Raw genomic sequence first — 72,089 nt, forward strand, 5'->3', positions numbered from 1 at the left:
TTCTGGGTAAGCATGATATGTCACTCCTTTTTTTTGGGTTGACATCTGATTTGTTACTTTTACTACTAACTTTAATTATGACTTCTGGAATTCAATTTTTGTTGTCTATTTATATTTGGTTAAAAATGAATATTATTCGCACATGGTACAAAGAATAGAATCTTTTCTAGTGAATCTCTTAAGCATTCAGCATTCAACATTCAGCATTCAACACTCACAAGAAGATTAATTGGACCCGACAAATTAAAAGTGTCCAGTACGACAAAACAACATTACCAACAACTGAATAACTCAAAACAAATTCATACTATATTCTTCTCACTGACAGACAGATTACAGATCTAAATTAAACCCTAGCCATTCCCGCCAAAATACTGTAATGCAGAATTTAATAGATAGCAAATTTGGAATTCTATTAAACATAGTATATCTCATGGAGGAAATCAATACACAGGAAGAAAGAACGCTTGCTCTCATACCAATATAAGATTAAGTCACGGGGCGATAACAACAACTCCGTACCTTTTAACGATGTAACGGAATATTAGTTGAACTCACCACCAAAACAATTGTCCAAGTCAAACTTGATTCACTAGAAAATAAAGTTGAATCCACTAACAAAATGTCTTTTTCTCGTATGTGTTTGTGTTGAAAGTTTTCATTGTTGAGAAGAGAAGGAAGTGTATTGTTATTTCTTTTTTATGATGGAAAATACTTCGAGAGAAGATAGGAGTGGGTTTAATCTAACCCACTCGATTAACAGTAGTAGTGGTAACTACTTTACAATAACTTCTCTTATTGTTATCTCCTAGTCGGATTGGGTTAGCCCATATGTATGTCTTGCCTTTTATAATTGTTCTATTTATAATTTTTACGTATTTAAACAAAATTTAAATTAACAACAAATTACAAAGATGCATAAACTAATTCTTTACTATCTAAAAGCACGCAAAGTGCGGCAAATTCACTAGCCTATATTAATATGTCACGACCCCAAATCCACTAGTAGTGATTTAACCTAATCCAGTCCGCTAGGTAAGCCAAATAACAATCAACACAACTCAAATGAGAATAATAAGTGCCAATGAGAAAAATACTGAACTTCTATACAAAATTCCATGGGTTGGTAGTACAAATCATGAGATGCTAAGACTTAGAATTTATAAATCTGGTAAGAAATAAATACATCATCTGTTCGAAATATACATAAATAGATTTGCAAATCTAAAGCTACAATGACAAGTGACAGCTATATCCGAAAAGCATGTACATTTTCAATACCAGCACCCCCCATACACATCAATATCAGATCCAAAATTTGCACGTAAGGTGCAGAAGTATAGTATGAGTACAATCGACCTCATGTACTCAATAAGAAACAAATCTAACCTCAGGTTCAAAGTGACGAGCTCGGAAGGAGGTCAACGTCCAACACCATTAATCAATAACAACATATATATGATAATGACCGTAATTGTAAATAACTCAAAGGAATTATCATATTCAGCTCATTCACAAATACGGAAAATTAGACATGCTTTTCAAGTTTAACAATTAAAGTCCAAATCTTTTACCGAAATCACTAACATATGAGTTTATTAGAGAACTGTGACTTTTTCCAAACTTTCAACAACAGATAAGGCATTTTATTTACCAACAAGCATTAGGGAATACATCTCTATGCCTACATGTAAAGTATACATGACAAGTGAATAATATCATGTTTCCATCTAGCATGAGAAAAATACATCTTTATGCCTACATGCCATATATACATGTCAAGTCAATAACATCATGTTGCCATCTACCATGAGGACAATACTTCTCTATGCCTTCATGTCAAGTTAATATTATCCTAGTGAAATCATCAAGTACACTCACTCTCAGCACACTCAAGGTGCCTAACTCATATGTCCTCACCATCACACACACAATCACTTAGCACTTTACGGGTGCCTGACACAAAGCCCCTCACAAAAGCATGTGCATATGTCATTGTGACTGCGCTCATTAATGGCATGTCAAACTATGGAGGGGCAGATCTTGAACAAGTGCTGATCATAATCCAATATGACCTATTGTGGCGTGCAACCCAATCCAAATAATAATCAATAGCCAATAAGGCATGTTGGAACATGCAACCCGATCCATATAATAATCAATAGCCAATAAGGCATGTTGCAGCGTGCAACCTGATCAATATATCACTCACAACATGGCTTTACGACCCACATTAGTCAACAATCTCTTAAGTCTCAATGGCTCATAATCACATAGAACCCAGCCCAAACAAGACAACAACATGTATGATGTAGCAAATAATTAATATATAGAGACTAAGATATGACATGCAAATAAGGAATCATGACAGAGTAAATAATCACAGTTACAACATACAGCTAAAAACAGCAAGAATAACTCCATACGTCTCAACCAACTAAGAACAGAGGCTAAACATGATTTCTAACATGAATCATCGCTCAAATAATCAAGAGAGTAAATAAAACATGGATGCAACAAGGCATGATAGAAAAATAAGTCTGGTAATAGTCTAAAGTCCACTCAAATCATGAATATCGAGCGCACGCACGCTACCCGTCACCTAGTGTAGCAACCCGATCTGTTGTTTTATGTATTGTAGCCTTGTTCCCCCATTAATTGTTTCTTATATCCTTAATTATGGTTACGTGACTTGCCGAGGTGGTTGGATTGGTTCCAGGAAGGTTTTGGAGTGAATTTGGATGCTTAGCCCCAATGTTGAAGGCTTAAGTTGAAAAAGTTGACCGGAGTTTGACTTTTATTTAGACAATTACGGAATAGAGTTTTGATGGTTCCAATAGCTTCGTATGGTGATTTTAGACTTGGTAGCATGTCCAGATATTGATTTGGAGGTTCGTAGGTCATTTTCGCTTGAATTGGCGAAAGTTGGAAAGTTGAAGGTTTAGAAGGTTGAGAGGTTTGACCGATAGTTGACTTTATTCACACCGGGCTTAGATTTTGGTTCCAAGAGTTGGAATATGTCTGTTGTGTCATTTATGACTTGTGTGTAAAAGTTGAGGTCAATCGGAGTTGGTTTGGTATGATTCAGCATTAATTTAGAAGTTGATTCAATAATTCATTAAGCTTAAATTGGGTTGCGCTTCGTGATTTCGATGTTTTGTCGGGAAAAATGTTATTTTTAGGGGCGACACATGCACCGGGTCTCATTATTGGGCTAAATTATTGTAATTAGCGCTTGGGCGGGATCCGCCCCTATAGAGTCTGACATGCCTGTATGTGCTTGACGATGGGAAGTTATGCGAGGCACCCGTATAGTGCCAAGTGTATATTCTTGTTGGATCCACTGTGATACCGTAATGGACATGTATAATTGACGTGTTGGCATAGAGATGTACTTTCCTCATGATAACTGATAATTTACTTTATTTATCTATGTTGGACTTTATATTCTGAACTGTTATCGGCTATTAGTATTGGCACTTGACTATTGTTCTGAGCTCATCACTTCTTTCAATCCAGTTTTAGTGTTGTTACTTATTGAGTACATTGGGTTGGTTGCTCAATAACAAATATTGTACCGGTAACAAACCTCATATCAAATAAAACCTTGTTCCAAACATTTGTACACTGCCAAATGACAAAAGAAAATACGTATAAAGTCATAACCACCCATCAGACTAACAACTCATGGAGTTTTCTCACCCGATAAGAACCATAGCCCAATTTCTAAGCTGACTAGTGACATCATTTCATCTCCAAACATACCTTACTCAATCATGATAGAGTTTATTCTAGGTTCAATAACCTCATCTCATCTACTACAAGCTCCTCGACTGACATGCCACACCCATATCACCTAGAGCCACATATCATGAAATCTGTGCACAAAACAAGCAACAACTCTAATGTATCCAAAAATGGAAAGAGAATCAAATGAAAGAACAGTTCCGCAAGCTTAATAGATACCACCACAAGCGCAATGCTATGAACCCATCACACAAAGGAGAACCAAAGCACACGAAATCAACACAAAAGATCATATCCCATCATAACTCCGATGCAATGTGTGACCTCATCCAAACACCAGTCCAGATGAAATACCTCGAGCCAGGAGTGCATGACATAACCATGGAGAGTTGAATAGAAAAATATACTACAAACAGGAAAAGACCATAACCAAGGCGCAATCAACCATTCAACAGCCCAAGAGCCGCCTTGGTCGAATTCCGCTACAAGTTCCAAATAGAACCACATCATATGTGTAAATAGTCAACAGTGTCACAACCCATTGCAACATAGAAGATTAATATATGGAACACAACATACATGAATAAGATCAACTCTAACCGATGACACATCCTTCAACAATAGTTGTGTTGAGTAAACAAATTTAACATGGTATAGAATACACAACCTCATTAGGCCTACCAATGTGCCCCCAAATCAACTCCGGCCATCCACAAATAGATAAATAACCCTCCAAAAGTATATAATAACCTAACCATAACACAAACTATTAGATGTCTAACTTGGGCCATACCTTCACAGTCCGCAACCGAGGAACAATCTGCCTCCTAGAAACCTCTTACACTCCAAATCCCTAGAATACATGAATCACCATACGGGATTCCAACTCCACCACTCGAATGACTAACACATCCCTCATACACAGTCATCCGACGAGAAATACTTCTAAAATTCTTCCGTGCCACATAGCAAAATCTGAACATCAGTAGTTGATCAACCAGGCGAGTACTGTAATACCATTCAAGCATCTGCAAGTCAAAACACAGTGTGCCTTCATGAAATACACGCTCTTGTCAGGTGATACCAGATAGTGCCATCATTCTTCTGATCATTTGAAATTGTCAAAATGCCGTCTATAACTCATGACCTCCCATTCGAATGGAACCGCAATCTCGTACCTGCAACCTCAATGCCACATATAGTACCGCTTCTTTCATGCCATCATATGAAGACACAAGAACCCCATTATCAACCCTGAGTCACAAACATGATACATACTCAATTAGCCAGAAACCTTCTACTTAATCCCATCTAGTAGAAAATTACAATAGGCAACATACTCTTCATGCCGGTAGAAGACATCTGTCTCAAGTAGTGGTAGAAATCATCGAGAACTCTTCGAAACCCATTAGCACAAGACCAAACAATCTTTACTGAATCCCTCTAACTCAACCAAGTCACGCATGTCGCCAAACACAAGATTATGACCACAAAACACCGTTAAAGTCTCATCATATCATAAAAAAAAAATAACCGATCATATCCATTACCATGCTGATCCAACCTACTACCAACCTATCCTATTTCTCCAAGTTCCTTCTGAATTTTCTTCAAGTTAATGCTTCTCCTTTCTAGTACACCGGGATCATTAACCAAAAATCACCACAGGAGATCCTAGCATGAAACCGCGACGTCCTAAAGCCCATAAGCCACTGCATTCCTTCTTAAGCACCCAAAAATACCAAATCTGAGATACCCACTTTGTAGAGACCTTATGTGAATCTGAAGTTGTTTTCCTTTAACCCCCATGATATTAAAATGTAAAATCCATAATGATACATAAATACCACAAGTCTCGGCACCATCCAATGGAAATCTCAGATATTAGCCATTTACAAAACCAGAAATTCCTCAACTACCACATATGAATATTGAACCCAATAGAACCTTCTCGAGAGTCATCTATCCTAATATAATCTCAAATGCACAACCCAAATGAGCTGAATGACCTGTCCTTCATTAGCACACAAACACCTCAAGAAGTAACCCACATCTCTAAGCAACCGAGTGAATCTCTACTCCATGCACATTACCTCGACCAGGAATTGCAACCCGAGTCATTACCAAATTTCTAGTATTCCCACAAAGTATCGCACATCACGCATCGAGCGATTCCATTGCTCAAGTCATCCTCAAAACCGACCTCTTTAAGTCACAACAGATCCAAAAAAGTGCCACAGACCAAAACTAATATAACACATAACTATGCAATCAGATCGTCGGTAGTAGACTCCACCACTTGGCTCCAAGCCGTAGAACACAACTTCTGATATCCCACAATACCCTTACTCCATAATTGCCATGATCTCGTACTGTAATTCAGCCAAGACCTTCATGAACGCATATTCATCCTCGTAACAGTCAAGTCAACTTCCTCAAGCGATCCAAACATAAATTGAAGCACGTACACACCCCGCTGGTGGGAAGAAAACTCTTCATAGAAATATCATAGGGATCACACAACCTCAGATCATCCCGTTGGGGATAACCCGCCTGCTTAACCTCAAACTGTATTTCTTTATGCCCTTTCATGGCCAGAACCACTATGCAATCACTAAATCTTCTAGAGTTTGAACTCGACAACAAGATATAAGAATCTACTTTATCCCACAATTGAACAACATGAAAGAATACCTCAACACACTCATAACTTGAGACTGTACAACATATCAAGACAGAAATCAAGCATCGATATTCCCTTCGCATCCCAAGCAAAATTCTTCTCGTCGCATCCAAACCATCTAAGAACATTCTCCATCACATATTACTCATCTTATAGCTATCCAACCACTCACTGAGCCTCAAGTCCCACTTCTAGGGACACTTATTGATACCCAATTTTGACCTCATATTTTTTGAATAGTATATATACTTTCAAAATATCATTTTGCATCATTAATTAATTTACAAGAGTTATACAAGTATTTTCTATGATTTTAATAATTTTTAAAACTTTAAAATTGATTTTCTTGTATTTTAATTACTTGAATATGCATTAATTATCCCTTAGATTATTTTGTGATGACTTAATAATCAAAATTTATCATTTACACCCACATATATGTTTTACAACATTTTTACTTCATTGAATATGATTACATTTGCATTTTTACCTATTTACACATTTTTTGCAAGAATAGCCTACAATCTATACATAATTATATTTATTACATTATTTATGTTAAAATAAATTTTTTTATATTTTTATAACGTTAAGCTATTATTTTCCAGCATTTTACTGCATAAATAGTATTTTTATTTTTTATTAATCAGTTTTATAAATTATTGTTTCATAAATTTCGGATATTTAACTTTTATAGCCCAATGAAGGGCTAATTTTCGGACCAAACAAACCCAAATCCCTGGCCCAATCCCTTTAGCCCAAACCAAATGACCCTTTTGATCCAACCCGGTCGCGACCCGTTGAACCAACCCACCCCGCTCGAGTTTCAATCTTGGTCGTTGATCTCTCATGATCAACGGCCCACAACTACCCTACGATTTTTAATAACCCAACCCCAAACCCTAATCCCCATTCTCCCATAGACCGCCGCCCTCGTTTCCGTCATCTCTCCTCCTCCTTCCTTCAGAAACCCTAGCCGCCTTCACCAACCTTCTCCGAATCCGATTAATTCATGGATTCCTTCCATGATTCACATACCTTTTACGGATTATCTCGTTGTTCTTTACAAGATTATGGTTTTACATAGTGCTTGCCCCATTTTTGGCAAGCACCAATCTTCCGAATCAAGAGAAATCATACTTACTCCTCTAGATTCAGACGATTTTTCGTCTATATACACTCATGGAAACCCCTCAACAACATCACCATCATCCAGCTCAATAGCCATAAACCACCACTTATCACACTCCCGAAAATGCACCACAACCTACTCCCAATCCCCAAACCTCAACCAACGACCACCTGTATACCCAAGTTCCAGGAACTCATCAAAGCAATCTGATATATGTAAAAACCTTACCCCATACCCCGCAGCAAACCCTATACATACCCGAACCAATTGAGAAGGACATGCACATTAGAAACATGGCAGAGCAACTCAAGAAGCTCATAGGGAGAGTCCAGAGTGTTGAAGGTGGGAAAGGTGTTAAAGGTCTAAACTATGAAGACATGTGTATTAAGCCGAATGTGGAACTGCCGAAGGGTTACAAACCTCCCACATTCAAAATGTTCGATGGCACTGGTGATCTGAAGGTGCATCTGAGAACATAATGCGACAAGCTTGTATGAGTGGGTAAGAATGAACAAATCGGCATGAAACTATTCATGCGAAGCCTTACATGAGACGTTTTTGACTTGGTATATCAGTCAGAACGCAAAGAAGTGGGTTAATTGGGTGAATATGGCATCATATTTCATGGATAGATTCAGGTTCAACATGGAAAATGCACCGGGCATTTTCTACATTTAGAACCTCAAAAAGAAGCCGACAGAAACCTTTTGTGAGTATTCTACTCGTTGGAGATCAGAGGCCACAAAGTTAAGGCCAACACTTGAAGAAGAACAAATGAACAAGTTCTTTGTTAGGGCTCAAGATCCACAGTATTACGAAAGGTTGATGGTCATAAAAAATCATAAGTTCTCTTACATCATCAAATTTGGGGAAAGAATAGAAGAAGGAATCATGAGTGGGATGGTAACTAATTTCGAGGCACTGTAAGCCACGAATAAAGCCTTGCAATCTGGAGGTATCTCAAAGAAGAAAGAAGTGGGTGCCGTGATAGTAGCCCAGGGCCCTAAGTCTCCCCTCACATACCAAATACCTCCACCCACATATCAACCCTCACCACCAAAATACAAATAATATGCCACCACCTAGCATAACTACCCAAAGCCACATCCTAATTTTGACCGTAGACCACCTGACAATACACCCTAATTGCTGAACCCATAGCCCAACTATATGAGAGACTGAAGGCCGCCGGCTATGTCGTCCCCATTCCTGCTGTTGTTGTGGAAAATCCCTCCCAATGGATCAACCCCAACAAAATATGTGCTTATCATTCAGGCATAAAAGGGGCATACCATTGAGGAGTGTCGCACGTTGAGACACAAGATTCAGAGGCTGATTGACACTAAGGTTATACAAGAAAAAGAAGTTGCACCAAATGTTCGCAACAACCCTCTCCCGGATCACAGAGGTGAGGGAGTGAACGTGATAGAAACTAATGAGAAGTGGGATCAGGAAGGTTCAATTGGACTCATTCGAGAGGGAGACGCTCCTAAAACATCTTTTGTCACCCTCACGCCAGTTGTGGTACAAACCAGATGCCATTTGAAGTTGAGATAGCTACACCCTTCATTATAATGGCAGCTCCCACACCATCTTACAAGTCTGATGCCATCCCGTGTGATTATGTTGCGGAAGCAAAGAGAAAGGGAAAAGCCAAAATGGAAGAAATAGGTGTCGCGCAAGGTATGACTAGGGCTGGTAGGGTTTACACACTTGAGAATCTGGGAGGAATGAGCAAGGAAGCTGCACCTAAGCCGCATGTTGTTGAGACTGGCACTGGCAATCTCTGAATGAAGATACAATCAAGGGAGTACTCTGTTGTTGACCACCTAAACAAGTCTTTTGCTCATATATCCATTTTATCACTGTTGAAAAACTCAGACGCACAAGAATGTTTTGATGATGGTGTTAAGTGAAGCTTATGTACCAGCCGGCATCACTAGTGGAGAATTGGCTAACATGGTCGGACAGGTACTGGAGAGCCATAAAATCACTTACCACGAAGATGAGTTACTACAACAAGGACTGAGTGACAACAGGGCGTTGCACATCACAGTGCAATTCGAGGATAAGTTAATCGCCAGGGTCTTGATAGATGGAGGTTCGAGTCTTAATATATGCCCACTGGCCACTGTAAACAGATTGGGTGAAGGCCTACAGGAGATATGATTGGGAAGCATGAATGTGAAGGCGTTCGATGGATCTCAGAGAGCCACGATCGGAGAAATAAACCTCGATTTACAGATGGGTTCAACTTGGTTTGATGTTGAGTTCCAAATGCTAGATATATTTGCTACTTACAATCTATTGTTGGGATGGCCATGGATACATGCAGCCGGGGAAGTGGCTTCAACTCTACACCAGGCTGTGAAGTTCGAGTGGAATCATTATGAGGTAATCATTCATTGAGATGGCAGCAACCCCATCTACACCAATCAGACCGTTCCACTAATTTAGAAGAAACTGAGGTCGTTAGCTTAGGGATTCTGAAACAGTCAAGGAAACGCGTATAAGCATTCATCTATCACCTTCAAAGAAAGAAGTATATCAGGTTCCTAAAGGAGTATGAGGACATCTTTGCATGGTCCTAGGACGATATGAGTGGCTTGAGCACATCCATAGTAGCCCATAAGCTACCCATCAATCTCATGTGTCCACCGGTAAAGAAGAAGATCAGAAAGTTCAAGCCAGATATGAGTTTGAAGATAAAAAAGGAGGTCACCAAGAAAATCAAAGCCTAGGTTCTTCGAGTGGTCGAATACCCGACCTGGTTAGGCAACATTGTGCCAGTTCCAAAGAAGGATGGGAAAGTTAGAGTATGTGTTGATTAACAATATCTGAACAGAGCAAGTCCTAAGGATGATTTCCCGCTGCCCAACATACACATACTGATTGACAACTGCGCTAAGCATGAACTCCAATCTTTTGTGGATTGCTTCATAGGATACCACTAGATTGGAATGGATGAAGAGGATGCCGAAAAGACCGCCTTTATCAAACCATGGGGAATATATTATTACAAAATGATGCCGTTTGGTTTGAAGAATGCTGGGGCTACCTACATGAGGGCCATGGCAACTATCTTCCATGACATGATACACAAGCAAATAGAGGTGTATGTGGATGATGTTATCATCTAATCTAAAAGGAGTTCGGAATCACATAGAAGACCTGAAGAAATCCTTTTGACCGGCTTCGAAAATACAACTTGAAGTTGAACCCTACAAAATGTGCCTTCGGAGTCCCTGCTAGAAAGTTGTTAGGCTTCATCGCCAGTCGCCGAGATATCGAGTTAGACCCGTCAAAAATCAAAGCTATCTAGGACTTGCCACATCCAAAGAATAAAAAAGATGTGATGAGTTTTCTAGGGCGCCTCAATTATATCAGCCGTTTTATAGCACTATCAACGGTGATATGCGAGCCAATCTTCAAAAAGCTGAGGAAAGATGATGCAACAAGCTGGACTGAAGAATGCCAGAAAGCCTTAGCCAAAATCAAAGAGTATTTATCCAAACCGCCCGTGTTGGTCCCACCAGAACCAGGAAGACCCCTACTGCTTTATATGTCTGTGTTGGATGGGGCCTTTGGTTGTGTTCTAGGACAACATGATGAAACTGGAAGGAAAGAGCAGGCGATATATTACCTGAGCAAGAAGTTCACGCCTTACGAAGCTCGGTATTCTTTATTGGAACGCACCTGCTGTGCTTTGACATGGACAACCCAGAAGTTGAGACATTATTTCTGTGCATACAATACATATCTCATATCAAGGATGGATCCGCTAAAATACATCTTTTAGAAACCCATGCCTACGGGTAAGTTAGCAAAGTGGCATATATTATTAAGTGAGTTCGACATCGTCTATGTAACTCATAAGGCAGTCAAAGGGCAGGCATTGGCGGATCACTTGACAGAAAATCCCGTAAACGGAGAATACGAACCATTGAAAACGTATTTTCCCGACGAGGAGGTATCATTTGTAGTAGAAGATATTACCAAGGCATACGATGGTTGGAGGATGTTCTTCGACGGAGCAACAACCTTCAATGGAGTGGGTATCGGAGTCGGCTTAGTATCAGAAACCGGTCAACACTATCCGGTATCTGTAAAACTAAGGTTTCCGCGCACCGATAATATGGCAGAATATGAGGCCTGATAATGCGCTACGAAGAACACCAAAATAATGCCATACTTACACTGCGTACAAGAGCTGATCAAGAGATTCACAAAGATAGAGTTCAAGCATGCTCCAAGGATTCAGAATGAGTTTGCAGATGCATTCGCCACTTTATCCTCCATGATACAACACCCAGATAAGAATTTCATTGATCCCACCCCAATTGGAATTCATAAGCAGCTAGCTTATTGTGCTGATGTTGAGGAAGAAATTGATGGAAATCTGTGGTTCCATGACATCATGGAACACTTAGAAAAGGGAGAATATCCAGAGCACGCTACACACACTCAGAAGCGTACGCTTCGAAAATGGGCCAACCATTTCTTCCGAAGCGGAGGAATTCTGTATAGAATGACTCTTGATTTTGGGATTGTTGTGATGCGTCGATGCCAATGAGATGTCTAGATTGCTCGAGGAAAAAAATGCCGGAACTTGCAGACCCCACATGAATGATTTCGTTCTTGCCAAGAAGATATTAAGAGCAGGATATTTCTGGATAACTATGGAAACAGACTGTATCAAATATGTTCAAAAGTGTGACCAATGCCAGATACATGCTGATATGATACGAGTGCCGCCTAACAAACTCAATGCAACAAGTTCGCCCTGGCCCGTCTCTGCTTGGGGTATGGATGTTATCAAACCAATTGAACTCGCTGCTTCAAACGGACATAGGTTCATTCTGGTGGCTATAGACTACTTCACAAAATGGGTTGAAGCCACATCCTATAAGGTTGTAACTAAGAAGATCGTGGCAGATTTTGTTCGGGACCGCATCATTTACTGATTTGGAGTACCTGAGTCAATCATTACTGACAATGCCGCCAATCTCAACAGAGACTTGATGAAAGCCATGTGTGAAACATTCAAGATCAAGCATCGGAACTCTACAGCATATAGGCCGCAAATGAATGGAGCCGTAGAAGCAGCCAACAAGAACATCAAGAAGATATTAAGAAAAATGGTAGACAATTAGAAACAATGGCATGAGAATCTACCATTTGCTTTGCTCGGGTATCGCACCATAGTTCGTACATCCACTGGGGCATCTCCCTATCTACTAGTTTACGGTACTAAAGTCGTTATTCCCGCCGAAGTAGAAATCCCTTCCTTAAGAGTCATACAGGAAGCTGAGCTCATCGACGCAGAATGGGTACAAAGCCGGTGTGAACAACTAGATCTCATTGATGGAAAAAGAATGAACGCAGTATGTCATGGCCAACTCTATCAGAATAGAATGGTAAGAGCTTTCAACAAAAATGTTAGGTCAAGGCAATTCACACCGGGACAATTGGTACTAAAACGGATATTCCCACATCAGGATAAAGCAAAGGGGAAATTCTCGCCCAACTGGAAAGGCCCTTACATGGTTCACCGAGTATTAACAAGAGGAGCATTTATACTCGCAGAAATGGATAGAGAGATTTTTCCAAAACCTATCAATTCAGACGCAGTCAAGAGATACTATGTTTAAGATTATGTTTGCACTTTCTCTTTAATGTAACTGAACTACGCTTGACCCGATCCCCATTTAAGAGGGGATACATAGGCAGCCATGTGGGTTCGGTCACATCATAATAAAATCTTCATTTCCCCTATGGTTAGAAACTGGGGCAAGATCTCGAGTTTGCCCGACCTCATCATGTTTGGAATCACCAAGGAATGCAACGCAGGAAGTATGCACTTAAACTGGTGCAAGATTTTGAGGAGGATCCTAAAACTTTCGAGTCAAGGAGGTTGCAATGTCTCAAAAGCATGTAACAGTCATCAATTCAAAAAAATATTTTCTCTCGTGCCATATCACATATTTTAAACAACTACATTTTCGTAAAAAATTTATCAAACGCATGTTTTTCAAAAATTTTGTTTCTATAGCAGCCAGACATTACTCAGGGTGACTTAAGCAGGGACTTCAGACGAAAGCGAAGGTGAAGCAAGGAATTGAGAGCACGAACCAACCTTTCCCCTCACAAATGATTTTTCTTTGGATTCAGGTGCAATGAACATAATAGGAACGTCCGAAAATACATACACACAGATCTTCACACCGACAAAGGTCACCAAACGCAAACACATCAAGCTAAAAAATGCTTTATTCTCTCGCATTTAGTCATTTCTTTTCTTGCATTGCCCTAAGCACTTCCCTCATCATTACATAAGGCCAAGCACTGCCCTCATCATTACATAAGGCTAAGCACTGCCTTCTTTTGCATGAGACTAAACATTGTCTCTACTCATTGCATAAGGCTAAGTGTTGCCTTTCATTGCATTAGGTTAAGCACTGCCTCCACACTACATGAGGCTAAGCACTGCCTTTCTTTACATGAGACTAAAAATTGTGTCCATTTCTTGCATGAGGCTAAGCATTGCCTCCATTATTGCATAAGTCTAATCGTTGCCTTTCGTTGCTTGAGACTAAGCATTGTCTCTACATTGCATAAGGCTAAGCATTGCCTTTCCAAGCACGAGACTAAGCACTGTCTCCATTCTTTGCACGAGGCTAAGCATTGCCTCCATCATTGCATAAGGCTAAGCACTGCCTTTCCTTGCATGAGACTAAGCACTGTCTCCATTCCTTGCACGAGGCTAAGCATTGTCTCCATTGTCGCATAAGGCTAGGAATTGCCTTTCCTTGCATGAGACTAAACATTGTCTCTGCTCTTTGCATCGGGCTAAGCACTTCCCTCATCTCATACAAAACTAAACCTTGTTTCGTCTCGTTCTCGCATATGACTAAGCATTATCTGTTTCCTCTATCAAACAATCGATATCGCTGCATATTTGCATCTCATGGGATAAAACATTGCCGCATTGTCCGAAGGCGTCATAGTCTGAGGGCATCATCCTCATAGTCCGAAGACATCATGCCATGGCCTGAGGATCTCTCAAAATTGCATATCATTATTCAAAAGCGTCATAGTCCGGATGCACCATCCTCATGGACCGAGGACACCATTCCATGGCCTGCAAATCCCTTATCATACGCTTCATGGCCCAGGACGTCATGGTCTATGGACATCATCCTCATTGTCTGAAAGACAACTCTCATGGTCCCAAGGGAATCTACATCATGTTTAAGTTTATGTAGTAACCCATATATTCACGTGCATCATGTTTTGAGTTTTGCAGGTAACTTGGGAGGTAACCGTTCTACAAACAGGAGCAATTTTTGCTCCGGTTTCTGTTCACAATGTTCACATCCTTTGACTACCTCAAACGTAACCGATGATCAGCAATTGATTTCCTTTTGTTCTATAACCGTTCAAATATTTTCCTCATACACCTGTAACGTTAAAATTCACATTCATAGTGCCACCTGAAATTATTTGATATTCACGACACTATCACATCCAAAGATCTTTTGAAACACACGGTCAATCTTGTAATAACTCCATCAGTTTCGTTCGCCGTTGGATCCAGAACTATACACGGTCTAATTCCCATAACACCAGGGATTTGTAGGCAACTCAAGAACCAAGGTTTGACCCTCATTTTTTCAAAATGCATCATTCCTCACTCACTTCGGACAAAATTGGTCATCATTTTCTTTACCTGACAACTCTTTCATCATTCCCGGGTAAAGAGGGGCAGCTGTTGATACCCAATTTTGCCCTCATATTTTTTAATAGTATATATACGTTCATAATATCATTTTTCCTCACTACTTAATTTAAAAGAGTTATACCAATATTTTCTATAATTGTTATAATTTTTAAAACTTTAAAATTGATTTTCTTGCATTTTAATTACTTGAATATGCATTAATTACCCCTTAAATTATTTTGTGACTGCTTAATCATCCAAATTTATCATTTACACTCACATATATGTTTTACAACATTTTTACTTCATTGCATATGATTACATTTGCATTTTTACCTATTTACACAATTTTTGCAAGAGTAGCCTACATTCTATACATAATTATATTTATTATATTATTTATGTTAGAAAAATATTTTTTTTATATTTTATAATGTTAAGATATTATTTTCCAGCATTTTACTGTATAAATAATATTTTTATTTTTTATTAATCACTTTTATAAATTATTGTTTCATAAATTTCGTATATTTAATTTTTATAGCCCAATGGAGGGCTAATTTTCGGACCAAACAGACCCAAATCCCTGGCCCAATCCCTTTATCGCAAACCAAATGACCCTTTTGATCCAACCCGGTCACGACCCGTTGAACCAACCCGCCCCGCTCGAGTTTTAATCTTGACCGTTGATCTCTCAAGATCAACGGCCCACAACCACCCTACGATTTTTAATAACCCAACCCCAAACCCTAATCCCCATTCTCCTACAGACTGCCGCCACCATTTCCCTCGTCTTTCCTCCTCCCTCTTTCAGAAACCCTAGCCGCCTTCACCAACCTTCTCCGAATTCGATTAATTCATGAATTCCTGTCATGATTCACTTACCTTTTATGGATTATCTCATTGTTCTTTACAAGATTATGGTATTACATAGTACTTGCCCCATTTTTGGCAAGCACCAATATTCCTAATCAAATAGAAATCAGACTTACTCCTCAAGATTCAGACGATTTTTCGTCTATATACACTCATGGCAAGATTATATGGGTCTGGTTTACCAAGATTCTTCGGCCAATCTCATATTCTGGGCAGAACTAGGGTTTGCCTGATTTTTCTCCTAATTTGGTTCTAAATTGATTCTGCATGCTTTTCTTTCTTTATTTGTGTTTGATTGATTATATTTTCTTATTTGTTTGTTCAATTTCCATTACTACATAAACCCATCCCCAACTCCCCCATGAGATTCTGAATGGCAAGAAGAAAACTACTATTGTTCTCTTATTCTTTCTTGTCCTATACTATTTTGAGGCTCAATCTTTTGGCAGGCTGAAAGCCAAGGCCATCGGAATTCAATTCTCGAATCTTTCTCAATGTGAGCACTGCCCGGGGTTCATTCGAAATCCTTGGGAACTGTGAGGCACTGAGATTCATGGGTTCTACTGCTCGTTTTTTGCTATTGACATTGAAGTGTTGCTGAAATTACTCCCCATGTTTACTTATTCGTCTGTAATTGGTAATGTAGCTACGACTCTTGCAATTTCATTTTTGTTTCTTCTCGTTTAAATTCCTGCTATACATATCTATGTATTTGAGAATTTTTATGAACCAACATGCCATTATATGCTTTGAAACTCTTCTTGAGGCTTTATACCTTCTAGTAGCCCAACTTGCATATTTGTTGCCTTGATTCTGCCATATTAAGCCTACTTGCTAATGTATGTGCTCGAATGCTCGTTGTTGTTGCCTATTCTGAGTTTGGTTTCTTTCCTTGTTCTTTACTCTTGTGATGAGTCGAGTCATGTCCAGAACCTGTTCTAAGTCTTGACTCATTCATGCGCGACTTGATACTTTTCTAAGAATTAACTCCTGTTTATGTTATTAGCCCAGGCATGCTTTCCTTGCTACTTATGAACTAATGCTCGTTCCCTGCCTTATCCTGTACCTTTGTGATGAATCCATGCATGCGTTTCAGACCTTGTTAAGTCATTCCTGTCCAACCTGCTAAGTTTTGATGTTGTACTGATTAGCTAGGGCCTGCTTTCATGTCATTTAAGTTCTAGTGTATGCTTTGACTTATGCAATCCTGTTTGAGACATTTAGGAAGACCTCATGCCTAGCCTCTTCCCCCATATGTGATTAATCCTAGTGCAGGCTAGTACTGTTAACCTATATTTGACATATCCTTGCCTATTGTGAGTCCTGGTGCTATTTAAACCTTCGTTTATGATTGATAATGTTAAAGTCTTCATGCCCAGTTGATTGGATTATTACAGACTATGTTCATTAGCCTGTTTTTGATCATATTTGCACTAGACCCTCATGATAGAAATCTTACTTGTTTCCGTCTGTGATTCTGTAAGATTCCTCTGTCAAGATTGTGTTTAAGTTAACCTTAGATCATATTATATCCTGAAACTCTATTTGGGTTGTCTGTTGGTTGGTGATGTTCCTTCCTCTCTTCTGAACTTCTAGTATCTTATGTGTATAACTCTGTGTGATCTCATCTACCTGTTGTGGTTTAAACTACTGTTAGTTGCAGTCCTAAGAATTAAGTGTGTGGACTTCGAGTGGTTTGATTAATTTATGAACAACTTGTTACTCATGTGGTTAAGTCTGGCATTGCTGGGTATGTTGATTCCCCCTTTCAGACTTGGTATGGGTTTGGGTTCGAGTCATACAGCTGATACACTCTAAATGTCCTGAGGTGTACCTATACCTGGGTTTACTATTTTTTTGTGTGAAGAATGAGATCACTGAAGACCTTGAAGTTGCTGGGTTATTCCTCTCTGGGCCTGCTCTGCTTTTTGGGCCCTGTACTCATTCAGCTTGTAATATTCGAGCATGTACTCTTCATTTTAGTCCTGTAATAATTTGTAAACAAATAATTGGGGCGTTAGTGGAACTGGGGAATGAGTGTGCTTTATTCTTACATAAGGGGTAGAAAACATGCCTATAGGGTCTACGTGCTTTATTTGCTACCTTGTTTAACTTGCTCTACTTCTGCACACCAGTAGAAATCATGTCTATAAGAATTGCATACACCTCACCAAATTTGTCTAATACTCGCACACTATCTCAAACATGTTAGTAATTGCTATAATTGATTTCCATATTATTACTATGTGTTAAGACAACATGACTATAGGGTGTATAGCACATGCTTTGTCAACCTAGAAACCATGCCTATAGGACTTCAAATAATCAATTGGTCTATTGCTTCTATTACTTTTAGGGTACTTCCCATCTAAATATCATGACTATAGGACCCTAATCTTTTAATCAACTACTTCTGTTATTTTCATTACACTGCCCCGCCTAGATGACATGCTTATAGGATTAAAGTGCTGTAAAATCAATTTCAGTTATCAACTACTAGAAATCCTGCTATTAGAATGCCGTCACCTACCTAAGATGTTTGTCAATAAAATCAGCAATGGTAATTCGGAATTTTGAGATTGTTTCACTGTCTTATTGCGCAAATAATTAGAAATCATGCCTATAGGACTTGCAACGCCTTTAATCTGCAAGTTCGTTAGTTTAAAGCTGTATTGCAGCCTATACAACGATGGAAATCAGAATCACATAGAAACTATGCCTATAAGCTTAATAGCTCTAATGCGTTTGAAATTGTCTATTGCCTAACTACCCGCATGCATTTGTTGTTTAATACCGCTAGGTTAACTTGAGCCTTTAATTGTACTTATGTGTAGTCCTACATATTTTTGAATGTGTGCTAGTTTTATCATTTTGAACATCCTAAGTGAAGTCTAGAACCACCCAAATAGAGATCCAAAGCCTCCTGGACCTTATGTATGGGACGGGTAGTGCACACATAGGGTACGACCAAGAATTGAATTAGAGCGCCTTTAGGTAAACAACTTTAGCATAGTAATCGGGTAGCAGGAGATTATAGTCTGTGCCCGCTGAATAATATGAGCAACCCCTATCTCAAAGGAGTTGCGAAATAATATTTATGTTGCACGGGGTGATCCTTTAGGCTAAAAAGCATAGGACCCCCCCTCCTTTTCTTTTCTTTATGTATTTGTTATTTACACTTAGTCATCTAACATAGATCAATGTAACTGTATCATTGTAATCATTAAGATTTATGTCAATTCTCACGTGTTCTAATAAGACTCTTCGGCTTCTAAATTTTCTTTTATTTATTTTATCACCTAGCCTAATTACGTAATCCACATAATTTAAAGTTCGGCTGGGACCCACAGCTGTGGACCTCGAAGAGTGCCTAACACCTTCTCTTTGAGGTAATTTGAGCCCTTACCCGATCTTTGGTGACATGGACTGGTCAAACAGAGTTATTTGCAAATAGGTGCCCGAACGCACCTCAAAATTGTTAGGTGGCGACTCTTCTCTTTTAATACCCATTTAAAAGAGTTGTCAGACATTGAAACCCGCTTTCACGAGAAAATGGGGCGCGACAGCATGGCGACTCTGCTGGGGATTACATAGGCTCTTACCATAATGAACTTGACTTATGTGGATTACTTTCTTTGTCTTAAACTGCTATTACATGCACATCCCTTTATCTATTCACCTTTATTTGTTTTAAAATGCTATTATATGCACATCCCTTCCCTTATTCTCCTTTATTTGCTATGACATGTATGATCTCTCTCCATCTCCTTCATCGTTTCTAAGACTGCTATATTATCACTCTCCCATCAATATTTCCCTACCTGCTTCATTACGTTCTTGCACATGTTTCATGAGCTAAACTGACTTCTCTCTTTTGTCTTTCTTTTCTTTTCTCCTCATTTTCACTTTTACTATTTACTGCTTTTACGTACTTTTATCATGCAAATACTTGGCAATGTGTTATTATTTTTGCAAAAAGCATGCTCTGCATCATACTCCACTCGTGCTAATTATCAACATAGTGGCACTTGATAAGTGTCCGCACTTTCCTGTAATCACCCTTCTTAAATTGGTAAGGCTTATTTGCGGTAGACTAGTCGATCAGCGGTGCAGTCGATGGTCCCGTGCCTTTTCCATTAAGTTGTCCACTGGGGATTACCAGTCTAGACCCTTCCAGAAACCCTACTCCAATTTTAAATTTAGATGCATCACGCTAAACCTACTACGGGTTGAAGTTTTGTTAACGTAACAACCCGCTAAGATGAGCCTTGTCCAAAGTCTGACGGGATTTCCACAATCCCAATGGACACTATCATATTATATGCATTACTTGGCGAAAATGTGCCAACGTGTTTATCATTATTGCGTAAGTAGTCAAATCTGGAGGGGGAAAGGGCTAATCTTTGTTTGTTTGCAGAAAATGAAGCACGAAATCCCCAGGTTCGGTATGGTCCAGAATATCTCGCCTTTGCTACTTGACTGGTGTAAAGACCTTGCGCCTTGTGACAAGAATCATGTGAGCCGGATCCAAGAGATCACCCCACTCAGGGACTGTCGACCAAGGTAAACTCGGACAGCTCGGGCTATCGAGGCCCGAAGGCACAAACACCTGTTAGGTAGTGCCCGAACTTTAAAGGCTACGACCACCCCCATTCGGGGACTGTCGTCCTAGGCAAGCCCGGATGGCTCGGGCATTGAAGCCCGGGGTAATAAGCCTATTGGGCAATACCCAAACTTAAAAGGCTACGACCATCCTAGAAAGGGCTCGGAGACGTCTGAAGCCCATAACCAAAACATAAGGCCTTCAAAAATTTCCAAACCCGTCCAAAAGCTACCCTCGGAAAAATTATAATCTAAGAACTTCCAAATAAGCACTTTGGGGAAAGCTTCCGTCATACCAAGCCCCCACGAGTTATAAACAAAATCACATCGAGAACAAGCCTTGTTCGAACCTCCGAACAAGACCTTATTACTACGTGCTAAGGCACTTGAAATCTTTGCAATCGTAAAGAAAAAGCCAAAAGAATCCAAACTTGAAAATGCCAAAGGGTAAAATGAAAAGCCTTGTATATATATAAAGATCTTTACAAAGGCCAAACAGCCTCAACAAAATATATAAAAATACAAAAACAAAGAAAAATCTACAAGGCGCCTAAGCCTGATCTTCGGCGGAGCCCGCCTCATCACCATTGGGATCTTCTCTGCCCTCAGAGCCTTCCTATTCCTCGGGATATGCCAACTTATTGGCCTTAGCCTCGAGCCTCTTAACGTTTTCGATCTCAACCGTTAAGTCGAAACCCCGGGCATGAACTTCCTCGAGAGCCTCCCTTCGGGACTACTAATTCACGTATTCGGCAATAACTTTTAGGTGGTCCTGGGCTGCCTCAGCGTTACCTTTATACTGGGCCACCATCTCGTCGGCGTCGGCCCTGGTTATTTCCACCACTGACTTGGATGCTTTAAGCTCCTTAGCAAGTGTATCCTGTTCGGCATTGGCCGAGCCCAGTTGAGACTGGAGGTCCTCGATATTTTGGGATCGGGCCTCAACTTTCTCCCTCGCCGCTCGAAGTTGGGACTCCGCCGATGCCAGCTGCTCCTGGGCAGTCTCTTTTTCCAAAGCCAATCGGTCCATTTTTCCCTTCCACTCTTCGGCTATGGCATTGACCTCGTCCATCTCAGCTCGGAGCTGGTCGACCCGATCAACCTTCTACTGGACCTGCGGGTTCTGACCGTTAGTCACAATGTCTAACTTGGCATCACTAACTTCAAAGATCTTTACCTGTTCCACCAGGATGGCATGTTCTTTCTGAGTCACGTCCAACTCGGATCGAAGGTTCTTGACTTCTCCTTCGCGTTACTTGCTGAGAAGCTTATTCATGTCCCTCTTCTCAACTAGCCCTTTGACTTCGGCCTATAAGCTCATCCAGTTACCGGAGGAAGGTTTCATGGTAAAGCATAGAGGCCTGCAAAATAAGGAGATGAAAAGGCATTAGAGCTATCAGAAACTAAACCCGAAGATAAAAGAGTGTGATAACACCTTACCCGGTTCAACGCCTGTTGTGCTTCGTTGAACAAGCATGGCGCATCCACCTCGTTCATATTTGCATGGACTTCTTCGGTTACCCTAAAGGGGGTGGGGGGTGGGGGGTGGGAAGAACCCAGGCATTTTCCCGCAATGGTGATAACAACAGACTGCCTCGGACTAGGATCCGTGCTCGGGGCAGGGAACAAATTGATTAACCTCGGGCTCAAGTTCGACCCGCCGACCTCCGAGAATAGACTTTTCTTCGACACCTCTAAATTGCCCAACCCAGTGAAATCTTCCAGGGCGGTTGAGTCCACACCATCAAAGAAGCATATGAGGGTATCATCCACTCTATGGAAGCCTCCGTTGGATCGTTCCTTTGTCGCTCGGGCTTCGTCAAACATAGACTCCCTGAATGAAGGTGATCCTGGAATTTCTATTGCACCGGGCGGGGTAGAGCCGACGTCTCGAGGAGTCTCGACAGACGGCACGTGGGCTACCAAACTTTCATCCTCCTCGGGATCATCCCTGAGCCGGTAGAGTGAGTCCGAGTTAGGCACTCGGGAGCTGGAGCTTTCCTTTGACTTACGAACCAACCTTCTCCTTGGTTTCTTTTTCTCCATGCTGGGGGAACTTGGGGCCCTCTTCCTTTTCTTGTCTCCTGTTGTGGCTACGGGCTGATCCAAAGGAGAAGAATCAGCGGGCAAGTCCTCATCCCCGACTGGAGGCCTATGCTCGACGGTCTTACGTAAACCTGCAAAAAGGAAATAAAGGAAACAAGAACGTGATGCTATAGGAAATAAAGAGATCTTACCATGGGAACGGGCCTCCCAATGGCCCTTCGAGAGTTTATGCCACGAGCGCTCGGAATAAGGTATCTGTGAGACAATGCCTTCGATCCACTCCTTTAACCGAGGGACATCATTTGGGACTCGAGCAGCAGCTGCACCACCACGAATACCAATGAGGAAAAAGGAGATGAGCATGAAATCAACATTCGAAGGAAAATTTTACTTACGTGATGCATTCCACTTCTCGGGGAATGGCCTAAATTCAGCCGGAATCAAGTCCAAGGTCCTTACCCGGAAAAAGCATCCTTACCAGCCTCGATCTCGATCTTCATCTATACTTGAGAATGGGGCTTTACTAGCCCGACGCACGAGCTTTATTAATCTCCCTCGGAAGATTCAGGGACTGTAAAGGCGGAGTAGATGATCCACAGTGAGCCGACAGGAGTCAATCTTGTTCACAAAAAATCAAAGGAGGATTATGATCATCCACAACGATGGATGGATCTGACCGAGGCATACTTCATACCTCTTACAGAAGTCTATAATGACCGGGTTCACCGGGCCCAGTGTGAAGGGATAAGTGTAAACACTTATGTATCCCTCAACATGGGTAGTAATGGCCTCCTCAGAGTCGGGGACCACTAGGTCCTTGTCGGCGCAGTTGCAGTCCTTTCGGACCGTGGGGAGGTCATCTTCGGTGATTGAGCAAATATATCTCGATGCCTCCTCACGCCGACCCTGCACCGAAGAGGGATTCTCAACCTTGAAGTCGTCAGTGACCGAACAACCCCCAGGAATGAACATCTTCAAGGGAGATTCAGGAGCCGGTTCATCGGTAGTGACGTTAGCGGCAGACCTCCTAAGGATAAAAGCGACCTTTTAAGGAATAGATTTCGATATTTTGGCCATTGTTATCTGAGAAAAACATGAAAAAGATAGAGAAAGGGTGAAAGTTGAAAGCTCAGATGTGTTGGCTTGAGTAGAGGATGAGTAAAAATTCTGCAACGTACTGAGAAATCTTGAGTAATGGAGGTAAAAATGCTAGAGTATAAAAAAGGGTAATGAAATCCTGAAGACAAGAGGGTAGAAGTTTGGACGAAAAGTGAAAAATGAACTAAGGAGGCGATATTTATAGGGTTATCACGACGCTTCGCATCTAGGGGTAGCTAACCGACGGTTGTCATGCATTTGAGGTCATAATGACACGACTGACGGGACACTTTGGTTTCTCTGTCATTTCGTGTCGCAGTGTGTTGAAGAAGAGATCGAAGAACTCATGTCGTTTCTCGTCGTTTCCGTAAAACTTACTTTCCGAGAAATGAGGGGACTATCTGTATACGGGTGAAACCGAACCCATACGCCAGCTCGGTTCCTGATAAAATAAGTCGAGTAAGGGACGCGATGACAAGGAACCAGAATCGAGGTAGGGGACTCATCGAGTCAGGCACCGGGGGCACTACGCCCTCCCCCCTCCCCCCCCCAAGTATATCCGCAACCAACTACGTATCACGGCACATCTCGGCATGTACCGACGGGAATCCAGTAATCAGTTAAACGAGAGTTTTTTACTTTCTATAGAATTGTACTTAGGGTATAACTCTCCTACTATATAAAGGGGAGTCGGATTGTTCATTAAACACGTTGTAACATGCATCCCAAAATAATATACAATTATTTTCACTGTCATTCATAGCTCTTATTCTCGTTCATCAGTGGTAGCCATTGAGAATCCGGATCGAGGGTGAATATTTCATCAAGGTTGGAATCATCCTCCTCGCGTGGTTTGAATTTACTATATCTTTGTATGTTTAATCTAACGCAATTTATCGTTTGTATCTAATTAATTCAGCTATACTTAAAATCACTTACAAATTTAATTGTTAACCGTTTTTTTTTTAAAGTTAAACACATTGAAATTTCTTTGTCAAACAAAGTCATACTTCTTTATAAAGTAATCCATGCATTAATAATTCATAGGCTTCTGCAAGAGTAGTGCAAGCTTTTTATCCTGTCTCCCTTTTATTTTTGTCATCCTTTCCAATCTGGCTCTTTCTCAGTATTATATTCAGTTTCTGGTTGCTGAATGAATCCATTAAAACATGGATGATATACATAGCTATCTCTGGAAAATAAAGAAAAATCAATGCGGGGAAAGTGAAGCAAAAAAGATGGTTCCCCGTCCTCTATTTTAATTTGAATCTTTTCTTGCAAGCAAAACTGTGTAAGAAAGAGGTTCTTTCAATTTTTTTTCCTCCTTTTATACCAATTAATAAAACCCTAGGTTGAAAATTCAAGCTGGAAATACTTTTGAATTCTTCTCTGCAAAAACATAATCCTATGTTCATGAATAATATCAAATGTTTGTGCATGTTTTAAATATCAAGAACTATATCTCACTACATTTTCTTGTTTTTGATGATGCACATACACTTTATTGCATGTCAACATTATGTTTCTCGCATATAGAGAGAGAGAATAGATAAAAATTTGGGAATTAATTAACAATTTTCTTACTTTTAATATAAGTGCGACTTTTAGGTGTAATTATGGCTCAATTATTGGAAAGTCCTGCACGTCGTATATACTCCACTTTGCTTTTTCTGTTTCGTGACATTCCCACTTTGCGGTGTAATTCGTGACGTATATACTCAATTATGGCTCTGTTTCGTATATACTCCTCTTGTTTATTTTTTATATCCAATTTGGTTTGTCTTTTGTCCTCTTTAGACGGACTCACTTTTTTCTGAATTAACATATGTATATCCTGTCTTTGAATTTTCACCTAGCGTCTTAATCTTCTTCTACACAACCCTTGGATTTCCTTTCTATTTATTTAATTCATAGAGATATCGTTTGACAACTAGTATTAGATTAGTGGACGCATGTTAAAGTGTTTCTATTTAATAATAACACCAACACTTTGTTATTATAGGTCAAAGACTTTTTGGCCTCATATATGTTTACCCGTAAAATGGTACAATTGAATTTATACGTGGTTTATAAACAAGGAATTGATTTGATCTTAAAATGACAAATATATTGGACAAGAATGTAAGACTTAACCTTGAATTCAAGATAAAACAATAAAAGTCTTGGTTCCGGGAGCAGACCTTCCGGAGGCAGTAACAACAATAGTAATGAGCAATATTATAGTTCAACACTTTTGGCCAACATAAATATGATTGAATTTTTTCAAGCAGTTTGATGATTTTCTTTCCTATTGTAACTCTCGTAGTTAAAATCTGAACTCTAAGATGCGTTTCATAGAGTAAAGCATAGCGGTTTAACTTCTATCGAACAATTGCTCTTGTAATCTTCTCCCGAAGTACTACTCGTCTATTCAAAATAGATTAACATTTATATTCCGATGAAATCAATCTATTAAGAACGCATTAAGACTACGATATTTAATTAAACACGGTGACTAGGTATATTCCTATCCTAACCACAAATCTGCCCCCTCAGAGTTAAGATCGTGCTCTCTTCAATTCTTCTCTAATCTAAACATGGCTTTCCCAAGAATAGCATATATAGTAAGTAAAACCTAACTGCTGGCCAGGCAATTAAGCAATTAATCATAGAATTGAAGAAACAACCATATACTGGTGAATTATAAATAAGGTTAAGTTAACGTTAAACAACAATATTCATGGCTAAATCACAATCCCAGAACTATGGGTTTTAGCTACTCATGATAGTATCAAACAATTTCGTAAGTGTTGGATAATTGAAAATACTAAGAAAAGATGAAGAAAACTGAGATATCCTCTCTCCTCGATGTTTTTCCTGTGTATTCTTCCTTCAGAGTGGCGTCGTCCCTCCAAAAATAGGCTTAGTCTTTCTTTTATACACATTGGGTAGGTCTAGGGCTGAAATAAACTTGTCCGGGGCAAAGTTGGATACATTTCCGTCACCAGCGTCCAGGGCAGCGTGGGGTGTTGGCCCTGGCGCTCTCTTGCTGAGAATTCTGTCCACAGCGCCACAGGTGGCGTGGGGCGCTGCCCGTGGCGCTGGAAATCATATTTTCCATTGTTCCTCCGTTTTGGCTCTAATCTCGCACCTTTTGCCCCCCCAATTGCTTCCGGATCATTCCTAGACATAAAAACACAACTAATTAATATAAATCAATATATTTTACATCCGAAATCCACAAAATACGAGTAAACCAAGAGGTGATATACATATAAATATATATACTTTAAGCTAATTATCAACACTCCACACTTAGAATCTTGCTTGTCCTCGAGAAATGGGACTATCAAATATACCCCAACTACATACAAATCTCAACTATAGAAGATCACTTCAATTTTTAACCATACACCCTACCCTTGACTATTATCGATACCGGCAATCAAGCATGAACATACAAAATTCACATTCTCCCCGTTTTAAACATGCCCAAATATATCCATTGCAATTCAAACAACCTATCCGTAACCACTCTACCTCAAGAGCCGACTCATCACGACTAAGCACCCCACTCGCGCACTCACCCAACAAGAGAGTTTATAACATTACCAATCCTTCCTGAGATCGTGTGCCCTCACCAACAAACAAAAGAGTGAATATAGAATAGTCCACACATTCGAGTATGCCTTTGAACATAATTTAAGGACATCACACAGTTGAACAAAATTCATGTGCATCCCATTGTCGTACCATAAGCTTGCCCGTAGTGTATATCTCTACTCATCTAAGCTAGCCAAATCTAGGATCAATTAGGACTTTAAGGTTGTAATGTAAGCTAAGGGACGGGTAAGATACCTTTAGGAATAGTGACTCACCCTCCTAAGCACTTTAATACACTACACTCAAATATCGAGCACATCTTCTTCTCAACCAATTCACTCGTCATACACCATATATAACATAGCCCTCTTTTCAATTAAGCACCTCTATATTTCCACTAGCACGAATTAGTAGGATTAGGATATGTGTGTTTTTCTACATTATTTGACTACCATTGTTTTCTTGAATTTTTTTCTTTTTTTTTTCTTTTCTTTTCTACACACACTTCATACATTAAGGTTCATCGGCTAGTGACCGTTTTCTCAACTTTATTGTACTAAAGGGCCCTTCCATGGTTCCACTTGAAAGCTACTCCACAATCTCTCACCTTATTTCTTTTAGCGACTATGTGCCTTAGGAGGTAAAGGTTCAACAATCTCAATTAAGAACAAAATATGGGCACGGCTTGTAATGTGGGTGCCAAAGGAAAGCTTTATAGGCTCAAAGGGGCTAGCAACGGAAAATTTTATTTTCAAGGGACAAGCATATCTATGCTCAAGCAAGAAACGCCTAAATATTTTGGTGTTTTTAATCAGACTTTATGCCTTAAGAAAATTGTCCAACAGATCCATCGTCGGGAAAAGTCCGAGCTTTTTCTAAATATTTTTTCTTTTTGCATTTTTGTATTTTTTTTCCTTTTTTCTTTTTATTAAAACAAACTAGACTAAAAACTAGACTAAGTAAAAACTAATAAAAGAAATTAATTGATACAATTTATACAAAGTACATCATAAGTAGTAGTTCTCCCACCCCACACTTAGCATATGCATAGTCCCCGATGCATGTAAAAATGTAAAGCAAAGTAGGGTGAAAAGAAAACTCCATATCAGTCAAAGTCCTCCTCCTCTTCCCCACCATCCGCAGCTCCGTGTACATCATCATCAGGTCCTAGAGGCACCAAAGCCATGGGCCCCGTGACATCATCACCAATCGCATCCTCCATGTCGGATCCTTTGTAAGTGTTTGCGTCCTCCGATGAGTGAACGGGGCTGTCAGATACAATCCCCAACATCTCTTTGGAATAACTCGACAAATATTTGCGTAAATGCATACGCTCCTCTTCGGATACACCCATCCTGCTCATGAGTACATCTAAAGAGTTATAGTGTTACCTGTTGAAGTTCTCATCTCTTTCATTCCGTGTTGCCAAAGTGAGCTTAGACATATCCTCCAACAACCCTTTAGGATCCTTTGACCACCTTATCATACCCTGGGTATTCCGGCACCTTCCAGGAGAGCATATATTGCATGTGCAAGTTGCCGAAGAAAAACCTCTTAACCTGCCGCCCAAATCATGTGCGGGCTATATCCCCCAGTATGATCTCACCCACATTAATGGGTCTCCAAGTCATCAAAAAGAATATCACACATACTCGAGATCGAGTGCATTCACTGTTGCGTTCAACTCACATGAGTCGAGCCTGCACGAAATTCTGCCACACTTTCGTGGTTTTGTTAAAATTAGAACGAACCATCTGAAGATGGATATCACCTTGCTTTCTGGCCCACTTGGCATTTGAATCGATGCCACAAAGAGTGTGACGTATCACCGTGTAGCATGGGATTTTGACAAATTTCTTTAGCCTCCTCGGGTCAGAGTTCTCAACCCCCAAAAATTCACACAAGGACCGCCTATTCAGTGGGACGTCTATTCCACAAACATGTGACATGAACAAGTCCGCATTCCAGTTGGCATACAGTTCCCGCACCATGCTCAAATTTGCATGGCCTGGCCATTATATGAGTTTGTCCATGTTCAGTGCTCGCAACCGGCCAAGCACGTCCGAGAAGTCCCTTTCTAAAGTTTTCATATTAATCTCCATCTCGGAGACGTACCGCCCATATGGAATGAAGTCCCTATGCCATGCGATAACAACATCACTAGTTATTTTCAAACGCGTCCTCGGTTTCAATGGTTCCTGTTGTGATCCCTTGGCAACTTGTTCCCCTTAGCTTGACTCGAGGATCCTTCTCCTTGCTTGCGCTTTTTGGGCGCGGGGGCAGTGGTGGAGGACTTTCCTATTGCCTTGCCTTTGTTTGCATTTCACGAGCCATAACAACCTGCAACACAAATAAGCATGAATGTAAGAACGAATCAAGAAATTTGCCTAAGGTTGTCGCGCGAGTCAAAAATGACCCCACACTTAAAATCGAAAGCTCAATGTATAATATTCACAAGTGTTGCACCATAAGGCAATGGGTACTTAAGACTTCCCCATGCCACACAATAGCTAAAAGGCACTAACTACGCCACACAAACAAGTGATTGATCATGGCGAAATAAATTAACCTCAATGCAAGCAAGTGGCATATGGTACTTAATTTTTACAACTACTACACTAAATTAGCTAATCCTACAAAGTGCTACCATATACATACATAATACAGGATACATGGTGTGGGCAACATGTGTTCATTAAAACCAAACTGTCAAGTATGTAAAATCATCCCCACACACCCCACACTTAGCCCAATATCATATACAACTACACTTGATTACTCAGACTTCACCGGTGCACAAAATATTCATTCAACCATTTTAGTAAACACCTTGTGGGCATGAAGTATGTGCACTTTAGTTTAACAATAGTGGAACATGGTGGACCTCCCAAATTTCAACAAAGTAAAGGGAATTCTAGTTTACTACTCCACATACAATACAACCACAACTAATTTCGTCTCACATTCGGACTACCCACCATAGAACAAGTCTTAAGAAGCAACTTAGGTGCAAAATTTGGGGATTAGGGTATTTGGAAGGTGGGATGTTTATTTTCATCTACCTATTAAAAGAACAAAAAGAGAAGAAGAAAATATACCTATAGAATTTAGGATGAGAGCAAAAGAGAAGATGGAGAAATTTTTGAGAGAGGAAGGAGAAGGGTCGCGGCAAAAGCTTGAGAGAGGGAGAGATTTACGGTGAGATGAGAGAGAGAAATAGAGTTAAGGTTTTGGAGTTGTGTTTTAATTTAAGATGTGTATGTGTATGGGTTATAAGGTGGGTTATAATGTTAGTATAGATGGGTATATGGGTTGGGTTAGTGGGTTGTGTTAATGGGTATGGGTATTAGTCTAATAAATAAAAACAAAACAAAAAAAAAATGAAAAAAAAAAACTTACCTGTTCACCCCCCAGCCCAGCGCCACACGCTAGGCCTGGTGTTGGGGAGTTTCGACAATCTGTAAAGGGCGTCCCAGGCAGCGTGGTTCGCTGGCCTGTGCGCTGATTCGCGAAATAGTTTATTTTTATTTTTATTTTTTTAAATAATATCCCGATCCCCCGAGCCCTATATATATCCAATTTACATGGCCCACACCATTCAACCTATAAATTCTATATCTACAAAGAAAATGCAAACTGTTGTCTACTCTAACTAAAAAAATTATTTAAAAACTAAGCTATGAAAGCAATAAAAATTGGGTTGCCTCAAAATAAGTGTCTGATTTAACTCGCGGCACGACGCATGATATCGCTTACTCATCAGCGAGTACTACTTTGGTCTTCTCACGATCAATTATTCCTCCCCAATAGTGCTTGTCTCTATGTCCATTCACTAAAAAATTTCTTTCACCATTTAAAACGCGTAGCTTAATTGCACCATAAGGAGCGACTCTCACCACCTCAAATGGGCCTGACCATCTCGATTTTAACTTCCCAGGAAACAACTTGAGCCTATAATGGAACAATTATACTTGTTGGCCTGGTTCGAGGTGACGTGGTTTGATATGCTTGTCATGCCATCTTTTCATTTTCTCTTTGTAAAGCTTAGCATTTTCGTAAGAGTGCAACCTGAACTCGTCTAACTCATTTAACTGCAAGAGTCTCTTCTCGCCTGTGCCCTCAAGGTCCATATTCAACTTCTTAATGCCCCAGTATGCCTTGTGTTCAAGTTCAACAGGCAAGTGACATGCGTTCCCATAAACAAGCTTATACGGCGACGCCCCAATTGGTGTTTTGTATGTAGTTCTATATGCCCACAAGGCATCATCTAACTTTGCAGCCCAACCTTCCTATTCCCACTCACCGTCTTCTCTAATATTTGCTTTATTTCTCTGTTAGACACCTCATCTTGTCTACTTGTTTGCGGATGATATGTAGTGGCAACTCTATGGTGGACTCCATATTTAGCTAGAAGGTTATTCAACAACCGATTACAAAAATGTGTCTTTTCATAACTAATCAAGGCCCGTGGAGTCCCAAACCTCAAAAATATATTCTTTTTCACAAACACAGTTACCACCATAGCATCATTTGTTGGCAATGCGATCGCCTTTACCAATTTTGACACAGTCAACTCCTCGCAAGATGTATTTGTTTTCTATGGACAATGGGAATGGTCCCATAAAATCTATCCCCCCATACATCAAAAATCTCGTCCTCCGGGATGTTATTCAAAGGCATCTCATGCCTCTTTGTGATTGATCCCGTTCTTTGACAGTGGTCACACTTCTTAACAAATGCATGGGCATCCTTGAATAATGTTGGCCAAAAAAACCCAGATTGTAATACCTTTGCAGCTGTCTTATCGCCCCAATGATGGCTCCCATAAGGTGATGCATGACAATCATACAACACTAATTCTGAACACTAATTCTGCCTCCTTTTCTGGAATTCATATCCTCATCAACTGATATGGCTCATCCCAGTAGTAGAAGTTCACATCATGTAGAAACCTCTTTCTAGCTTCAGATTCAATTTCAGGAGAAAGTACACCACTCACAAGATAATTCACATACTCCGTGTACAATGTGGGAGGGTCTTGGGTGATAATAAAATGTTGCTCATCAGGAAATGCCTCTTTAATTTGTCCACCCTCCTCCACATGGTCATGGATCTCCAACCTTGATAGATGGTCAGCTATTTGGTTCTCTATGCCATTTCGATCTCATATTTCTACATCAAATTCCTGCAACAACAAAATCCAACACGGTAATCTAGCCTTGGATTCTTTTTTTTTTTGTAAATAGATACCTGATTGCTGCATGATTAGTATGGACTATGACTTTTGTTCCCATCAAGTATTCCCAAAATTTCTCAAAGGCCCACACAACGTCCAACAACTCCTTTTCAGTGGTAGTGTAATTCAGTTGTGGATCATCAAGAGTCTTACTCGCATAGTAGATAGAATAAAACATCTTGTCCTTCCTTTGGCCTAGCACTGCCCCAGTAGCATGGTCATTTGCATCACACAAAAGTTCATATGGTAAGGACTAATCAGGTGCTGCAATAATGGGGGCAGCCACCAACTTCTTTTTGAGCTATTCAAACGCCTTCAGGCAGGCGTCATCAAAATTTAAAGTTGCATCCTTTTCAAGTAACCTGCACAAAGGAGTAGCAATTTTTGAAAAATCCTTAATAAAGCGTCGATAGAATCCCGCGTGTCCCAAAAAACTTCGAACACCCTTCACATAAATGGGTAGAGGTAATTTTTCAACTGCCTCCACCTTCGCCTTATCAACTTCAATGCCGCTTCTTGACACTCTGTGACCTAACACTATGCCTTCTTGCACCATAAAATAACACTTTTTCCAATTCAACACTAGAGTTTTTTCTTCACAACGGGCTAACACCTTGCTCAAATTCTTCAAATAGTCATCATAAGAAGACCCAGGGAATGAAAAATCATCCATAAAAACTTTCACAAATATTTCCACCATATCGGTAAAAATAGCCATCATGCATATATGGAAAGTGGCCGGTGCATTACAAAGACCAAACGACACTCGCTTGAAGGCGAAAGTACCATAAGGACAAGTAAAAGTGGCCCTCTCCTGTTCCTATGGGCATATGACAATCTAGTTGTACCCCGAATAACCATCAAGGAAGAAATAATATTCATGCCCCGCTAATCTGTCCAACATTTGGTCAATGAATGGAAGTGGGAAGTGGTCCTTGCGGGTTTCTTTGTTGAGCCTTCTGTAATCAATGCAAACTCTCCACCCTGTCACGGTGTGAGTAGGAATTAGATCATTTTTCTCATTCTCTACCACAGTCATCCCCCTTTTTAGGCACGCATTGCACTGGGCTTACCCAGTTGCTGTCAGAGATAAGAAAGATGATACCTGCATCGAGCCACTTAATTACTTTGTTCTTAACGACTTCTTTCATAATGGTATTTAATCTCCTTTGCTGCTCAACACTAGGGCGGTGTCCATCTTCCAAAAAGATTTTATGCATGAAAAATGATGGACTGATTCCCTTGATGTCAGAAATTATCCACCCTATAGCCTTTTTATGATCACGAAGTACTCTAAGCAATTTTTCTTCTTGTACATAAGTCAAGATGGATGAGATAATCACTCGCAATGTCTCAGAGTTCCCAAAATAAGCATAGCGCAAATGCGCTAGAAGGGTCTTAAGTTCTAGCCGTGGAGTTTCTTCAATAGATGGCTTAGGAGGGGTTAGAGTGACACGCCTGTCCATCTCCTCAAATTTCCCAAACCCATGGACATACATGTCTTGTACTTGCTCAATTTCTCCTATCATCTCGTCTTCACTGTCTTTTTCATCCCCAATCAAAGCTCGTTCAAGAGGATCTATGGGGCTCATATAAGGCACTAATGACGTAGCAGCGATTTCCACCACAGAAATCATGGATAGCTCTTCATAGTGGGTTGGCAATCTGAGTAATTTATACACATTGAATACCTCCACTCGATCATCTACTCTCATTGTCATCTTTCCTTCGTATACATCAATAATAGCTCAGCCCGTGGCTAAGAATGGACGCCCCAAAATAAATGGGACATCCTGATCAGGCTCGTAGTCCAAGATAATGAAATCGGCAGGGAATATGAAAGAACCCACTTAAACTAACAATCTTAATTCACTCCTTCAAGATGAGCAAGGGAGCAATCAGCCAACGGTAAGATTACCGTTGTTGGGAGCGGCTCACCTAACCCCAGCTGTCGGAACAAATATAGTGGCATCAAATTGATGCTTGCTCCAAGATCACACAATGCTCGCTTGACTACATGCTTACCAATAGAGATTTGGATAGTGGAACTACCCGGATCCTACAATTACTGAGGTAGCTTGCTTTGAATTCTTGAGCTACATTCAGTGAGTGCCACAGTCTCGAATTTGGTCAACCTCCGTTTATTTTCCATGATGTCCTTGATGTATTTAGCATATTTGGGCACTTCTTGCAAGATGTCTACCAGTGGAATATTGATTTGCACCTGCTTCAAAATATCAAGAAATTTTTTATATGCGGTATTATCCTTCACTTTCTTCAATCCTCGAGGGAACGGAGGTGGTGGCCTTGCAACTAATGGTGGGGGTTGCGTAGCCACCACCTCTTCAGCTGGCTTCTCATACTCCTTTAATTTTTCTAATTCTGCCTCTATTGTGGCCTGCTTCTCATTAACGGTCTCCCATTGCTCAATGAAACAACATTAATCGATGCCTTAGTATTAGTCTCAGTGTCGCTTGGAAGAGCTCCAACTTGTTGAGTATTTTGTGCACTAACAAGTTGTCCCATTTGTCGCTCCAAATTTCTCATTGTTACTGCTTGGGCCTGCTGGTCAGCCATTACTTTCTTCATCATCTCTGCTGTTTGGGCCTGCTGGTCAGCTATAAATTTTTTCATCATTTGCTCCAACTGGTCTATATTGTTGTTGAGGTGCTTGTGGCCTTTACGGATTCTGAGCCCCTTGGTTTCCACCCCAAGAGAAGTTTGGGTGGTTCCTCTAGTTAGGATTGTAAGTGTTCCCATACTGTTGTTTTGCCCCTATTTTCATTACCCATAAAATAGATAGACTATGGATTAACTAGGCATATGTCGCTCGTATGACTCTCTCCGCATACTTCACAAAACAATTGAACCTGTTGCACTGGCTGTGCTTGTTGCTTGTTAATAACAAAGGTCAACTGATTGACCTGGTTAGTCAATGTGGAAATCTACTCTGATAATGCAGAGACGACATCTAACTCGGGAACCCCTGTAAATATTTGCACTGTGTGTCTGCCCATCTCTCCTTGCCAATCAGGATTGCTTTTGGAGAATTTGTTCATATCATCAAAGCTTTTTTCCAACACTTGACCTCCAGCTGTAGCATCTACCACAATCTTTGTCTCTGGGTGTAGCCCTTCTATGAAAATGTGAGTTAACACTTTCTTTGTCTTATTGTGATGAGGACAGTCTTTGAGCAGCCCCTTGAACATCTCCCAATCTGAGTATAAAGACTCCCCAGCTTTCTGTTTAAAGGCGACTATCTCACTTCTGATCTTTGCAGTTTTGCCTGAAGGGAAGAACCTTGCCAAAACTTTCCTTGCTAGATCATTCCATGATGTAATAGTATTAGCTGGTTCTGCCTTCAGCCATCGCTTTGCTTCACCCAACAGAGAGAATGTTAAAAGTGTGAGCCTCACGTAGTATGGAGTGACTCCGTTAGTGATGTAAGTATCACTGATCTCTAAGAAGTTCAGGATATGCTGTTGTGGATCCTCATGTGGAAGACCCATAAACTGCCCATTTGCATAAAGTAGTTGGATCATTCTATGTTTCAGCTCAAAGTGCCCAGTGATTCTGGGCTTCACAATACTGGAGGTGACATTAGCAATGCTGGGCATCGCCACCTCCTGAACAACCATATGTTGCTTCTCTGCCATGTTCACAGGAAATTGAACAAGTTCCTGAAGATTATTTGTGTCCCTTGCTTACATCAACTTCCTATGAAATATTCTCCCAGGTTCGGGGTCAAAGCCTTGAAGTTTGTCCTGGCTTCTGACCTTTTGCATTCAATCAAGGTTCCTAAGAGCAGAGAAACAATGAAGTAACGTTAGACTTGACAAAATAAACAATTATAGCTCTAACTAGAAAGTAGTCAATATTCAAGTCCTCGACAATGGCGCCAAAAAATATTTGCTCCCAAACGCACACACAAGTATACGTGGTCGTATAAGCAATAAAATGATAAGTTGGGTGGCGAACCCAAAGAGACTTGTATTAACTACCCACAAAATTCACCAAGATTGTTATTCAGCCGAGCCAATATAGGTTCAAAAGTGTAATTATACTAAATAATAATTCTAACTAGTAACTAAATTATCAAGCAGGAAAATGACTATTGTGTATTCAGTAGAGACAAATATTTCAGGGTTGTGATCGATTCACCAATCTTATTGTGTTCTAGTTAACTCTCCCTTTCATACAATTCACTCATGGTTGCTAATTAATCGAACAATTTCTCTCGTAGTCTTCTCCCGAAGTACTACTCGCCTATTCAAAATAGATTAACGCCTATATTCCTATGAAATCAATCTATTAAGAACGCATTAAGATTACGATATTAAATTAAGCACGGTAAATAGGTATATTCCTATCCTAACCACAAATCCGCCCCCCTCCCCCAGAGTTAAGATCGTGCTCTATCCAATTCTTCTCTAATCTAAATATGGCTTTCAGTAGCATAACATAGATAGTAAATAGAACCTAACTGCTGGCCAGACAATTAAGCAATTAATCACAGAATTGAAGAAACAACCATATACTGGTGAATTATAATTAAGGTTAAGCCAACGTTAAACAACAATATTCATGTCTAAATCACAATCCCAGAACTATGGATTTTAGCCACTCATGATATTATCAAACAATTTCATAAGTGTTAGACAATTGAAAATACTAAGAAAAGATGAAGAAAACAAAGATATCCTGGCTCCTCGATGTTTCTCGTGTGTATTCTTCCTTTAAAGTGGCGTCGTCCCTCAAAAAATAGGCTGAGTCTTGCTTTTATACGCGTTGGGTAGGTCTAGGGCCGAAATAACTTTGTCACGGAAAAAGTTAGAGACATTCCGGTCACCAGTGTCCAGGAAAGCGTGGGGCGTGACCAGGAAAGCGTGGGGCGCTGGCTTGCTGAGAATTCTATCCACATCATCACAGGTGGCGTGGGGCGTTGCCTGTGGCACTGGAAATCACATTTTTCATTTTTCCTCCGTTTTGGCTCTAATCTCACACCTTTCTCCCCCAATTGCTTCCGGATGATTCCTACACATAAAAACACAACGAATTAATATAAATTAATACATTTTACATCCAAAATCTACGAAATACGAGTAAAACATTAGGCGATATACATATAAATATATATACTTTAACCTAAATATCACTAACCCAACGATGTAGTGACGAAGTTTTGAAAAAGATATCTCATAACTAATTGTTCGGCCCCTTAAGACTTTCTTTAAGTATAAGGCCTTAAAGTGTACCCATGAGTTTCTTGGTTATCATTTTATGTCCCACACATAACAATGGACGAGGATGTCATCATACGATTGTGTTTTCACATTCACATGATAATTTGGAAGCGTATCCGGGAACCCAAGGGAATCGATCTAGAGAACCACATAATAAAAAGGTAATTCGAGGGAGGCTCGTCTAGGGCTTGCATCGTGAGCGCTGGGGATGATACATGACCTCCAGCCTATGTGGGAGGCAGTAACTCATGGCCATCACGAGCCTCATTGTGGGAACAAGAAAAATAGGTTAAGGGAGGGCTCGTCTCTAGGTCTTGCAACATGAGTCTGCCAGCCGAGGGATCATTAGGCGTCCTCATGATAAGAGAAGGGTAGACGAGCCAACCCTAAATCCTTTTAAAGGTATTTCGGCGGTTCATTTCCACCAATTAACTTAGGTAAATTTTAAAGATGCTCTCTCCACTCTGTACATTCCCAACCTCTCCCTCATCAAATGTAAGAATTTTCCATGGATCTTGTGTCAAAACTCTACATTCTTACACAAAATTAACATCTTCTACACATGGAACACCTAGATTTTTCAAGAACTATCTTAAGAGATCAAGTGATGAATTTTTCTAGGATTTCTTCTAATGGTACTTCTACACCTCTGAACTTATATGCTTGGATTTTTAATGAATATATGCGTATGAAATAAGTGTTAGAATTTATGGGATGGTGATTAGAAGCCTTAAGCTTTCAACCTTAATTGGTGGATGTTGTAGAAAATGAGAAAAGGTTTAATTGATGAAATTGGATGATTGGGAGCTATTCTTGATGGTACATGCTTTAATGGAGGTTTGTAGTAGCCCAATAGCGGTTGTAGTCTATTTGTTGGCATGACAAAAAGTTGGTTGGGCAAGAACATACTATTGAAGAAGGTTGTAAACATTATAGTACATGCTCGATAAAATGCGTAAGTGACCTAGATTATGGGTAATCTTACTAATATTGGTCCAATGGACTTATATTATTGTAGATTGAAGTTGTAAGAGTGGTTGAACATTTTAGTACCATTAAGAAACGCAATTGATAAATGTTTGGCTAAATTCATTCCCATAGAATCATTTTTCAAAATATTCCATGATCTCTACACATGACCTCATGACTTAATAGTTTTCAAATTGTTAGCATATAGATGTGGGTGAAAAATACTTATTTGCTATCCATGTATTCTCTACAAGATTTATAGATTCATATGCTGCATTTCACACGAAAAAAATACTATAAATGCTTCATGTTTTCAAATGTAAATGAACATGATGTTAAGGCCTTCCAAGAACTCAAATGTGAATTTATGACTCTCAAAGGTTAGATGTAAATGTTTATGAAATGATATAAGGGTATTAAGCCTAACCTAAAGATAATGACATAACGCCAAAAGGTTTCAAATAAAAAAGTAAATATTCTATGGAATGTTAGGGGAGTATTCTTAGTCAACTGAGAAGGTATTTACACAAATATGTAAAGCTATAGATGCCGGTGCAGGATTTTTATCGTGGTACAAAGGGTTGGGAGACGGGATTTTCAACACATTCTCTCATTTTTAGAACCCTAGACTCGGTATAAGGCGACTTGGAGAGGGGATTTTCAATTACAAACTTTAGGGTAAGTGATTCTAATTCTATTTATAATCATATTCCATCAATATATCTTACATTTTAACATCAAAATCATATGAATCAAAGTGCAAATTTGTTAAACTTTGTCAAGATTTTTGAAAAATAATAACTTGAGTTTTGAGAGTCGATCTGGACTCAGATTTTGAATCTAATCACATATATGAACTCTTGGGGTTATGGGTAGTTAGAATCTACCATTGGACTTGGGATTTGACCGAACGGGCCCCGAATTGACTTTTGTTGGCTTCTTGGAAAAAGTTTAAAGATCATAAATTTTTCTATGGTAATCGATTTCCCTTGCATTATTTGATAATATTAAATTATTTTTTGTTAGATTTGAGCCGTGTGGAGACAAATATTAGGAGAAAAGCTATTTTCGAGAGTTGAATTGGCCTAGTTGAGGTAAGTATCTTGCCTGACATTGTGTGGGGGAACTAGCTCTTGGGATTTGTATTGATTGATTCATTTCTCCTATGTGAAAGTCGTGTACGTAAGGTGACGAGTGGGTATACGCGTTGTACGAGGTATTTGATCGGTTTAGGCTACTTAGACTCTTTCCACACTTTAATTGAAAGTCATATCACATTCTAAATTCTCATAGTCAATCTAATCTTACTTGTCTTAGTCTATCCTTACATGCCTTAAATGACTTGTTTAACATTTGTTCTACATCTTACTTGATAAATTGTTCTCATGCTTTAGTTGAACTTGCTTCCCCTTTTATTGTTATATTTTATCTCTTCTATTGTTGATTATCATTATTTGAAGTCATTGTTACGTGTTATGTCTTTCATTGTTGGTCATCATTACTTAAAGTCATTGTACGTGCTATCTCTTTCATTGTTGATTATCATTATTTGAAGTCATTGTTATAAGTTATCTCTGTCATTGCTATTATTCTCATTTGAAGTCATGTTATCTCTTCCATTGTGAGTTATTTATATTTAGTTCGTGGTTACACATTATCTTTCTCATTGTTGGGTTCTAAGTGTTGAAGTTGTGAAAGACGTATCACTTTCAGACGAAGTCGATAATTGTTGAGATATCTTTCTTGTTGAGAATTATACATTCATTGTTATTGTTGATATTATTGTACACATTGTGGTGGTGCCATGGGCAATTGTTGTGAAAATATTGATATTGTTGATTGTTGGATAGTTGTGATATATAGGCCCTTGTGGTGCGAATTGTTATTGTGATGTGATATTGATGCGCATGCGGCGGTATAAGGTGGGACTTATGTGTGTGTTTCTTGTAGGGGAACTACCTCAAACAATGCGGCATCAGAAGGTGGACTAGAGTGCATGTAGAAATTTCGGGGAAATGTTTTCAAAACCTATTTAAATGTAAGACTCATGCGGCGGTATAAGGAAAGATTGTTATTTAGATTGTGAACTATGAATATGAGGCAGTTTCTCGGTTGTGATGCTTTTTTAATACACGAGGCGGTACCTCGGTTGTGAATCTTATTGTACATAAGGTGGTACCTCGTTGTGATTCTTGTTATTTATCTCATATTGCAAAAAGTGTTGGCGGGAACATTTCTTGTTGTTTTGTTCTTCCTTGTTCTATCAACCGTTGTCCATATATGATCATTGTGGTTCTCTTTAGTTGTTTCCTTTATATTATTTCCATGCTTACAATTCGAGTATTAGTTCATGCTATTAACTTGTTTCGTATCAGTTATTTATCCGCTTCCCATTATTATTCGTTCTTATGTTTTCATACTATTTATTTATATCCTAGTAGGTGTCTTGACCTGACCTCGTAACTACTCTACCAAGGTTAGGCTTGATATTTACTGGGTAACATTGTGGTGTACTCATACTACGCTTCTGCACTTTGTTCTGTGCAAATCCAGGTTAATCTGCCCGTGTCGAACGCTAGAGTTGATTTGAGTTGCTGTTTTTGGGAGACTTCAAGGTACACTTGCTCCACGTCCGCAAGCCTCGGAGTCACTTTCCTTTATCTTTATTCCTATTGTATTTTCATTCAGATAGTGATGTAGTAGACATTTTAATTCACTCTGTAGAGCTTATGACTCAGTTCCACCAGTTTTGGGAAAGTATTAGTTGAGATTCTATTTCAGGAGTTTATATCAGTTTATCGTACTTGTTTTAGTATTTTGTTGATTATTTCTATCTAGTGTTATCAAATTTTAGGATTACCTAGTCGAAGAGACTAGGTGCTATCACGACATCATACGGAGGAAAATTGGGGTCGGGACATTTAATTATTTTACTAATATACATGTGCGTTAAGTATATGGAAGCATGTAGCCTCTCCATAACTTCTTCGAGGTTAGACTTCATACTTCTTGGGTACCAATTGTGGTGTACTCATACTATTCTTTTCTACATCGTTTTGTGTGTATCCTCAAGTAGGTCCTAGCAGTGCTTACTAATTGAGTTGGGAGATATCATGGAGACTTAGGGTGAGCAGCACTTCATAGATCTAGTTCGTAGTTCCCGAGTCTGTGTTCCATTTATATATTTCTGTCTATTTCTATTTTAGACGGTTTTACATGTTTATAACTTGATCTAATTTCCATAGTTTTCTCAAGTACTTATGCCACCTAGTGTTGGGGGTTGCTTGTAGGGGAACTACATCAAACAACGCGGCATCAGAAAGTGGGCTAGAGTGCGTGTAGATATTTCGGTAAAATGTTTTCAAAACCAATATAAATGTAAGGCTCACGCGGCGGTATAAGGATAGATTTTTATTTAGATTGTGAACTGTGAATATGAGGCGGTACCTCGATTGTGATTCTTGATTTATACATGACGCGGTACCTCGGTTGTGATTCTTTTTGTACACGAGGCGGTACCTCGTTGTGATTCATATTGTTTATCTCATGTTGCATATGGTGTTGGCGGGAACATTTCTTGTTGTTTTGTTCTTCCTTCTCTATCAGTTGTTGTCCGTATATGATCATTTTGGTTCTCTTTAGTTGTTTCCTTTATATTATTTCCATGCTTACAATTCCAGTATTAGTTCACGATATTAACTTGTTTCATATCAGATATTTATCCGCTTTCCATTATTATTCGTTCTTATGTTTTCATACTGTATATTTATATCCTAGTAGGTGTCGTGACCTAACCTCATCACTACTCTACCGAGGTTAGGCTTGATACTTACTAGGTACCGTTGTGGTGTACTCATACTACGCTTCACCACATCATTTTGTGCAGATCTAGGTACGTCTACCCGTGCCGGACGCTTGATTTGATTTCAGTTGCTGTTTTTGGGAGACTTCAAGGTATACCTGCTCCACGTCCCTAGGCCTCGAAGTTACCTTCCTCTATCCTTATTCATGTTGTATTTTCATTCAGACAGTGATGTAGTAGACATTTTAGTTCAATCTATAGATCTTATAACTCAGTTCCACCAGTTTTTTAGTTGAGATTCTATTTCAGGAATTTATATCAATTTATCAGACTTGTTTTAGTATTTTGTTGATTATTTCCTCCAAGTATTATCAAATGTTGGCTTATGACTAGGTCCCATCACGGCATCCTACGGAGGGAAATTGGGGTCGTGACAAGCTTGTATCAGAGCTCTAGGTTCATAGGTGTTACGAGTCATAGTAGAGTCTTACCGATCGGTACAGAGACATTTGTACCTATCTTCAAGAGGCTACAAAATTGTTAGGAAAACTTCACTTCTTTGATTCCTTATCGTGCGAATAGGTTGACTTCAAAAATATAATTTTTGACTTTCTATTCTCTCACAGATGGTGAGCACACGCACTATTGGATCCGACGATCAGACAACCGCGCCTCCTGCTAGAGTCGCGAGAGGTTGGGGCCGGGTAAGAGGCCAAGGAGGGGCATGTGGTGCAGCTAGAGCACCTGCACGAGCTACGATAGAGGAGACACAAGTAGTTCTAGTTGAAGGATAGGCACACGAGGAACTTTTTGCCACCCCTTCACTTCAAGAGACCTTCGCACAGTTCTTTAGCATGTTCGGTACCTTAGCTGAGGCGGGGTTGATTCCACTTGCACCAGCCATATCTCAGTCTGGGGGTGGAGCTCAGACTCCCCCGCCCGTACTCCAGAACAGTGGGTCCATGTCGATCAGCTCCAAGAGGTTATATCAGTACATCCTGCTATTCCAGCTCAGCCCACGGTTAGGGCAGCAACATCTGAGGAGTAGCAACTTAGACTTGAGAGGTTCAAGAAGTATCACCCTCATACTTTTAGTGGTTTAGCTTCAGAAGATGTATGCGGTTTTCCAGAGGAGTGTCATCGTATTCTCCACACCATGGGTATTGTGCAGACAAGCAGAGTTGCTTTCACTATATTTCAACTATCAGGAGTAGCATATTAGTGGTGGCAAGTGTACGAGGAGGGTATCCCAGCCGACGCAGCTTCACTTACATGGACTCGGTTTTCAGAGTTGTTCTTGAGAGAGTTTATTCTTCAGACCCTTAGGGATGCATAGCGCATGGAGTTTGAGCAGCTGAACCAAGGTGCTATATAGTGTTAGAGTATGCGGTCCGATTCAATGATTTGCCCAAACATGCACCTCCCTTAGTTTCTGCAGTCAAAAAGCGAGTCCGTCGATTTATCGAGGGGCTCAACTATGGTAATAGATTCAGCATAGCTCGAGTGTTGGAGTGAAATACCCCATATCAGTAGGTGGTAGAGAATTCATGGTGGTTGGAGGGTATGCAGGGCCATGAGAGAGAGGATAGGAGGCCAAGAGGCCTCGAGGTACTGGAGGATTTAGTGGTAGTCACGCTGCAACTACAACTAATCATGGTAGAGGCTATATGAGCAGTCCAGTTCACTCAACATTTCCAGCTTCTAGTGATGCTCCAATTATTCCAAGGTCTCAGGTTGCACACTTTGCTCAGCCACTCTCTAGTGCACCTACTCCACGGGGTGCCTTCAGCGATTAGTCCATTCGACCAGGCCCGAGTCTGCCCCAGCAGCCACGCCTACCGAGATCTTCCTTTGAGTGTTGTGATACCTTCTATATGGTTAGATACTACCCCAGACTCAATGGCGATGCACCTCCAGAAACTACTCAGGCTCCACGGATTTAGTCAGGTCCATAGACTTCTCAGGCCATGGTTGCTACCCCCGTTGCCGCTCCTCCCGCACAGCCAGCTAGGGGTGGGGGACGGGTGGGTAGAGGTCGCCCTAGAGGGGGATGCCAGGCTAGATTCTATGCTTTTCCAGGTAGGACGGAGGCAGTATCTTTAAATGCAATCATTACAGGTATGGTTCCAGTTTCCATGGAGATGCATCGGTCTTATTTGATCCATGATCCACTTATTCATATGTGTCATCTTACTTTGCTCAGTATCTAGATATATATCGTGATTCTTTGAGTTCTCTTGTTTATGTGTCCACGCATGTGGGAGATTTTATTGTGTAGAACATGTGTATCGGTCGTGTTTAGTTGTTATTGGTGGTTTTGAGACAAGAGTTGATCTATTGTTACTTAGTATGGTAGACTTTGATGTTATCTTGCGCATGGATTGGTTGTCTCCCTATCATGCTACTCTGGATTGTCCGCCAAGACGTTGACCTTGGCTATGCCAGGTTTGCCACGGTTAGAGTGGAGGGGTGCATTGGATTATGTTCCTAGCATAGTTGTGCCATTTCTAAAGGCTCAACGGATGGTTGAGAAGGGGTGTGAGGCTTATCTAGCCACTATGAGTTATGTAAATGTTGATACTCCTACCGTTGAGTCAGTTCCTGTAGTGAGAGACTTCACAGATGTTATTCTAGCGGATTTTTCAAGTATGCCACCTTATAGGGATATCAATTTTGGTATTGACTTGTTGTCGGCACTCAGCCCATTTCTATTCCACCATATCGTATGGCCCCATCGGAGCTAAATGAGTTGAAGGAGCAATTACAAGGGTTGATTCATAAGGGCTTCTCAATGATTGATTTGCGGTCAAGTTATCATCAGTTAAAGATTCGGGATCCAGATATCCCAAATACTGCCTTAAGGACTCAGTATGGTCACTATGAGTTCTTGGTAATGTCATTTGTGCTGACCAACGCCCCAGAAGCATATATACACCTGAAGAATATTGTATTCCAGCTTAATCTTTATGCATTCATAATTGTGTTTATTGACGACATCCCGGTGTACTCCCACAACCGGGAAGATCATGAGTAGAACTTGAGGATCGCGCTTCAAACCTTAAGAGAGAAAAGGTTGTACGCAAAATTTTGAAAGCCTGAATTTCGGCTTGATTCGGTGGCGTTTTTGGCTCATGTGGTATAAAGTGAGGGGATCAAGGTATATCCAAAGAAGATTGAAGCAGTGTAGAGTTGGCCCATACCGTCTTCAACTACTGAGATTCGGAGTTTCATTAGTTTGGATGGGTATTATTGTCGTGTCGTAGAGGGTTTCTCATCTATTGCTGCACCTATTACCAGACTGACCCAAAAGGGTACTCCTTTTAGATGGCCTGAGGAATGTGAGGCGAGATTTAAAAAGATCAAGACTGCTTTGACTACAGCCCCAGTATTGGTGTTTCCAACGGGCTCGGGGTCTTATACTGTGTATTGTGATGCATCACATGTTGTCCTTGGCGCGGTGTTGATGCAAGACGATAGGGTAATTGTCTATATGTCTCAATAACTGAAGACCCGTGAGAATAATTACCCAGTCCACGACTTAGAATTGGTAGCTATTGTCCATGTATTGAAGCTTTGGAAACATTATTTGTACGGTATCCCATGTGAGGTCTTTACTGACCACTAGAGTCTACAACATCTGTTCAAACAGAAAGATATTAACTTGCGATAGCGGAGATGGATAGAGTTTCTTAACGACTGTGATACCAATATTCTATATCATCATGGTAAGGCCAATATGGTGGTTGATGCCTTGAGTCGAAAGTCAGAGAGCATAGGCAGATTAGCATATCTATCGGCAGCAGAGAGGCCACTAGCCCTAGATGTTTAGGTCTTAGCTAACCACTTTGTTAGATTGGATGTTTCAAAGCCTAGTCGAGTTCTTACTTGCGTGATTTCTCAATTTTCTCTATAAGATCGTATCTGAGAGCATCAGTATGACGACTCCCATTTTCTTGTCCTTAAGGACACGATCCAGAATGGTGATGCCAAGTAGGTTTCTACTAGGGATGACTGTGTGTTGCAGATGTAGGGCTAGTTATATGTGCCCAATGGGGATGGGTTGCGTAAGTTGATTCTTTAGTAGGCCCACAGTTGGTGGTACACCATTCATCCAGGTGCCGCTAAGATGTATTAGGATTTGAGGCAGCACTATTGGAGGAGGAGAATGAAGAAACTCATAGTGGAGTATGTAGATCGTGCCTAAATAATCAGCAGGTGAAGCATGGGCATAAGAGGCGAGGTGGTTTGCTTCAAGGACTTGAGATTCCCGAGTGGAAATGGGAGCCTGTCACCATAGTATTCGTTGTTGGGCTTCCACAGACTCAGAAGAAATTTGACGCGGTATGGGTGATTGTGGGCAGGATGACCAAGTCGGCTCATTTCATTTCGGTAGTGACTACCTATTCGGCAGAGCAACTGGCTTAGGTTTATATCCGCGAGATTTTCCGACTTCACATTACATTTTTGGATAGCTGTACAACGTGAGCTAGGCACACGGGATGAGTTGAGTACAACATTTCACCCCCATACGGACAGACAGTCCGAGCATACCATTTAGATATTGGTAGATATGCTTCGTGCCTATGTTATGGATTTTGGGGGTTCTTGGGATAAGTGCTTGCCGCGTGCGGAGTTTTCCCACAACAACAACTACCAATCGAGTATTTAGATGGCTCCTTATGAGGCCCTATATGGGAGACGGTGTCATTCTCCGGTTGGGTGGTTTGAGCCGGGAGAGGCTAAGTTATTAGGCATATATTTGGTTCGAGATGCCTTGGAGAAGTTAAAGTTGATCTAGGATCGGCTTTGTACAACCCAATTTAGACAAAGCGTTATGCGGATCGAAAGGTTCGCAATGTTGCATTTATGGTTGGAGAGCGATTCTTGCTCCTGGTTTCACCCATGAAGGGTGTGATGACGTTCGGAAAAAAGGGCAAGTTGAGCCCTACGTATATAGGACCTTTTGAGATCCTTGAGAGTATTGGTGAGGTGGCCTACAAGTTTGCACACAAATACGAAAGGAAAATTTCTATATCTCGCATCTACAGAATATGAGAATCTCTTTTGTTGAATTGAAAGAATTTTCTATTGAATGGAAGATGATTTTACATCAACAAGTAAAGGAAAAAGGAAATTATTTAGTACTTACTTTTGATACTAATTCAAATTGCCTTGCTATGTCAGAAGAAGGATAGCTATACTGATTTGGTATACTCTCAGCACGCCTAACCACCTGCATCCATTTAAAGATATAGCGCCCTCGGCAAAAGGGACGTTAGTATTGTCGAATAGTACTAGTATGTATAATTAAACACTATCTCTATAGAAGGAACAATAACACAGGGGGAGACGGTCAAGAATGCAATATGAGCTTTAAATAATACTAAAACATCAAGTTAAGGATCACATAAATTTTTAAGTCAATTCCCGCATTATTAGGTAGGATGATTTTTAGTATCAGTATGCCATAATCCACAATACCACCGTATTCTTACACGGACCCCGATCTCGGCCTGATCGACTAAGCGATATCATTTGAGACATAAACCATATTCACTATTTCATTCGCAATACCACCGTGTTATAACACGGTGTCCGATCTCGACCCGATCGGCTAAGCCATCTCATTTGAGACATCAACAATGTTCATAATTTCACTCACAATACCACCGTATTATTATACGTAGTCCGATCTCGGCCCGATCGGCTAAGCCATCTTATTCGAGACATCAACCATTTCAATCGATCATCTTACTTCATATTTATTTCCCATCTTTTCAGCACATTGGCACAAGTGGCTTTAATTATAAAGTCATTCTTGGCACTTGGCCTTATTTCACAATTCAAGTTCTTTTCTACAATCCAACATTAATATTATCATTGATAACAACACAGTTTTCATTCAAGACTCTTGATTTTACATGTGAGCAATTTAGAATTCAAGGAACAAAGAGGCTTTTCACACAATTTGGCATAACAGTCTTTAATCAAATTTGACCTAAAGTCTAGGCATATTAGCACATATTCTAAGTTTTGAACATTTTCTCAGATGACGAGATAACCTGATGAAAGCATGGGAATAAATATTGCATATATATTTGCAAAGAAAGCACATTCGGGATAGAAATTTCTAGGACATTCAATTTGGGACTTACGTCGATTGCATGAATACCGTTGGATTCAATTCTAATAAGAGGGGTTCTAGCCAACATACCTCAATTGAGCCTCTTAAAACTCTAAGATGTCCCGAAATATTAGCAACTTCAATCTACTTTAGCAATATAAAAAAACTGAACCCAAAATTAGGAAAACGATCATAATTCTAGCTCACTTGAGCATTCTATCAAACACTATGTGTGTATTAAGGTTTCATGGCCCTTTTTATGAAAGACTCCACCAACCCACACCCCATTATTTTCTATTTTTAATGCACAACCTCCCCACGTACCTTAGGAATACATGCATGTAAGGTAAGCACTCCCATCCCCATGAATTACCTTACTAAGGGCCCATTCTAGTTACATTTTGAAATTAAGAGTTTGGGAGGTAGAATCTTACCTCCTAGGAAGAAGACCTAGGTGCCTCTCTTGATAATCTTCAAGGTTTTAAGCGAGAATTGAAGAGCAATTTGATGAAGATCACTTTCTCCCTCTAGGACTCTCTATTTTAATGAAGCCAAAAATGGGTGTGAGAGATCAGATTTTGCTCAAAAATGTCCCCTCATATCTATTTTAACGAAGTAGGGTCGGGTTTTAAAAATTCAGAAATGAAGCTCCGGAACAGGTTTTGCGGTCCTATATGTGACCACATAATGGTTATGCGGTCTGCGAAATGACAGCAAAATTGGGTGCCTAAACTAGAGAGGAACTGACCAGGTCTGCGGTCACTATACGGCCCGCAGACCTATTCTGCGGTCGCATAATGCACCACAGAACGGTTTTGCGGTTGCATAGTGCACCATAGAACCTCCCTCCGAAAAATCCCAAGGCGGAATAAGCGACAACAGTGCGGCCCGCAAAATGGTTATGCAGTCGTATAATGGGTCGCAAAATGACATTAAAATGGCCCAGAAGACTGCTCCACTCTGCGGCCATTATATGGACGCAGAATGTACCGCAAAAATGCCTGCTTCTGCCCAATATTTTCCTTCAAATCCCCAGTGCACTGTTCAATCCAAAAAGTCTGAACCGCAGCTCGCAAACTCGTCGCGAAGAACTTCTACTATTATTAACCTCTATGCCTACTTCGGCATCACAAAAATCCGAGTTTTTAGGAATAATTTGACGGGGCCTTACACTTCGCAAAAGCGGGTTTTGGTCGCTCCTGTGGGAACGCAGAAGCAGAGTGTGGCACCACAGGTGTGAGAGATTGGGAACTAAGTGACCTCGTAGAAGCGAGGTGGGGATCGCATTAGCAAAAATTTGGCTTGCAGGTGTGGGAATCGCTGGGCAGGCCATATATTTTTGGTTTTTGAGCATTTTATTATAGTTTGAGATTGGGAGCACAAATTTGGGTGACATTTGAGGTGATTTTCACCAGTTAAATTGAGCACAAATATATAAGTTCTTGACTTGGATTTGATTCTTATTTCATGATTCCATCTTTGATTTTGGCTTTTGGTTGATGAAATCTACGAGAGAAAAATCGAGCGTTTTGAGAAAACTTTTCTAAAGTGAAAAATGGAGATTTGGATGCAAATTTGATGTCGGTTTGGATGAAACTTATATATTTGGACTCATATTGTGATGGATGTTTGGGATTAGTGACTTTTGTTGGGTTCTGAGAGGCGGGCCCTGGTTAAGTTTTTGTTTGACTTTGTGTAATTGATTAAAAATTCAATCTTTATTGTTTAGGTTTGATTTACATGACATTATTTAACTTATTGAGTTGTATATGACTAGATTCGGCTGGTTCAGAGGTTGAATTTAGAGGAAAGGATATTAGAAGATTAGAGGCTACCGGGTGGAGGTAAGTCTCTTGGCCAACCTTGTTAAGAGGGTAACCCTTGAGATTTGACTTGTTTGCTATGTGTTTCAGATATTAGGGATGGTGTATATAGGTGGTGGCGAGCATATATGCACTCACCAAGTTATTATCATGACCGAAGGTAGAAATTGGGATATCTTATGCTTTGTTTGACTATGTGCTCGTTTATTTATGATTTATTTGGCTTATGTGACTACTTTTGCTTTCTTATGATTAATTGTGAAGGCATCAGAACTTATTCCTCACATGTTGAATTGCTCAATTGACCTTAGTCACATAGAAATTTCATGAGCACATATTCATATGTTATTTATTAAGTCCTTGTGAACCTTCTATCTATAATTCTTGAGCATATACATAAATGTTCATTATTCAGACTCAGGACCTTGGCACGAAGGGTAAGCGTGCAAGTGAGATACAGTTATGACACAATAGACATGAAGATTTTATATTGATTTACTAGGGATGCTATTATATCCCCTTGCGCTTGGATTTGGATCCGGCCCTCCGGAGTCAGGCGATAACCTATGCTATTTTGGGTAGTGTGAGTGTGGTAAGTACATATATTTTGTCCCGCATCAATATATGAATTTTGTACAGGGTTGTGTTCATACATGCATGTGTAGCGGGGTACATGGATATTGTATCGGTGGAGCATATATTCTTATTATTGACTCGTTTTGGAGTATTTCTTTCACCATAAACTGTTACATGACATACTTATATGCTAATTGGGAGTCTTGGCTCCGTTATTTGAGCATGTTGTCTTTAATTATTATAGCTTAGCAGTGATAGGGTTATTTATGCGCTAAAAATGCATGCTTATTGATAAAAATAACTCTTGTTATTCATGATATACTTTATTGTTCTGTTGTTAAATTCTGTTACTATACTTGTGTGGTAGGTATTCAGAAACATCTATTCTCGCCACTACGTTTTTAAGAGTAGACTTCATACTTACTGGGTACCGATTATGGTGTACTCATACTATGCTATTGCACAACTTTTTGTGCAGATCCTCAGGTGGGTCTTCGAAGAGCTTCCTGATTGAGCTGGGAGATATCACAGAGACTTGGAGTGAGCTGCACTTCATAGATCTGCTTTGCAGTTCCCGAATCCCTGTTCCTTTTATATATTTTTGTCTATTTGTATTTTAGACTCCTTGACATGTATACATATCTGATCTCATCTTCCTAGATTGGTCGTGTACTTGTGCCATATAGACATGGGGGCGGATTGTACTGGCCGTGTTTAGGCCGTGCTTGGTTTTATTATATAGTATTACCCTTTTGTTACTATTTCAATCTTTTATTATTATATCTCTCTATTATATAATGAAAATGGACTTTACTTTTTGTTTGTGTGTACGCTTGCTTAACAAGTTTGACAAGGAACTTTCACGACCTTGAGGTGGGATTTTGGGTCGTGACAATATCATCTCGGGATTCTTGGATATTTCCTTGAATTTCACATATCTAGTTTATTTTCTTTCTTTCTCAAGTTCAATTATAATCTTTTACTACTTCAACTTTTCTTTTACTTGTTTTTTTACGTTCTTGGATCTCCTAACCTTTATGTTATCAATTAGTATCAGAGCATGTATCAACATTTTTTTCTTGATAATCTTGGGGATTTCTTGAACAAAAGAGGAAAAAAGTAAGAAAAAACCAAAAAAGTTATTGTAACATTAAATAGTACGCTATAAAAAAAAAGAAAAAAATAAAAGCCTTTCCAAAAAAAAAAGGGAGAATCACAATGCTCTTCAAGGAATGAGATTTTATTTGTGCTTGTTTCCAAAGTCAAGAAAGGAAACAAGAACAGGGATCCTAGGGATAAGGAAAAATCAAATTTTCTTAGTCCTTTGATCTTGTTCTAATATCCCTTTCATTTTATTCTAGTCTTGTTTTAACTATATCCTACTCTTTCTAGGATTGGTTCTTCACTTTCTTTAGTGTCCCAAAATTCCTTATTTTACTACTAAGGACTTTAATTCGAGTTGGGTTTAATTATAAATCCACAAAGTATTTTTTCAAAGGTTAATTGAGGAGAAAAAGGCAAGAGTGAGTGGGAACAAATGAGGAAAAAGCCAATGTTTGAGTGATAACCATTATTTTTTTAAAGATGTCCAATAATACTAGTGATGATGAATGGAAGGCTTTTTAGGAAGATGAGATCTGAGCAAGATATTATTTCACTCAAAAAGCTATGCACCAACAAATCTAGTGATTGAACTTGCAATTTCAACAGAAAAGGGATACTATTGCTGAACAATATGAGACAAAAGCTGCACCTAAAAGGGGACACCAACCTGATGTACGACCTCGAAATAATCCTAGGCCTCATAATAGAAGAAATGTATCCCATACCCCCACTGTAATTTAAGAAAACTCTATAAATGATTTTGTTGATGATCTTGATGTAAATCTAGATAAGGTGGGAAGAGATAGGAGGAGACAACGAGGTAGAGCAAAAGATGATAATATTAGTAGTATAAAGATAAAGATTCCATATTTCAATGGCACAAGAGATCTAGACTTGTACTTTGATTGGGAGCGGAAAGTTGAGTCTATCCTTGACTGTCACGAGAACTATGAAGGTAAGAAGGTTAAGCTTACTGTTATTGAATTTTTTGATTATGTTGTTATTTGGTGGAAATATTTTTACAAGGGACAAACAAGAAGATGGAGAACCACCCATTGCTACTTGGACCAAGATGAAGAGAGTCATGGGGTAGAGGTTTGTGCCTTCCCACTTTAAAAGAGACCTACAAATGTGTTTTCTGACCTTTAAGCAAGGAATCATGACTGTTTTTGAATACTTTAAAGCTATGGATATAGCTATGATCCCAGCTAATTGTATGGAAGAAGAAGAGTCCAATATGGCTAGATTTTTTAATGGTTTAAATAGAGAAATAGTTGATGTCGTAAAGATATAACAATATGTAACTATAGATGAGTTAGTATATTTGATTGTAAACATAGAAAAGAAAAAGAAAAGAAGGCAACAAGCAAGCTCATGGTTAAGTCAGCCAAACACCAATTCCAAGAAGCCATGGGTAAAACAAGAAGTGATTTCTAGACCTCAAGAATTCAAGGGCAAAGGTAAAGTTATTGAGAAAGAGGGAGGTAATGCTTTAAACTATAGATCTTCTAAACCTTCTAGTTCCATTCAATGTTACAAATATCATGACAGAGGCTGTATAATGCATGGTTGTCCAAATTGAATAAATATTATTTTGAGAGAAGATGGAGGATATGAAATTGAAAAAGGTAAGGAAGAAGAAGGAGAGGTGACTGAAGATGTTGTAGAATTTCCTAATGATGATTTGGTTGGGGTAGTTGGGAGAATTATAGATTGAGAATATGAGGGTGAAAAAAGTGAGGAAAAGGAAGAAAAGGAAGCTGTGAGTGAAGATGATGTAGAATTGCCCTTTAATGACGATTTGGTTTTGGTAATTACAAGGATTGTGACTATCAGTTTGGGAATTAATAGTGAATAATAAAAGAAGAATATATTTCATACTAGGTGCCGAATAAAGGGAAAAATATATACTATGATTATTGTTAATGGTAGTTGTGCTAATGTGGTGAATTCACACTTGGTAAACATGTCAGAGCTTGAATGCATGAAACACCATAAGCCTTATAGACTCCAATGGCTGAATGATAGTGGTGAACTGAAAGTCAACAAACAACGCATAATTTACTTCAATATTGGTAGGTATGTGGATGATGTTCTTTATGATGTGGTTCCTATGAAAGCTTGTCACATTTTGTTAGGTCGTCTATAAAAGTATGTTAGGAATATTTTATTGATAGAAGAAAGTATATATATTCTCTTGAGCTTAATGACAAGTGTGAGCTTGAGGGAAAAGAAAAGAAAGAAAGCCAAGAGTTAGAAAAAAGAGAGACAGAGATAGATATATAGATAGATAGAGAGAGAGAGAGAAAGAGAGAGAGAGAGAGCAGCAGCAAGTTGTGCAAAGTGGTAAAAGAGGGTTTGAGTGATAAATAAGAAAGTTTTAGTGAACAGAAAGAGGCAAAAAAAAAGAAACACGAGAGTCTCTATATAAAAGACAAAGAGTGTTTAAATGCATGTAGAGGGGATCCCCATAATACTATTTACTTACAAAGATGTTTTTATTAATTCTGAGTTACTAACTTCTTCTTTGCCATTAGTATTTCTTCTATTTTGTAGGAGTTAGATGATTTATTCCCTGAGGACATTCCCAATGGAATACCACATTTGCATGGCATTGATCACCAAATTAACTTTGTCCCTGGAGCACAAATTCCAAACAAGCTTGCTTATAGGAATAATCCAAAAGAGATAAATGAACTTCAAACGAATATTGAGTAGTTGCATGAGAAGGCTTTGTGTGCGAGAGCTTGAGTCCTTTATCTGTTCTCGTTCCATTGGTACCCAAAAAGGATAAAACTTGGAGGATGTGCGTAAATATTAGAGAAATCAAAAAGATAACGGTAAAGTATCACCGCCCTGTTCCTCGTCTTGATGACATGTTGGATCAATTATATGAATCAAAAATCTTTTCTAAAATTCATCAAAAAAGTGGTCACCATCAGTTTCAAATGAATCATGGAGATGAATGCAAAACTACTTTTTGAGATAATGTATGGCTTTATGATTGGTTAGTTATGTATTTTGGCTTAACTAATGCGCCCAGCATTTTCATGAGATTGATGAATCATGTTTTTAAAGATTTTCGTGAAATATTTGTGGTGGTATATTTTTTTATGATATCCTTATTTATTCTAAAAATCAAGATGTGCATGTGGAACACCTAAAACATATTTTTGAAGTTGTTGGAAACCCACACATGTTTGATGATCTTAAGAAGTGTACTTTTTGTGTGGATTGTGTGATAATCTTGGGTGTAATCTTGTGAAGTTGATAAAAAAAAAATCAAGGCAATCAAAGAATGGCCTAAACCTTACATTGTAACTGAAGTTAGGAGTTTTTATGGGTTTGCTAATTTTTATTGGAGATTTGTTAGAGATTTTAGGTACCATTTCTTCTCCTTTAAGTGAAGTTATTAAGAAGGATAAGGTTTTTTCGTGGGAAAAAGAACAAGATGATACTTTTAACGTATTGAAATAAATATTTGTGTTCTGCTCATCTATTGCAATTACCAGATTTTTCTATGTCTTTTTGAGGTTGAATGTGATCCCTCTAGAAAAGGAATAGGTGTTGTTTTGATGGAAGATTCGAAGCCCATTGCATACTTTAGTGAAAAACTGAGTAGAGCTACATTGAAGTACTCAACTTATGACAAAGAGTTATATGTTTTGAAAAGTGCTTTAGTTACATGGCATCATTATCTGTGGCCTAGAGAGTTTGTAATTAAGAGTGATTATGAATCCTTGAGATAATTGAAGAAGCAAGGTAAGGTTAATCACCAACATGCAAATTGGTTGAAGTCATTGAAATTTTCCCGTATGTGATTGTTTACAAGCTAGGAAAAGAGCATGTGATTGCTGATGCACTTTCAAGAAGGAATATCTTAGTCTCTTCTCTTACTTCTAAATTGATGGGTTTTGATCAAATCAAGGGCCTTTATTCTAATGATTCTGATTTTGGTAAGGCTTTTGCAGAATGTAAGTTGGGTTCTTATGAGATGTTCAATCTTCAAGACAGGTTCTTTTTTAAAGAAAATAAATTATGTATTCCTAATTGCTTTTTGCGTGAATTTTTTGTTACGGAAAGTATAATTTTTATTACGGAAAGTACATTTTTGGCTTGGTATGCGTAATGATGTTAAAAAGCGTGCCCTAAATGTCTTAAATGCAAACAAGCCAAATCAAAAAGTGTTACCACATAGTCTTTATACTCCTTTACCTGTTCTTGCTTCTTTTTGGATTGATATATCTATGTATTTTGTGTTACTACTGCCTAGAACTAAATATGGTAAGGATAATATAGTTGTGGTGGTAGATGTATTTTCAAAAATGACTCATTTCATTCCCTATTTTAAGACTAAGGATGCACCACATACGGCTGATTTATTTGTGAAGAAAGTGGTTAAATTATATGGCATACTTAAAAAGGTTGTTAGTGATAGAGATACTAAGTTTTTAAGTCACTTTTGGAGTGTTTTTTGGGGAATGTTGGGAACTAAATTGCCATTTTCTACATCTTGTCACTTGCAGACTGATGGGAAAATGGAAGTAGTTAGTATGACCTTAGAGAATATGTTGAGGGTTGTTTTAAAAGAAAAATTAACTTCTTGGGAAGAACATTTGCACATGATAGTGTTTGCTTGTAACTATCCACTCTTCTAATTGTAAGTCTTATTTTGAAGTTGTTTACAGATTTAATTCCTTCACTCCCCTTGATTTGCTGCCTTTGCCTACTAATGATATTGTTATTCATGATGGTAGGAAGAAGGCTGAATATGAAAAAAATTCATGACCATACAAGGCTTGCAATTGAACGGAAGAATGAACAATCTACCGTAAGAAGAAATAAGGGGCAAAAATTTGTTATATTTAAGCCTGTAGATTTTATTTGGGTACATTTTCAGAAAGAAGATTTCCTGCCAAACGAAGATCCAAATTAGTTCCAAGAGGAGATGGGCCATTTGAACTTCTGAAAGGATTGGAGAAAATGCTTACAAACTTGATCATCCTAGTGAATATCAAGTTAATGTTACCTTAAATGTTTCAGATCTCTCATTGTTTGATGTAGGCTCGAGTTTGAGGACGGATTCTCTTCAAGAAATACGGAATGATAGAATCCATAGCAGCTTAACATCATTAAATGAGAAGGATGAAGCTTTGGAAGCTCCAACAAGGCCCATGACAAACTCTCAAACAAACAGACATGAAGACAAGTTGAATGAGCTTTAATTGGTAATTAAAAAGTGTCTTATGGTAGAAGAAGAGCTCCAACCCAGGGAAGTGTTGGCCATGTCTTACAAGTATTTTGGAGGCCCAAATTGAATTCTAAGAAGAGGAAGAATTGGGCCCAGATATTTTCCAAAAGGAGAAAATACAGCAGCCCAAAACATGTGTTATTTTAACCTAGTTGCTAGAATCTATCTTCAACGCTTGCTTAATTCTAGGTTGACTAACTTGTAGACTTATTAAACAAAGTGGGGTAGTATTATAAGACCCTAGGGAATATAATTCCTATTAATTTTTTTATTTGAGCAGCCCCTTCTAGGATTCTATATGAAAGGTGCTTAGTCTTCATTGTAACTTATAACATTGAAGAATAATATTATTATTTTAAGTTTTTTTAACCAATGTGAATTTTACTTTGAGATTTATCTTTCAACCATAACGAGTTCATAACTTAAGGTAGTAAGATAATCTTCTTTCTTGTGATATCTTGAGTTTCTATTGATATTCTTCGAAGGAAACAAGTTTATTCTGCTAGTTGTTGTCATAAGTTATTCAAACTAGAAGTCATGATCCGAATCTAATTCTTGATTCATTTATCTCTAGTGATGGTGATTGGTTTAATCGCCAACATGTTGTCAGTAGGATCTTGTCAAAGTCTACATAAATATCATATCATGATTCTTTGATCTTTAACTGAATTTCACATATCTAGTTTATTTTCTTGCTTTCTCAAGTTCAATTATAATCTTTTTACATCTTCTGCATTTTTTTCTACTTATTATTTTTATGTTCTTTGATCTCCCAACCTTTATGTTATTACCAATATTAGAGACACAATACAATGCCATTTGCGACCACACTTCAATGTGATTCCATAAGTTCTATAGTGAACAGGTTCCTCTAGTTGGATCCTCCGATACTCATACGTACTAAGCCCGAGAAGAACCCCCAAGAGTTTATTGATGAAATGAAAAGTACTCTTTGGATTATGCATGCCATCGAAACTGAAGCAGTAGAATTAGAATCTTACCAATGGAAGAAGTAGAATATGCATGGTATGAGATGTGATAAGGGCTACGTAAGGATGATGATCCTGTGGCAAAATGGAATGAGCTCACCAAGGCCTTCATTCAACATCTTTCCTATGGAGATGAGAGATGAGTGTGCCATGGAGTTCGAGAACTTAAAGAAACGGACTATGAGTGTTTGAGATTATCGTTTTAAATTTACTCAGCTTGCAAGGTATGCTCCCCAAATGTTGCCTAATATAGGGGCTAGATTTCTTCGTTGATATTTTTAGGGCCTTGGGCCCCATGTTATAAATAAATATTCTATAGCCACCTTGAATTTCAACATGACATATGGCAAGATTGTGGATATTTGTAGAGAAAACTGAGACCATAAGTAAAAGAGCATTAGAAACAGATAACAACAAGAAAGCCGATGTGCGAGTAACTTTTGAAAGTTACCATAGTGGTGGTGGCAAAAAAAGTCTATATAGAAGGATGTCCTCCAGACCTACTCAATTAATTTCTCAATCTTCAACCAGTGCACCATCATGAAGGGCCAATCAAAATAAGTAAGGTCAGTCTAGATAGAGCCAGAGCACCAGGGCACCGACTCTAGAAACTCGACATAGTGTAGACACAGTCCCAGTAACTTCCTCCTTTCATGAAATGTGAACATGGTCATCTTGTGGTATGACAATATGGCACCGATGCATACTAAAAGTATGGAGTCAAGTGCCTCATGAGGAATAATTGCCCAACTTCTCGATAGAGTGTCAGTAGGGGTATGGCCCTTCCTAGCAGTTTAGTGGCTACTACTTCAGTAGAACCTCCCCCAGTTAGTAGGAAATAAGGAACCTGCAGTGTGTGGAAAAATTGGAGGAGATGCCTAGAGTTTAAGATAACTATCACGACCCAAAATCCCACCAAAGTTAGCGATGACACCTAACCTCCTAGACTAGGTAACCAATCACACCATAATATGAAAATATCGAAATAAGAAATAATAAGTCTAAAATTAACATAAATAGCGGAATAAATCTCCAACAAAGCCAGAATAGCGGTTCGTAAGTCAAACACCCAAAACTAAGTAGTAAAAAGTCATGAGCTCTAATACATAACGAGTCTCAAAAGTACAATATTGTTTGAAAGAAATACAACAATATGAAATAAGGGAGAGGGGACTCCAAGGGTCTGCGACGTCCATGCAGCACAATCTTGAATCCTCTGAAATGATCAAAAGCTCATTCCTGAGGTTCGCTGCTACCAACACCTGGATCCGCACAAAAATAATCAAAAGTATAGTATGAGTATAGGACAAGATGTACTCAGTAAGTATCAAGAATAACATCGGTGAAGTGGTGACGAACTTCAAGTTTTGTGATACTCACAAATCAGAGAACCTATGCAATATATCAAATTATTAGCAACAAGAATTTAACAAGATGTGGTACCGCCGATGCAATGAAACAAGAGTTATTAGCTTATCACAGGTAAATAAATTTTGACGAAAGAATTACTAGTCTATAACAGAGGCATAGAGTAGCATGACAAAAATAGTATGAAATCATGTAAAATGCATGACAAAGCATAATGAATTAACTTACATGATCGAGAATGCTACACTTATAATCCACTCATCATCAAACAAGAATGCCACCATTAAAATTCACTCATAATCAAACAAGAATGCCACCCTTATACTCCATCAACGTCAATCAGACTAGTCACAGTAGCACAATCTGCGTGTATGCCATCAGGAGAGAAATATGAGAGGACCATCCTAGGAGGATGGATCCATATCCACACACTGCATGGCAAAAACCTCGTTCCATGAAAATAACCATATCATCATAATCAATAATTCCAGCCTCATTCTACACACATCATCATAATAACAATATCCGCACAAATGAGATCTCGTACCAACACCCAATCAATCCCCCCAACATGTCCATATGTACCATAATCATAACAAATTAAAGATAACAATTTACCATCAAGAGATATATTCTCACAATTCATCAATAAGGTTCACAAAAATATGAAATAAAGTATGGATGTATGCTCAAGATATATGACATGACTATGGCTCAGTCCATTTAATAATGATTTCACAAATGCCCATCTTGGGTAATTAGGAGATAATAATCCTAAAACATGATCTCTAGCATTAAAGGATAAGATAACGTAGTCATACAAAGGATTTCACATGTATTATAGAGAGCACAGAATCAAATTAAGCCAAAGTAGAAGCCTAGAGTCTAATCTGGTCATTTTTCATACATAGCACCTGCATTTATGCTCGTCACTTTACATATACGTCGCTTTACATAAAGTATAATTGGAAAATAAGGTCCAATTCCAATGGTTATTTTATTCACACAAGATTAGATAAGATACTTACCTCAAACAGACAAAATCAATCCTCTAAAATCTCTTTTCCTTTAGAAACTGCATCTGATCGGCTTGAATCTAGCAAAAAGAACTACTCAATAACCTCAAAAAAGGCCATAGAAATTGATTTATAACAATAAAGCTTCAATCTTTAATCAAATCCCCAAAAGTCAACAAAATTCGAACCGAGCCCACATGGTCAAAACCTGAGTGAAGGGATAGATCCCGACTACCCATAACCCCACGAGTCCAAATATGTGATTATATTCTAAAATTGAGTCCCGATCGAGTCCCAAATCCAAATATATCACTCTCTAAAATTATTGTCAAAACCTCCAAATTTCTCTTTTAAATCCCTTAATCTATGTGTAATAATCCATGGGAAAACAAGATATAATATCAAAATTAAGTATAAATCACTTACCCACTTGGTAAGTGAGATATTGTTATTGCCTTACCTTATAGTCGGTGAGAGATATCATTTCCTTGCCACTTGGTTAGTGAGAGATACTATTGCCTGGCATTATGGTCAGTGAGAGTCTACATTTGCTTTGCCTTACGCTTAGTGAGAGTCTACTGTTGCCTGCCCACTTGGTCAGTGAGATATACACTGAGCCCTATATGTGGCCGGGTAGCTATGATATTACTATATTGCATTGTGTTGAGTCAGGATATGTGAGTATCTCTTAGAGCATTCTTTGGCTTCTAGTTTACTATGTACTTCATTTATGTTTCAGCCTTCAATTATTCTATTGCCTTGCATATTCGGTACAATATTTGGTACTGACACCCCTTTTGCTAGGGGCGCTGCATTTCATGCATGCAAGTGCTGATAGATAGCTGGATAGACCTTCCAAGTAGACAGAGTTAGACATCATCTTGATTGGTAAGCTCCACTTCTCCAAAGTTATCAGGTCTAGACTTTGGAGTCTATTTTGTATATACAGACTTGATGGATAGGTTAGAACCCTGTCCCGACCATGATATAATTTTTTTTATCTCCAGAAGTTGTAGATGAGTCCTATGATGTGTATGTCAGTATTGTGGCTTTGTTGGCCCTATGTACATGTTCATTTAGGTATTGCTGGTTGTAGACGTTCATGGCGGCCTCGTTGTCCTTCGTAGTTATGTATATATGTTTTGGTGTGCTTACCCTTTAGGTGATTGAGATATTATATTCATATGATTTTAGTGTATGGCCTTGTCAGCTTCGGTAGGTATTATTTTCTTGTAGGTAAGCCTTGTCGACCTAAGTTTAGGGTTACCCTTCCAGAATTTACAGTTACGGACTGGATATGCTTGGGGTGCATATGTCACTGAGTTCCGGCAAAGTCTTCCCAGGTTTGGGGTGTGACACTCTTGTTTATTCGCGGTGTCAAGAATACCATGCAGTTATCTTAGGGCATCCTTTCAAGAACTTATAGTACAAATTGTATGTGAAGTTTTTAACATGTTTGTTTTGTCTCAAATCAGTGGATTTCTTGGGAAATGTTGTAAATAGTGAAGGAATCAAAGGTTATCCCCAATGATAGCAGCCATGAATAATTAGCCTAGATCTACGACGTTGATAGAGATTCACAGTTTCTTGGGTTTGAAGGTTCATAGAGGGGTTTTCTTCTCTTACTTATCCACGGACCAATTTGAACAAAAAGGCAGCTAAGTTCCAATTGTCTTTTTCTTGCAAAAAGAGTTTCCAAGAATTAATGTCCAAGTTGATCACGATACCGATGTTGACATTACCGGACAGTGTATATGCATTTGTGGTTTATTGTGATGCTTAAATAATTCGACTAGGGTGTGTGCTAGTGCAACATGGTAGGGTAGTTGCTTATGCTTTCAGGCAACTCAAGAACATGAAATGAACTATCCAAATCATGACTTAGAGCTTATAAGAGTAGTGTTTGCATTGATGATTTAGCGTCATTATCTATGTCATGTCTATGTGGATATATTCATAGCTTACAAGAGTCTGTAACTTATTCTAACTAGAAAGAGTTGAATCTGAGGTTAATGAGATGACTTGATCTCCTCAAAGACTATGACATTGGCATTCTTTATCATTGGTGAAAGGCGAATGTTGTAGCTGATGCTCTTAGTTGGAAGTCTATTTGAATTTTGGCTCATTTTGAAGCACATTAGTGTCCAATGCCAAGCAAATATCAGCAATACAAATCTTGGGAGATCAACTGATGGACTGTAGTTAGGGAAATGTGGTTGTATAAAATAGAGTGGACTTGTTACTTGTGGCGGAGGTAAATGAGAAACAATATGATAATCACTTCTTGGTGCAGTTAAAGGAAGGAATTAAAAAACACAACACTACAACTTTCGCACTTGGTGTGAATGATGGCACATATAGGTACCAAGGTCAATTATGTGTCGTGATGTTGATGGTCTTAGGAAAAGAATAATGACTGAGGCACATTGTTTGAGGTACTCTCTGCATCCGGGTTATACAAAGATATATTGTGTTCTCAGAGAGATTTATTGGTGGGAATGATATGAAGAAAAATGTAGTTGACTTTGTGGCTAGATATCCTAATTGTCAACAAGTGAAAGGCGAGTATAAAAAATAGATTTGTGGTAGGTCTACCACGCACACATCAAAATTTTGACTCAATTTAGGTAATTGTTTATTTTCTTATGAAATAAGTCAATTTGTTGCCCGTGAAGACTACTGATACTGCAGATCATTATGCTCCGTTGCATATAAAAGAAATAGTTAGGCTGCAAGGTATTCCTATTTCCATCATCACTGACTGAGGTGCACAATTCACAGGAAACTTCTGGCAAATATTTCACCAAGGTTTGGGCACTCAAATAAATCTCAGCCTAACTTTCCATCCTCATACTAAGGCGAAGCAGAATTGTAACGACCCGGACGGTCGTTTCGAGAGTTGTAGCCCGGTTCCCTCTTTTCTACTCATTTTTGTACTTCACTGTTGCTTTATAACTTATCGGGTTAGTTGGTTCGGGTTCGAAGAGAAATAAGAGTGAGTTGAGATACTAAGTCTCTTAATTGAATGCTTAAGTTAAAAAAGTCGACCGGATATCTACTTATGTGTAAATGACCTCGGATTTGAATTTTGATGGTTTCGTTAGCTACGTTGGGTAATTATGGACTTAGGAGCATGTCCAGATTGTGATTTAGAGGTCCGGAGTAGAATTAGGCTTGAAATGGTGAGAGTTGGAATTTTTAAAAGTGTGATCGGGAGTGGACATTTTGATATCGGGGTCAGCTCTCGATTCCAAAAGTTGGAGTAAATTTGTGGTGTCATTGATGACTTGTGTGCAAAATTTGAGGTTAATCGGACGTGATTTGATAGGTTTCGGCGTCATTTGTAGAATTTGGAAATTTCAAAGTTCATTAGGCTTGAATCTATGTGTAATTCGCCCTTTTGATGTTGTTGGAGGTGAATTGAGGATTCGACTAAGTTCGTATTGGATTATAATACTTGTTGGTGTGCTTGGTTAAGATCCCGGGGGCCTCGGGTTGATTTTGGGCGGTTAACGGACTTGGAGTTGATTTGAGGAACAACTGAAGTTTTTGCTGCAGTTGGTGTAACCGCACCTGCGGAGTGGGCACCGCATGTGCGAGCTCGCAGAAGCGAGAAGGGGGTCACAAATGTGGTTAAGGAGGAGGCGAGAAGAAGTCGCAGGTGCGAGGTCCTTTCCGCACCTGCGTGTCCGCAGATGCGCGTAGAGGATCTCAGAAGAGGAAATGGCTGGGAACCACTGGTCCGCAGAAGTGGGATTTGGACCGCAGAAACAGTTGGTCGCCTTAAATGAGTTTCCGCAGAAGTGGATGATGGACCACAGAAGCAGTGTCGCAGAAGCGGCTAAGTGGCCGCAGGTGCGAAAAGCTTGGGCAGAATGTTTAAAAACAAGGGTTCGCGATCTTATTTCAACATTTTGAGCTTGGATTTTAGAGATTTTGAGAGGCCGTTTCAAGGGAAATTGTTGAGGTAAGATCCTTGATTCCATTTATCTTCAATTATTACGTTTCCCCACTGATTTTACACCTAGTTGGTGAGTTTTTGAAGTGAAATTTGGGAGTTTGAGGCTAGGAATTTGGAGAGTTAATTTTTTGGTTTTGAATGGCCATTTGAGGTCGGATTTTGATAAATTTGGTATAGTTAGACTCGTGAGTGAAAGGGCTATCGGCTTTTGTGAGTTTTGTCGGATTTCGAGACGTGGGCCCAAGGGCCGGGTTTGAGCCTATTTCAGATTTTGGCTATAATTTAGTACTTTTCTTGTGGAATTGATCCTTTTAGCCTATATTGATTGTATTGTACTACTTGTGGTTCGATCCGGGATGTTTAGAGACTGACTTGAGAGGCAAAGGCATTTTGGAGTAAAGTTTTGCCCGGATTGAGGTACGTAACATTTTCAAACATGGATCTCAGAGTTCGAAACCCCAAATTTATGTGTTATGTGGTTGGTATTGAGGTAACGCACATGCCAAGTGATAGGCGTGCGTGCGTGCACCGTGAGAATTGTGACCTGGTTGATTCCATGGCACCGTATAGCGATTTTATATTGTTGATATCCGTGTTTTCATCATGTGATAATGTAATTGAGCTGTCAATCATGCTAGATATCATGTTTAGGCTTTATTCTGGTACTGTTGGGACCCATAGTGGTCGTTTCTTGCTGTCACCTTACTGATTTTATTGATATTACGTACTCAGTCATATTCATTCATTTCATATCATATCTCAGTCTCGGTTGTTATTTATTGATACATCATTCATTATTTCAGGCTAGTTTATCATGACATTGTGAGCCCGTGAGTGAGACTACAGAGATTGATGATTGAGTAAGGCCGGGAGCTTGATTATGAGTGACAGTTATGGGATCGGGCTGCACGCCGCAGTAGTTATACTGATTTTATGATAGCACTTTTGCTGTAGGAGCCCATCTGGAATCTGTACACACCCCCAGTGAGCGCGGCTGATATTATTGAGGGATGGATCTTCCATGGACATGGATCTCATCCGAAGCATTTGATATCTGGAGATGGATCTTCTCCACAGGCCGCATTGGCCTTCCTTGGTACTGGGTGACTGATGGTCAGTGATGTATATATTCCGGGATGGATCTTTCCTGGGCCGTATGGGCCGTATACAGTACTGAGTGGTTGAGCATTGAGGGCGTGAGCACATGAGGCTGTCAGCATGGTGCATCACATACAGCATGTGCATTGACATGTAAAAGTAGTAGAGTTATATTCTTCACATTGTTCAGACTCGATCTACTTTACTGTTTTGAACTATCCATTTAATTTGAAAGCATGCCTACGTTTCTGCACAGTTATTTTTATTTTTAACTGTACCGGTTGAGTTCATCACTACCTTTAAGTCTAATGGTTGGACTTGTTATTTACTGAGTTAGTTGTACTCACGTTACTCCCTGCGCCTCATGTGCAGATCCATTCGTTTCTGGTCACGGCGGCTATTGATTGAGGAGCCAGATCTCGGAGACTATCGAGGTAGCTGCATGGCGTTCGCATGCCTTGACGCCCCTTCTTTATCTCTATCTGTATTTCAGTTTTTTCTTTTATTTTCTAGACACTGTAGTGGATTGTATTCTGGTTTAGACGCTCATGTACTCTGTGACTCCCCGATTTTGGGATGGATTGTATCGTATTTTGGATATTTCTGTTTTCAGAAAGGCTTTCCTTAATGATTAAATTGCTTACGTCTTTAAGTTCAAAGATTTTACTGTGTTGAGATGTTGAGTTGTGGCTTGCCTAGTTCCATGATAGGCGCCATCACGATGGTTAGATTTTAGGTCGTGACAAGTTGGTATCAGAGCCTAGGTTACATAGGTCTCACGAGTCATGAGCAGGTTTAGTAGTGTCTTGCGGATCGGTAAGGAGATGTATGTACTTATCTTCGAGAGGCAGCCGAACCCTTATTAAACTTCACATTCTTGAAATTCTTGTCATGTGAATCTGTTAATTCTACTAACTAAACTTCTGTTGTTCTATTTTCTCACAAAGTACACATTGGGCCTTATGGAATCTTGAAGGAATTAGGCTAAACTATTAGTATGATGTTTCCCCATCGTTATCCTCCATGAACTCGGTGCTTCATGTGTCTATGTCCAAGATGGGTAGTTGGAAGTCCCTTATCTATTATTCCACTGGAGGCTAATGAAGGTGAATTTAATGGGTAATTGGCTTATGAGAGGTACCTAATTGTCATCCTTGTTAAACAAGTCCAAAAGTTTAGATTGCCTACGTCAAAGTGCTATGGTGAAGTCTGTGAGTCGACGAGGTCACCTCGAAGGCCGAGTTTGTTGTGTAAAGAAAATATTCTCGCTTGGTTGTATAGCCATATGGTTATGGTTTGAAAGGTTCTTTCTATGTGTTATATGTACAGTTCATGTCTAGGTGCCATTTTTGATATGCAATGCATGGAATATTGAGATTGGTATTATCGATATATATTTTGATGCTTTATTGAGTTGTTAATGTGTTGTTAGGGTGGTTTTGGTGATTCTATGATAGGTGGATGGGCCCAATTATAGGAGAAAATCTGCCGAAATTTCTAAAATATTTGGGAGTTGGTCAAAATCTGGGGGCTTGTGATGTGTGTAAGAAGAGATGACTTATGTTGGGTGTTTTGGGTGAACTCTGCTCCTCATTCGAGGATGAATGATCCTAAGAGGGGGAGGATGTAAGGCTCCACAAAAGTTCACCAAATATTTAAGTTTTGATGGTGCCAAGGTAAGCTAATGTGCCACAAAACGGATTTTTAGATTGTACAATGCATCGTGGAGTTTGTAGAAGAATTTGTAGAAAACAACAACTCTGTTGTCCATTATGCTATAGAGGATCTGTTCCACTCACCACAGAATGAATCTGAAGCAACTCAAATTTGAAAAGCATTTTGTGGCCATTCTGCTGGCCACAAAACCAATATGCTGCCGCAAAATTACATCGCATAAATTAATAGACCCAACCCATAATTTGAAAACCATTTTGTGGCCATTTTGCGTGCCGCATAACCATTATGCTGCAACAAAATTGCATCGCGGAATTGACCAGACCTAACCCAGAATTTGAAAACTATTTTATGGCCATTCTGCTGGCCGCATAATCACTTTGCTACCACGATATGGCATCGCGGAATTGACTTACCATTTTGTGGCCATTCCATTGGCCACATATCTGTTTTGTTACCATAGAATTGCACCACATAATATACATCGGGGGTTATTTTAGGAAATTTTCTTATCCGACCCTATTTTGATATAAGGTATAACTTGATGTTTTAGAGTGAGGGTATCAATTTAGAGAGAGAGAGAGAGAGAGAGAGAGAGAGAGAGAGAGAGACAATTTAGAGAGAGAGAGATAGAGAGAGAGAGAGGGAGAAGCTCTATCAAATTATACACTCCAATTCATGCACAAACCTTGGGAATTCAAGAGGGAAACTCACAAGACCTTCTACTTACAAGGTAAGACTTCATCCCTAGATTTTATGCAAAGTTTAATAATGGATTTAAGTAGGATGTTATCATGGTAGGGATTGTGGGACGTTGACCGGAATCCATAAGCCCTCAATCTCTAATTTGGGAGTATGTGAAGACTAGGAAATGTGTTTTTGGTTGGTTTGAAGCAAATGGTTGGACATACATGTGACTAATAATGGTTGATGGGTTTTGTAGAGATATATTATATTGGTTGGTTGCTTGAAAATTCATGGTGAGTGTAGAGGAATTTCTATTATGGGAACTTGTAATCGATTTTGCATATTAGGTATTTGATGAAATGTCAAAATGGGATAAATTTAAGAACACCTTCCTAACTATGGTTAAATTTGGTTATGTTTCTATAGATTGATATTGCTAAGAGTGTTGGGGTGTTGTAGTAACCTAAGGAAAGCTCAAGAAAGGTATACTGGCTAAACTTCCCTCTTAGAATCGAATTCCATGATGTTCCCATAAGTTTCAAGTATGGTTCGCCCAGGTTCCTAATTCCCATGTCCCGGGTTGTTCCTAATAAATTTGATTATCCCAAGTAAGCATTGCATTGAAAGATGCATATACTCAAAACGTGTAACAATTTCTCCTACCTTATTATGCTCTTTTCAAGAACGTGTTCAAGTATGGTTTATGAATTAAAATGTCATGATTTCAACTCGTGTTTCAACTGAAAGTCTATTATGCGTAACATGGGAAAAAAACACAATGTGCCTAAGACTCCTATTGCTCATGTAAATACTTAAGGCCTTGATTTCAAATGCTCTCATTGTTGATAATCTTTTAAGATGCATGAAAGTGAAATAAGTGCGTTGGAAATATAAAGTGTGGCCACTAGTGCCAATGAAATGAAATGATGTGTAAAAGATTATGAAATGAGACTTGATTCAATTGTTTCGAATTGACTTCGAAATAGATTTTCCTAAATGCATATGCACTCAGGTCATGTTCAAATGTGGTTGGTTTTAACTAGTGCCTATGATTTGAACCACAATTTTAGTCGTAAATCACCATGCTATGGTTTGTGAGTATTTCCAATATTTTTTGAGTTCTTACATATTCATGAGTTGAAGTTATGTATTGCCCTTTTGGGGAAGAGTATGTCAAGAATAAATGGTGTGTCACTCGTTTATTATTTTAAATTGTGCTTCGATTTCTAATTATCTTGCTCCATTTATGTGGAAAGAAATCCATTGTATTTAAAGCCTTCATTACTAATGAACTTAGGGGTCGTTTGGTAGGGTGTATAAGAATAGTGCGGAATAAGGTGTATTAGTAATGCATGAATTAGTAATGCATGGGTTATTAATGTAAGCATTAGTTATGCAAATATTATTTCTTATCTACTGTTTGGTGTGGTGTATTAAAATTATAATGGGTTGCATAATTTTTAAGAAAAATAGTTGTTTACAAAAATGTCCTCCATATTCTCTAACTTTAAGGGACTTTAAGGACAATTTTGTCTTTAACCATGCTAATGCATGCATTAATAGCCTTGGTATTACTAATGCCATGGTTTCCTATGCATAACTTGTGCATAGGATAATGCCAAGTATGATGTATAACTAATACAATATTAGTTATATATTTGTTGAAAAAATATACCAAACAAGGTATTAGTAATGCATAGAGCTAATGCTTGCATTATTGTTTCTAATACCTCCTACCAAATGACCCCTTAGAGTTATGATTTCCAGAATATTCTATATGTTGATGTTCCTGATGATGACCCACGAAATTAAAGAAATGAAAGTGTGGAATATAAAATACGGCTAATGTGCTATGAATGAAGAATCATACGTATGGCCAAGAGAGCCAAGGAAATAATGATCTTATGAATGGTTGAGAGTACTAATAAAGCTATATATGGTGTGAAAGGTTATGAGGTGAATATATTGCACTTCCGTTTCCCTTGTGTGCAAAACAAAAAAAATGTTTTTGGGAGTATCATTAGTGAACCGAGGAAGGGTGGGTCGAGAGGGCCCACACCTGAAACTACATGTGCCGGTGTAGGAGTGGATTGTCATTATTTCCCTTATTTGGGATGATATTGAAATATTCATGTGATGAGATTATTCCCCTTAATTGGGATGAGATTGATGATAGCTGTGAAGTGGAAATGATGAAGTCGACCCACACAACATATGTGGGAAGGCGGCCTAGCCGATCGAGTGGAGAACGGACACCATGTCGCGCGCATGGTGGTTCATATTCTTGGTAACACCTTTTTTGCATCACCATGTCAATGCACATTGTTCATGGAGAGATGGCCTACCAGATTGGGCGTGATCGGACTCCGTGCTCAAAACACGGTGGTATATCGGTGCTAATGATCTCCCAATCAAAAATAATATTATTTTCGTATTTTAAAAATCTTTATGTTTTAACTTGGCATTTGAATATCATTGATTGTTACTTGCCGCTTCCATGGTTTTACACATCTTATATTGGCATTCTATTTCGAAAGAAGACATTTAGCTTTACATACTTGTACTATTCCATATGTACTAACGTCCCTTTTGTCGGGGGCGCTGCATCTTCAATGGATGCAGGTGGTTCATCAGCGGGCATCTTTGATCCTCGTTAGCAATTACTCCATATTCAGCAGGTTTTGATGAGCCCTACTCTGTTCCGGGCCTTATGTCACTTGACGTTGTACTTTGTGTTTTGAGGTATAGTCGGGGCCCTATCGTCGGCACTTCCATACTACTCTTCTATTGTACTTAGAGGCTCCGTAGAAATGTTGTGGGTGGTGTCCGATGTTGGGTAATAAACTAGAATTATTGATATTTGGAAAACATTACTTTCCTTGTATCTATAAACTTGTAACAACTTGGAAACTCATAAAAGAATATCCTTTGAGTAATGGAAAAAGAATGTGGAATATTTTACTCTTATCATGCTTATCTTTTGTTATTGGTTCTTATATGGTTAATGGGTAAGGTTGGGTAGAAGGCATCAAGTAGGCTTGCTTGACCGGGGTATCTCGGTTGAGCACCGGTCGCGTTCCCCGAGGTTGGGGCATGACAGCCCTAGCAATGGGATGTCAATACAATGAAATGTACCAAGTATGTAAGGCAGAAAACAATATTTATAAACTCTAAAACTAAAGAACATGAATGAATACAATAGAATCTTTGCTGAAAGATAAGAACAAGAGTTGACTTACCATGTACCCTCAATTGGCATACCAGATCACAATTGCTTGGACCGCTTGGTCCCTCTGTCTAACTGCACAACTTAGACTGTCATAGTACTCTGAACTATCTCTAGTGACTGTATTTTTTTTCTTTTACTACATCGTCGTCTATTCGTTAAAACTGAATATAAAGTTTCTCTTACGTGTAGCAAAGCAGACCGTCTATAAGGTGCACTATAACCCTAAGTGCCTGGTGGCATGTACGCATAGCTAAGCAGACCATCCGTACGGCTCACATACTCGAGTTTCGCTATGGGTGCTCTTGGCCGTCCATAACCACCCTTACTATGCACTTATGCATTCACTAGCGATCGTCCATTGGGCCGATACTTATGTATATGCAACATCAAACAACATTCTGTGCCATCAATAATTTATTACGTACCTGTACTTATAAAAAAAATAAACTCGCC

The 72,089-nt window shown here is 39.2% G+C and overlaps 1 protein-coding gene and 1 non-coding gene across 2 annotated transcripts; both read left to right on the plus strand.

Annotated features, from left to right (window-relative positions):
- Positions 1–11,745: 11,745 nt before the first annotated feature.
- LOC138909843 (uncharacterized) lies at positions 11,746–12,135 on the plus strand. The gene has a single exon (XM_070201059.1). The coding sequence runs from the start codon at positions 11,746–11,748 to the stop codon at positions 12,133–12,135; it is 390 nt and encodes a 129-aa protein (XP_070057160.1).
- A 23,757-nt stretch (positions 12,136–35,892) lies between these two features.
- On the plus strand, positions 35,893–35,997 carry LOC117281391 (small nucleolar RNA R71). The gene has a single exon (XR_004512016.1). It is a non-coding gene; the product is annotated as a small nucleolar RNA R71 (small nucleolar RNA).
- The last annotated feature ends 36,092 nt before the right edge of the window (positions 35,998–72,089 follow it).

This window comes from Nicotiana tomentosiformis, chromosome 4 (assembly GCF_000390325.3).
Source record: "Nicotiana tomentosiformis chromosome 4, ASM39032v3, whole genome shotgun sequence".
NCBI lineage: Eukaryota > Viridiplantae > Streptophyta > Magnoliopsida > Solanales > Solanaceae > Nicotiana > Nicotiana tomentosiformis.

Bases quoted from the DNA above. Each gene is read 5' to 3' on its own strand.
- LOC138909843 (XM_070201059.1), top strand. From the start codon at position 11,746: ATGCCATACTTACACTGCGTACAAGAGCTGATCAAGAGATTCACAAAG.